The sequence below is a fragment of the Armigeres subalbatus genome, chromosome 3 (genome assembly GCF_024139115.2).
Source record: "Armigeres subalbatus isolate Guangzhou_Male chromosome 3, GZ_Asu_2, whole genome shotgun sequence".
Lineage (NCBI taxonomy): Eukaryota > Metazoa > Arthropoda > Insecta > Diptera > Culicidae > Armigeres > Armigeres subalbatus.
Genome location: NC_085141.1, coordinates 331,920,491 through 331,992,579, shown reverse-complemented (window position 1 = coordinate 331,992,579; position 72,089 = coordinate 331,920,491). Strand labels below are relative to the sequence as shown.

Here is a 72,089-nt window from a genome sequence, read left to right as displayed (position 1 = left end):
AGGCCTAGGACAGATGTGGAACCGTATCGATACTAGTGATAAGAGTTAATTATCGTCTTATGTGAGCTTTCTTTTTCTCTTTGCCGACTCTATTTTTTAATTGTACATTTTTTCTCTGTTAGGAAAAGACGATTTAGGACTATGTTAAATATATTTAATTACCAACTATACAAGACGGGTTGTTTGATTGTATTTGAAGATACTCCTGATTGTTATTCATTCTGATATCGATACTCTGACTTGATTATTTACTCACTTACTTAACTCATATATTACTTGATTGGCCATGCTGAAGGTGGTCGGGATTGATTCCCGGTATGATCTAGGAAACTTTCGGATTTGAAAATGGTACTAGGCTCAAAAACCTCGCAGTTACTGTGCAAGTGCAACATAAACAGTGAACACCAAATTGCGAGGCGGCAATATCCCAGTGGGGGATGTAATGCCAATAAGAAGAATTCTTAACATTTCAAAAGGGCGAAACTGTTGTTGTAAAGGAAAGCTTTTTTTGTCGCTGGTGGGCTAAATTTGTGCCCTAAATTAACCAAGTCTGAACAAAATTTAAAGATTTGAAAGCTAAAGATTATGTGAACGTTTTTTTAATGTTTACGATGGTTAAATTGATAATTAAATCTCAGCCAGGCATTGCGCTCTGATAAGTTTATTCCAAAACATAATAGATGGATCGGGTAAAGCCCAAGGCCATCATGGTGTTGTTGCATAATTTGAATAGAAGAGCAAGGTGAAGCCGAAGGTCATCTTGTGTTGTTACATACTTGGAATAGATGAGTTGGCCAACCAGTATCAGATGAGAAAGCAAAGAAAGACAAACAAATTCTTGCCCAGGGGAAGTAAGAACAAATCAAGCGTACTTAATACTTTACACACCATACCGGCTGACAAGAAAATCATTGCTATACTTTAAATTCTATAGTGCATTGGTTCATCTGAACTACTGCTAAATAAAAAAAATCGTGGAATTGTTGTTGTTTTTAAATTACTGTAGTAAATGGAAAGTTGAAAACTCACCGTGCTAGCTGTATAAGTTTCCGCCTGTGTAATATTTCGTGAGATGATTCGTGGAAAACTGAAATATATTCCCTCAGAATAAAATTGTGCCGCATGGTTCATTTACTGCTGCTTCATCGAACATGACGGATAGGCGTGCTTCAGATCTTGGTAGCGCTTATTGTGCGCTGAGCTGAAGTTGGATTGTAATGTTCTGTGATATGATGCATTACTAAATTTTTGTTATGGCAAGGCAATGTTTATGCACAATTGTCATTATGTTATTTTATAAAACTAAATATCAATCATGCCACGAGATAACGATGTAGTATGTCTGATCAGTGCTGATATTTTAATTTTCATTGACAGAAGATGTTTAATTAGGACTTCCATTTCCGGGAAGGATGAAATTTCCCGGGATTCCCGATTCCCGTGACATGTGCAATAGTTTCCCGAATTTCCCGGAAAATGTTATTTGCATTGTTTTTTTTTAATTTGATACAAATATTAGTCTAAAATACCGATAAGTTATATTTTACTAATGTTTGCTCTCCATTCTCTTAACGAAAAGCTTCAAGCTAACGAACTTCTAGCCAAAGACATATAATTGTTTCGTTATCAAGATAGATTATCAAGATAGAATAATGTTGAACCGAATTTTCAACAATTGTATAATTGTACGAGGCTATATGCACTGAAAGTAAGCACGTTGTACTTTCATTCTCAGCAAATATTTGCTGTATGAGCCGTTCAGCGGAGGGTCGTTTGGTCGAAACCCATTCGGCCGAAAACAATTTGGTCAATGCCACTAGGCCGAACAAACCATTAGGCCGAAACCCATCTGGCCGAAAGTCTTTTGGTGAAAGGGCCGTTTGGCCGAAAGGGTGGTTTTATCGAAATGGTCATTTGGCCGGAAGGGTCATTAGACCGAAAGGGTCATTTGGCCGAAGAGGACATTTGGCAGAATAGGTCATTTGGCCGAAGAGATCATTTGAAAAGTGAGAAATCTGGAGTAAGAAGAGAGTCGTTTTAATTCTCATTCCTCATTTCTCACTTCTCACTGTAAAAATGAGGAGTGAAGTGAGTAGTGAGAGGTGAAGATGAGAGCATAGAACATGCCTTAGCAATATTTTGATGCATCCTATTGAAAACTAATAAATTTAGCAAAAAAGGCAAATTTCTCCAACAAACATAAACGCTGATAGAGCGCTTTTTTAAAAAAAAAATGTCTTTTACAGCTTAAAAATTAACTTATTCAGCTCAAACTGTTTTGTTGTGTCTTTCTTTTGTGATATTTTTCAGCAATGAGCATGCATATTAGCAGAAAGAATTTTTTCAAAACTGTTGGCGAAATAATCTAAGCTCCAAAATATATTTTTGATAATAATTTTGAATACATTTCTGATGATTGAAGCATTAATAGTCACTTCCCGGGATACCCGGGAAGCTGTTCCGGGTTCCCGGGAAGATGATTCCCGGTAAAATTGGAAGCCCTATGTTTAATTATTACTTTCAAATTGAAAATCGGAGATGATTATTGTGTGGCAGCGAAATAGCACTTGCCATTTACTATACAAAACAAATACTGAATTTCTTTGAAACCATCGAAGTAGGCTCAATGCGAACCATACCTGACAGTCGCATTATTAGCAATCAACGCAATCAGGCAATGTGTCGATAGCCACATGCAGTGAACCATCAAATGGCATAAGGTGTTGGAAGTGCACATGGCTCCTGCTTGCCTACAGTCAGACTACACTGCACATTTGGCGATCCTGCCAGATTTTGAGCATATTAAAAATACTGTTGAATGAAGCAAGCGGGAGCACCTAAATATGAATAAAATATGTGGTTTCTCTAGGTGTTGTGATCGAAAAAAAAAGCTATGAAAAAAAGGTAACATAGATGAATGTGGATATTTGGTGAGTACATTTGAGAAAATAAATTATTAGTTGAATAAAGAAAAAACTGGACCCGTTAACGCGAAATCCTTACTTAATTTAATAGCCGGTTAAACGGTCGCTCGATGAAAGAGTGAGATGTTTACAGTTTCTTTGCAGTTGAACTTTTTCATTGGCGTGCGGAAAACTTTTGCAATCTCAATCACGTTTATAGGCTTAAGAATCCTATTTCGGATGGGCATCGCGAGCTCAAGAGCCGCAAGCATAGAAAACTATGAATTTTTTTTTAAAAAATAGTAATTTTGTTATAGGTTTTATAGCTGTCCAGTGTTTGGAGATTCTCCTAAGATTTAACCCTTATTTTGTAATTATTTCAAGCAAAGAAATAGACAAATAAATTTTTCGACTAAAGCATTTTGTTGCAAGTCCAGATTCATCTTTGAAAAAAAAAGTTAAGCGCACTTGTAGGGCGGCTAACGAATGAAGCTTCTTCTGGTAATGGTATCAATTTTGATAACAGTATTAAGTTGCGTCGAGTTATTAACATATTTAATACATAAATTAAAACTAGCCATGCTTAGAAGTGTTCAGTACGAGTTATTTGATTATTTTTTGAATGAGCGCGAGTGGTGCTCGCATAAAGTGCTCAGTACGAGTTGTTTGATTATGAATGAGCGCGAGTGGTGCTCGCATAAAGTGCTCAGTGCGACTTAGTGTTGCTAATCTTCGTAAAGAGCGCGAGTGGTGCTCGCATAAAGTGCTTGTTTCGAATTAATGTTGTAAATTTTTGTATGAGTGTCCGCATTAAGTGCTGAGTGCAATTTAGGAATAAGCATATACAGTCGCCTCTACACATCTCGATATTGAAGGGACCATCGAGATAGAGAGAGATCAAGGAATCGAAGGAAAACTGAAATGGGTACTAGATCCAAAACAGCCCTTTGCTATGAAAAAACGACAACACAATAAATGTCATTTCTTGTTGTTGATATGTTTGTTATTGTCCAAAGATGGTCTAGTAGCCTAAAAAATTTGAACATATCGACATAAGGAGAGTGAATCCAGAACAAAATATAGAGATAGGGAGTTTATCGAGATGTAGAATTCCCAAATGTATGTAGATTGAAAGGACCGAGGAAACCATTGAGATAGGGAGAGATATCGAGATACAGAACATCGAGATATAGAGAGTCGATTGTAATTACGTTTAGTGTAGAGAGACAGTCAGTTGTATTCTAACATTAATAACCCAAGAGGCCCTTGAAAAACAGTAGTTATTTACAATATTTGCAATATTTACAATACAAGATGACATGTGGTGTCACTAAGCGTTTGAAAAAATATCATTTTGCATATACAATAGTTTGCTCTAAGGCTTAATGTACCTTATGCAAATTTCAGGAAGATAACAGTATTTATGAAAGTTCAAATAAACAGGGCCAGTGAAGAATGGAGAGGCAAGAAAAGCTACGTCATTGTCAACAGCATATTTGGAAATTCCAGACATTTAGATTCAGCAACTTACTGATATGTAATTGAAATACAATCTTTGTAAAAATATAGCAAAAAAGTCATCCCAAAACATTTGATTTTGATTCATTTGTTTGATATGTGACCTAAGTCATTAGGGTAATAATTTGACTAGCTGAATTCAACTTCGTCTCAGCGAGTATGCGTTAAGCGAGTATGGTAATGTCAAATATAATTAACGGGCTAATACTTTGGTTCTTATAGGCATAGTAGAGTATTATAAAACTTCGAAGTTTTTTTTACCAAAAAAAAATCCTGAGAAGAGGGGAAATGTGTGGCAGCGAAATAGCACTTGCTATACAAAATAAATACTGAGTTACTTTGAAACCATCGTAGTATGCTCAATGCGAACCATACCTGACAGTCACATTAATAGCAATCAAAGCAATCGGGCAATGGGTCGACAGCCACATGCAGTGAACCATCAAATGGCATAAAGTGTTGGAAGTGCACGTGGCTCCTGCTTGTCTACAGCGAAGACCACTTTATCAAGAAGACTGGCAGCTCTGGCATTTTTCCATACAAGCGGCCAACTTCATTGTCGGCAGAGCCTCTTCTGAGTTGAAGTGGTAGCTTGTTATCTGTGTGGTAGTGATCTTAGCTAGCTGAAGTAAATGAGTTCTAATAAAGGTGCGGAGGAAGTCGATGTCTGCTAGTGTTAGTTAACTGTCAACAAATAACTTTTAGGGTAAATTTTTTCCACAGTAGGGACGAGTAGAGTTCTACTCTAAATTGCTTCGACATTGACAGATACAATATGTACTTGCGATCTCTCTCGCAATATGTCAAAAATTTTGTCATGAAGCGTGTTTACAAACTATTTTCGCAAATCGCCAGTACTAATCAATTTACATTGGCCATCCGCAATTATACCCTTCATATAATTGCCTAGCTTCTGGCTTTTAGTCAACCAGCACCACGAACCCTTGCCGCTTGGTTCAGCGGCTTACAAAATTTCTCTTTAATGTTTATTTTGCGGATGGTCTACCAACACAAGCAAACGTCGATAAACCCTGCACCTTTATCATTTGCAATGGAATATAGCTGTCAACCCACACTCCAAATAATCTAAACGTTGTTTCCACCTGAATGTTCAGGTACATTCTACGTGCACACGTAACTGCAAATGCTTCAGAAAATTCAGGTGAAACTTACCTGATTTTTACGTAGAATGAAAATTGTATCGAAAAATCAGGTAAAAGTTACGTGAATTTCAGGTGGAAAAAATCTACGTACTTTTTCAGGTGGAAACAACGTGCAGATTTTTTTGGGTGCACAAAACAAACCACACGGAATCACAAATCAGCTCAATTTTGTACAGGCAGAAAAATTTCTCGTAAAACTGAGTTTGAAACAAAAAGAGTTTTTTGTGGCAATTCAGAAAAAAAAAACACAAGGAAGAAATTCGGAATCATTATTTCTCGGGTACTTCTTCAAAAGGACGTATGTGATTTTGTAAACAAAGATTCAAACGCCGATTTGTCCAATCTGATAGCACTCCTACGCAAACCATCACCACAGACAGGCAGGGGAAGCCTTCGGCTACCTGTTGGTGGTGTTGGTTTGCGTGGGTGTGTCATCAGATTGGACAAATCGACGTTTGAATCTTTGTTTACAAAACCACATACGTCCTTTTGAATAAGTACCCGAGATTTGTATGAACATCTTGCATGGGCAGTTCCTTAGTACTTAACACCAATCAAGAGAGAAAGAGAGTCAGAAAACTATCTGGATGTAAGTTAAAAATTGAGGTTGTTTCTTTTCTTCTTATTGGCATTACATCCCCATACTGGGACAGAGCCGCCTCACAGCTTAGTGTTCATTAAGCACTTCCACAGTTATTAACTGCGAGGTTTCTAAGCCAAGTTACCATTTTTGCATTCGTATATCATGAGGCTAACACGATGATACTTTTATGCCCAGGGAAGTCGAGACAATTTCCAATCCGAAAACTGTCTAGACCGGCACCGGGATTCGAACCCAGCCACCCTCAGCATGGTCTTGCTTTGTAGCCGCGCGTCTTACCGCACGGCTAAGGAGGGCCCCACTTGAGGTTGATTACTTAGTTTTATATGCTTCAAACATATTTCTTTGGAGTCTTATTTGCGTTGTTATCTGTTTGTCTACAAAATAATTTATTTATTTATTATCAGACTAAGGCCGGAGTGGCCTGTGCTGCACATAAAAGACTTCTCCATTCAGCTCGGTTCATGGCTGCACTTCGCCAACCACGCAGTCTGCGGAGGGTCCGCAAGTCGTCCTCCGCCTGATCGATCCACCTTGCCCGCTGTGCACCTCGCCTTCTTGTTCCCGTCGGATCGTTGTCGAGAACCATTTTCACCGGATTACTGTCCGACATTCTGGCTACGTGCCCGGCCCACCGCAGTCTTCCGATTTTCGCGGTGTGAACGATGGATGGTTCTCCCAACAGCTGATGCAACTCGTGGTTCATTCGCCTCCTCCACGTACCGTCCGCCATCTGCAACCCACCATAGATGGTACGCAACACTTTCCTTTCGAAAACTCCCAGTGCGCGTTGGTCCTCTACGAGCATCGTCCAGGTCTCGTGTCCGTAGAGAACTACCGGTCTTATAAGCGTTTTGTAGATAGTCAGTTTGGTACGGCGGCGAACTCTATTCGATCGAAGCGTCTTGCGGATTCCAAAGTACGTACGATTTCCAGCCACTATGCGTCTCCGAATTTCTCTGCTGGTATCGTTATCGGCGGTCACCAGTGAGCCCAAGTATACGAATTCTTCAACAACCTCGATTTCGTCACCACCGATAGAAACTCGTGGTGGGTGGCTCACATTGACCTCTCTTGAGCCTCTTCCTATCATGTACTTCGTCTTCGACGTGTTGATGACTAGTCCAATCCGTTTAGCTTCGCTTTTCAGTCTGATGTATGCTTCCTCCATCCTCTCAAAGTTACGTGCCATGATATCAATGTCGTCGGCGAAACCAATTAACTGGACGGACTTCGTGAAAATCGTACCACTCATGTCAATCCCTGCCCTTCGTATTACTCCCTCCATTATTTATTATTTATTCAGACTAAGGCCGAAGTGGCCTGTGCGGTATATAAGAGTCTTCTCCATTCGGCTCGGTCCATGGCTACACGTCGCCAACCACGCAGTCTACGGAGGGTCCGCAAGTCATCTTCCACCTGATCGATCCACCTTGCCCGCTGCGCACCTCGCCTTCTTGTGCCCGTCGGATCGTTGTCGAGAACCATTTTCACCGGGTTACTGTCCGACATTCTGGCTACGTGCCCGGCCCATCGCAGTCGTCCGATTTTCGCGGTGTGAACGATAGATGGTTCTCCCAACAGCTGATGCAATTCGTGGTTCATTCGCCTCCTCCACGTACCGTCCGCCATCTGCACCCCACCATAGATGGTACGCAGCACTTTCCTTTCGAAAACTCCAAGTGCGCGTTGGTCCTCCACGAGCATCGTCCAGGTCTCGTGTCCGTAGAGGACTACCGGTCTAATTAGCGTTTTGTAGATTGTCAGTTTGGTACGGCGGCGAACTCTATTCGATCGGAGCGTCTTGCGGAGTCCAAAGTACGAACGATTTCCAGCCACTATGCGTCTCCGAATTTCTCTGTTGGTGTCATTTTCGGCAGTCACCAGTGAGCCCAAGTACACAAATTCTTCTACCACCTCGATTTCGTCACCACCAATGCAAACTCGCGGTGGGTGGCTCACATTGTCTTCTCTTGAACCTCTTCCTATCATGTACTTCGTCTTCGACGTATTGATGACAAGTCCGACCCGCTTAGCTTCCCTCTTCAGTCTGATGTAGGCTTCCTCCATCTTCTCGAGAATGCCCCTGAAACTCGAACTACGCACATCACCCGATCCATCGTCGCCTTGATCAACCGTATCAGTTTATCCGGAAATCCGTTTTCGTGCATTAGCTGCCATAGCTGGTCCCGATCGATTGTATCATATGCGGCTTTGAAGTCGATAAATAGATGATGTGTGGGCACGTTGTATTCGCGGCATTTCTGCAATACCTGACGTATGGCGAACACCTGGTCTGTGGTAGAGCGTTCACCCATAAATCCCGTCTGGTACTGCCCCACGAACTCTCTTGCAATTGGTGTTAGTCGACGGCATAAAATTTGGGAGAGTACCTTGTAGGCGGCGTTCAGCAATGTGATTGCGCGGTAGTTGCTACAATCCAGCTTATCGCCCTTTTTGTAGATGGGACACACGACACCTTCCATCCACTCCTGCGGCAGAACCTCATCCTCCCAAACCTTGGTAATCACCCAGTGCAGCGCTCTAGCCAGTGCTTCACCACCGTGTTTAATCAGCTCTCCTGGTAGTTGGTCAACTCCAGGGGCTTTGTTGTTTTTCAGCCGGCCGATCTCCTCCTGGATTTCCTGGAGATTCGGAGCCGGAAGCCGCATGTCCTGCGCGCGTGCTCCTAGGTTCATTTCCATACCGCCACCGTTGTCTGCCATATCGCCATTCAGGTGCTCTTCGTAGTGCTGCCGCCACCTTTGGATCACCTCACGCTCGTTCGTAAGAAGGTTCCCGTTTATGTCCTTACACATATCGGGCTGTGGCACGTGGCCCTTACGTGAACGGTTCAACTTCTCATAGAACTTTCGTCCGTTATTAGCGCGGTACAGTCTACAAAATAAAGTGTTGTGATTAAAAAACGAATTTGAACCTATTGGAACCTTTGAAACATCAAAAACTGAAAAGCGATAAAACGATTTTTTTGTCTAGGAAAATTATTTATCTGTCTAAATTCTGGCTTGCTCCGAGGTAACATAATCACGGCTAGTGAACCAACATTCTGAATATTTTCCGTTCTTTCTATATATTAACATCTATTTTTGTTATCTATTATCTGAATTTTCTCAATAAATTATTGGTTGGTTGGTAATGGCTGGTTTCCTACTCGCTAACAGGCGCTAACGTATATGTGCAAACAGCCAGCATGAATTAACCACCGGATATTTGTATGGGAAAAAACATCTAACGCGGGTTATCTCAAAGTTAGGAACTTTTCAAGTAAAACTATTTGGTACTAGTTATGTACACGCCCGTTTCAAATCACTTAGAGACAGAGTGAAATTGTAGTGACATCTCGTTTTTTGACGGAAATCTTACTCATTTTTCGTTAAAAAAAGTTCCACTTGTCAAATTTTAACTAAAAGTTAAACGAATCGGTAGAATGGTTCACAGCCTATACCTACCACTTATTTTGTTGTTGAAGGTGCTTTATTTTGAACCTTAGATGCCTTTCGCCATACTGATTTCAGAAAGTTAACTCCTAGTGTGCCGCTGGAAGCACGCACAAGGTAGGTGATTCATTTTCTACTACGTCTAGGATAGCATAACCTTTTCGAACTTTTGGCTTTTTAGGCAAGGTAATAATAAAAATAAGAAAATTCGAAAGAGTAAATTGTTTCAAATCATATCATGAACACAGTCTGCAGTCGAGATGTGAAGGAAATCAACAGGTCCGTACAGAAATTAACATAGAGTGTGGCACTTTCATCAATTCAAGACAAAATTCCAAATATTATTCGGCTTAAAGTTATGCTGATTTCATAAAATTGAAATACGTTTAATCTCAGTGTACTTCTCGAGAGTTTTTTCGAAGCATAATTTAAATGTGGTTTTCATATATTTTGATTGAACGTGTAACTGACTATCCAGGATCAACTCACTCACACAAACAAACATAGTACCACCTTGGCTCACCGACAGCGCTGCTAACAGTGTCGCCCGATTTCAGACTGTGTTGCCAGTCTTCTTGATAATGTGGTCTTCGCCTACAGTCAGACTACACTGCACAATTATAATATTTTATCGATCAGCTATCTTTGTTTGCTCAAATCTATTGAAATTATTGAGAAATTTAGAATCCAAAACAAACTAAACATTCCCATCATGAGCGCTTGTAATGTAACAAGTAACAGGGAACCCGCTACATGAAAATGTCCTGTTTCGCTTTCACATGGCGTTCCCGAAAATTACCAGTAAATACTGTGTCTGATATACTTTGTTGATTATAGCCATTTGAATAGTTAGCTAGTAACGGGCTTGATGGTCATATGGCTATAATTTCCGCCTCATACGCAGGAGGCCGTGGGTTCAATCCCAGGCCCATTCCATTCGTTCTACTTTGTATCTTTTCAAATATTACTCTTGTTCTAGCAATCGCTAGAGCTGGAAATGGGCTTTCATACCGTTTCCATCTTCTATCCTATACCCTCAAAACTGGTCTAGTTCTATCAGGTAACTGTTAGTACTCGAAATGAACGAAAAAGCTCGTTTCGGCATTAAATTAGAATATACCTTCCTGTCATTACTTTCACATTGGCAACCCGTTAACCAAGACGTACCTCTGTCATAGAACCTAATTCCAATAAAATTTCGCATGAACTCGTGACGAGTGCAGATGTGTTCTCGGCTTGCAGAGGGCGAGTAATTGTGTTATCAATTCCTTCCCCGATAGACCGTGAGGACGTGGTCAGCGCCGTTATTGACCATTTAAAATACTAGAGCTCTCTCGGACTGTGCAAATTGAGGTGCAAATCCCATGCTTCCATCCATTGGTTCCTTGTGCAATTGCAATTGTTCTGGTCAATCATGGAGTATCAACCACGAAACGGTCATCACGCTCATGCTCATGCTCATATAGCATTTTGAATTGTTGCTAGTTGTACCAATAAGTCGAATACAAATTACTCGTATTAACAATGCTCCCAAATACCGGGTTCAGATTTGGATGAAGAGTATATCAAGTTTGCTCGCCATTGACAATTAATTAGGAACCCTTTTCTGTACAACACGTTACCATTTGTGTGTGTTTTGGAGTTATATTATTCCGCTACATTTCATTTCAGACTCAAATGCAGAAGGAATCGTCAAGATAGCCTGCACGATAGAAGCTAGGAAAAATGTTCTTGTTCATGCTTTTCGATCAAGTTTTCAACTAATTTTTTTAGTCTGTGAGACTTACTTGCATAGAATTCAAGAAACAAATATAAAAAAAACTTGTGGGTCCATCAAAGCGTAAAAGGAAAAATATGGCGTTTGTTTTGACTCTTACAATCAGCAGATATTATGAAGAATGAAAACATTGAAAGCGTGCTTTCAAGATGTGGAAGGAGATATGGCGTATTGAATATCCGGGCATACAATCAAGGGTTGAAATTTTAAGTGGTCGTTTAGTCAGTTAGTGTACATAGAAAGCAAAGTTTAAAGTGAATCATTGGAGTCAAGAAATTTTTTTAGTTGTCCTTTTAGTTGTTTAAGCATTGAAAGATATGATTCTGCACAACACATTTTGGGGATTCTTGTATATCATCAGGATAGAAACATCAATATTATCTAGAATACAATTCAACTATTAAAATTGATTTCATTTCAAAAGCGTCAATAACTGTCAAAAATTAAGTAGATTGCGGGGTTTCGTTAGTGCATTTAAAAATAACTTTATATCATAGTTTTGCTCGTCAAGCATGACCAAAATGTCAGAGATGTCTTCTTTTGATTACTGAGTCGAAATATAAAAATCCGTTTTGTCATTGGTGTTATGAGCTTTATTGTTTCGTGTGATAAAATTGAATATCGATTCATTTTAGAAGCAAAAAAAAAACACAATTACTTCAAGATTTATGAACTCCTCATCATATGAGTATATGATAACTCAGTACAATATATTCAATGTAATCAAACATCAAATAAAATTTGTTTTCAGTGAATTGTTGTCATTATACAACTGAGATCCATATTTCACGACCAAGACGGCAAATTTTCATTTTTGTTTGACAGCAATATAAAATCAGGCACCGCTGACCAAAACATTGCAGTCATAAGCCCAGCTTCCGATGTGGGATGGTAATGAGGCTGACTGTGCCTTCAAGTAGAAGTGGGAGGAAGTGGAAATGATGTGGCCGCTCTTTCGAAAGCCTGTTTAAAGGTAAGACCACACGAGAAAAGTAGGACAAGCAACAGATTCTGTGTTAAAACATTTATTTATTTTATAAACCATGACTTATTTACATTTTTTTTTCTACATTATTCATATCACAACTTTTATTATTGCAGGCAAAGGAAGATGGGTCGAAATAAAACCATCAGTGTATTTTCTAGCTCCTAGATGAAATCAGCAAGCACGTATTCGACCGGAATTCCGGAGGACATCGCAGCAGAGACATACCAAGAACTCATGGGTACGAAGCCCCAACAAAGAAAAAAAGGCTAATGCGAGCAGTAGCCTAGGAAAGAGATCTTTTAATTTGGCCCTATCGAGCATTACCTTAATATTTGAGGCATTGCGCAATATTGTTTCTGTCAAGGGAGGATATTGTATTTTAGATTAACAGTGTAGACTTGGCAGTGAGTAGTTTGGAATGAATGTGTAGTGCAGGACGGTGTCGTGGAGGGACGAATAAACATTAAGGCTCTATAAACCATAATCAATCCGATAATGACGATGATTATGTATTCGAAACGCACTAATACTAATAAAGTTTTGAACTAAATTCAATATTTTGGGGCTATTTGCTGACTTACCTTAATCATTGCATATTCATAACATTTTCATATTAATTTTACACTTATCCAAACTAACAATTACTGAGGCCTCCTATCCCTCTCTTACTAACTGAAAAAAATGACATTGATTGTATATATCACAAAGAAACATGGCTCCGTAAAGTGTTATACACGCCTGATCCTACCAAATAAACAAACTTGAAAAAAAAACAATTACTGAGGAATTGCTGGAAAAACGCTGAAAACTGCTTTTTTCCTAGGTCGACATTCGTATTTTTATCCAACACATACTAACTCCGAACGTTCGTAGCAAACACATACATACCCACTTGATTTTTCACTTGATCTTTTTCAATTGTTTCCTTGATTTTATCACGAGTTTCACATTTTTCTTCAATCTTGACTACCAATTAATTCACTTCACGTCCAAAAACTGTCGAAAACTGCTTTCCAAAAATCGAAGTGAGAGACAAATTTGACGACCGTATTGTGAATGCAATAAAATGCGGAAAACTCAAATTCACTACACGGTTAGATGACTTTACCCATTAATGGGTACTATGTTATTGTTGATATTATTCCCACCGTGAAAAATTCACCCATTTTCTTGAAAAAGCGCCACTACCCATTTTAATGGGTAGTGGAGCTTTTTAAAGTAAATGGGTGAATTTTTCACGGTGGGAATAATATCAACAATAACATAGTACCCATTAATGGGTAAAGTCATCTAACCGTGTAGCGCAATATGTGAAATAGTGAGTTCAAAATCTACGGGATGCAACTTCATCTAATCCGCACAATACAACGTATACGCCAGCCAACACGCAAACAAAGGTGTGCATACACAAGAAAATAATCATATCTTCGCCGTTGCCAGATTAATTTTTTGGAAAAAATCATTACTGTTTGTCGGATTGAACAAATCAACCAGAAATAAATATTTAAACATGTTATGTAAGCTTCTGTTACATTCCAATTGGTGTATATACATTTTTGAACCGAAAAATACCCATATATTATATTTGATAAACCATGAACATGTGTTATGATGTAAAATAAACATTTCGTCAAGTCTGGCAACATTATGCATCAGCTGGCATATTTTCAACACCCCATTTCCACCCACCCCAGTTGTGAACAATTTTTTTTCATCGCTGCTACACTTTTCCGTACCAATTGCATCACTATTACAAACAAGCGATACAGTCATTAATTTTCAAAGCATTGTGATGGAGTCTTGAGCCTTAAGTAGTGGATCCCTCAAAAGATTGTTGTATGAAAATAAATATTCAGATATCACACACAATTGTTAACTGAGGTTTCTAAGCCGTGTTACCATGTTTGCATTTATATATGATGAGGCTAACACGATGATACAGTTATGCCCAAGGAAGTCGAGAAAATTTCCAATCTGAAAATTTCCCAGACCGAACCAAAAATCGAACCCTCCCACCTGCTACATAACTCGAGAACGAATTAAGCAAATGTAATCAAACTTGGCATGGTTTTTGCGGAAAAAATGCTTCTGTGGGGGTTCGAGGCACCTCCCCATCTCAAACGAGGAGCTCCCATACGATAGAAAAAAAGACATCTGCATAATCCGAACATCTGTTTCCGATTCTCAAATAAGGAGACAAACGTGATATTGCAAACTATCGGGAGTAGTGTCGTAGTGTTACCAGATTTTGTTTGACTAAAAAGAGTACATTTACAACAAGTGAAAATAGAGTACAAAAGAGTACAACCCACGATTTTTTTTAAATTTACACTTCAAGTTTGATATTGGACCGTTTTAACTTATATCCCGAACATGACTCCTATTTCGAACAACTGGATTTAAATGACCCTTTCATCATTATTCGCGTGGTTCTTTCCATGGAAAATTCATGGAATTTTGAATTGTAGGACGCTAAAAAGCCAGTGCTCGAAATATGAGTCATGGTCGGAATTTGAGTATATTTCTTTTATATTTGTAAGATGAAATTGTATCGCTGATGCTGATGCTTAATTTCAACATATTTTTTGTTATAAAAATTTGAATAATAATCACAGAATATTTGAAACAAATTTCTCCTAAATATGAGTGAAGGAGTAAAAGAACAATTTATAGAATAAAACCTCATGAACCTATCTAATATTTTCAAATTTATTGGGCAAATTGAAAAGCCCAAAAAGTTTTAGGAAACATGATGTATGAAACTGTGGGATATCTGAGGAATAGCTTCAAAAACTTGAATGAACGCAGTCTGCGATATGTGAACGAACGTTTAAATAATGTTCTCGGTCCAGCTTCGAATTTGTAATTAGGTATTGTAGTTTTGTGACATATTTGATGTGATCGTGCTGGTTTCCAAATTTTTGATATCTAAATTTCACGAAAAAAAAACTGGCGATCTATCTTTAATTTTGGCGTGACCAGGAACAGTTGAACAAATTAAATATTATGAAAATAATAAATTCTTTCAATTCAAATAGTGGCATACACAATCTCAGCGTACTTTATGTCTTGTCTTGTCTTAGCACATCCACAGCCAGTATTGAAAAGCATCCTGGAAATGTCGGTTTTTTCTTGTCTGCATTAATATTTGCAGCATATTGTAAATATGACACAAGTATTAAAACGGCCAGGCCCACCGTGCAGGCTTGAATTTGGGAGATAATCCATAACTCTCCGGCAATCAAATTATTTAGTAATAAATAACATGATCAATGAAGAGTTTTGAATCTACGAAAGGAAGAAACGGGGACAGCCGTACCAACCGTTTCACATTCAAGGATTCAAGGGGAAATATGATTGATGAATCGTTGGGAGTGACTTTGCTAAGAAGATTAATGTACACTCCTTGGGTTCTCGACGTCTCAACGTACTTTATTTGTGCAAACTAAGGAAAATTGATTCACTTTGCAATGTTAAGTTTGAAAATCAAATTGGTACTAACAATATTTAAAAAGAGTACATATAACCTTTCTCTTCGAAAAAGAAGAGTACGTAATTTTTCTGCCTCAAAAAGAGTACATGTACTCTTAAAAGAGTACGTCTGGTAACACTAATCGGGAGATTACTTTCATGTGCTCTTGCTCCAAGTTATTGGAAATAATAGTGAACGATTGCCTGTTTACTTGTTGCAAAAACTACATCGACAAAGATCAGCACGGATCTGTATCCACCAATTTGATGCAGTTTACTCCCTCCTGCTTGCGGAGCATGGACTTCGGTTGGCAGGTTGATGCTGCATACATGGATTTCAAGGCGGCGCTCGACACTGTTGACCACGGAATTCTACTTGCCAAATTGGAGAGACTCGGAGCATCCTCAAGGAGAGGTTTAGATCCTACTTGCGAAACCGTTCAGTCAGCGTAAAAATAGGTTGTCCGGAATCCCAACTGTTTGCCTATAACTCTGGAGTCCCTTCTTCTTCTTCTTCTTCTTCTTCTTCTTCTTTCTGGTGCTCACTTTTGTTCAGTGAGCTGCTGGATGGCACAGCTTGAGCGCTATATTGCCAGTCAAGTTTTGTTTATAGTCTCGTCGACTCTCTGGAGTCCCGCAGGGCAGCAAACTTGAGCCACTTCTATTTTCTATTTTCATAAGTGACGCCTCCCTGTTGCTACCTCCTGGATGCCGCTACTTATTCGCAGACGACACAAAAATAGTCAAAATAGTAAAATGTTACTCGGACTGCTATTATTTACAAAACGTGGTAAACATCTTTTCTGAGTGGTGCTCAAGGAACTTGCTAAGACTAATGTCGTTTTCGGTTATTGTTGGGTCGAACCTAGTTCTGCACTGGATCCGCTCTAACAGCTGTCAAAACGTTCGGTTATTCGTTCAGGTTGGATCGCGATCCGCACCAGATCCGACCCAAAATGAATGAGGTTCGCTCTGCCGATTTATCGAGATCCAACCTAGATTCACCAATACATTCGAACACAAACTGTCAAACTGGTGTTTATGTTTACGCTAAAGGAAAATGAAAACGTAAAAGACAAGGATGGGTATTTGATTTCGTTTGTTTCATTTGTTAAATTTATCAATTTTGTTGCTGTCTTCCACGCAAAAATTGATTATTTCAATGTTGTGCTGTCTTCAAGTTTCTCTGATGGTGAATCGGATTCAGATATCGACATATGTTTCGCTGATTACCTCAGATGGTAGCTCCATTATAAACAAAATGAGGGTTGAACATTTTGTTGAAAATGTGATTTATAAAATGCAGTGACGAGAAGGTAGCTGCATTTATTCACTATTACGTTGTGTATTCGTACATATACTTTAGGTATAATTGCTCTATCAATGGGAAAATAGCGTACCAAAGTATCTGCCGCTATGAAGTTATTTATACCAAAATGTCCTTACCATTATTTTATTCATTATTGCAGTTCTGTGCATAATTTGTTCAAGGTTACGGATTTGAAGAATATACACATAATGTATTAACCCTGGCATTAACCATTTATAAGGCTTTAGCAACTATGTTGCCTTCGACAAATTTAGGAACAGTTTTCATACGAATTGTGCATAATTTTTGAGTGGAAGAAAGGTTTTTAATTGTAATTCGTTAAAAAACCGACAAAGACATATTTATTCCCATTCATATTTATTATGTTGAATCTCCTGTTTAGATTATGTAGTGAAAAATAATTTGCCTCTTTTGTATACATATTTGGTTTTTGCAGTTCTGACGAAATCGCAATTTATCCCAAAGGGTCCCCTCTGGGGAGAAAAATAGCAGAAATAATGCAAATAGCAAAAAAAGGATACTGTTCAACTCTTGTACGATTTGATTCTTTGTTTTAAAATAAAAGGCATTAAATCTAAATAAATTTTGTATTGGATTTTTTACAAAGTGTTCCCATATTTTCTTCTTCTGTTCCATTTCAATGACATAATTGATAATTCAAATCTACTGTAACACAATCACTGTTACCCAAAAAGCCATATAGAATCAGCATAATAGTTTATCGGGAAACACGGATTGCCATAAATTCTTTCGCGGCAATCCACATTTCCGTCGTCATTCATCACAAGCTCCTAATCACATTAATTTATTGATGGATTAATAGTCATTTAAGTCATTAAACGATTAACAGAAGAAACGTCTGATTTCCCCCATAATTCATAAAACAAGAAAAAATAACACTAATATTGCGCATAAGCCCCAAAATTTTATTCCCACCTTTGGGTTTCCGCGCCGAGCACTCAGCGCCAGACTCGGCGACAAGGAGATGGTGGTCAAGTTGGTACTCCTGATTTTCTGACATTTGATGTCGATTGGTTGTGTGAGTGCACCGGTGTCAAAAAATAGAGCTTTTAGCTGAAAATTTAATTGTCAAATGTACATTTTGACAGCAATATAGATGTATGAGTGAATGAAATGTGCAAATGCTCTATCGCGGAAGCAGTCGCTGAAGACAAGTGTCAATGCTTTCAGTGACGAAACGAAAAGTTTCAATGCAAAAAGCAATAACAAAATTCAATAGATAAAATATGTCTGTTTCTGCCAGCTGATAGAAGTGCAAATTGAGAATAAAACAGATGATAGGGCCGAAGTTCTCACTAATACCATCATACTGACTCGACTCCGATTCGTTTTTCGTTCGGTTATTCAGAGTCGGGGTCGGACCTGACCCAGGTTTAAAACCGAAAACGACATAATAAGTATCGAAAAATGCAACATTATCTTCTTCGGGTTCAGCAAGTTAAGGACCTTGGTGTTATCCTGGACAGTGCCCTCACATTCTGTGTCCACTATAACGATATCATGACCAGAGCTCAACTTGGCTTTATATTCAAAATCGCTGATGAGTTCAGGGATCCGATGTGCCTCAGGTCTCTCTATTGCTCCATTGTGAGATCTTTATTGGACTTGAATGCTGTTATCAATTCTGGCCAAAATTCAAATATACGTACCAGAAAGACCGCTTCGTTATCGTAATTTTCTTTTTCTGGAGTCGAGGAGCAGTAATTATGCTTTGAACGAGCCCGTCCATGAATCTGCCATCAATTAAATCAATTCTTTTCATACTTTGATTACAATGTTTCTGCTGACGTGTTTCGACAACGACTACTAGAAGTTTTCCGTACCGCCGGACGTTACCAAATAGATTTAGAATAGAATAAGTCATATTCATTGAGACAACCATTGTCAGTTGGATAATAAACAAACAAATAACAAAATAATTTGAGAGCTAATCAAGCAAACGAAACCAAACTTGGCGAGTGGATGTTTTTTAAGACAAAAAAAAATTCTATGGTGATTCGAGATCCCTCCCCTTGTGGCGAATCTTTTTATTAAAAAATAAATAAACAGATAAATAAATTGCGATAGCTAAAAAAATCAGACCTAAATTTTTTTTTTTTTTCAATAAATTCATGTTTATTTCCAGGTATTTTTAAAAAAATGTAACATGGTAAGTGTTTGGCTAGTTGGCCCTTCAGCTTTAGTTCTATGTTTTCAAAGTTTTACTCTAGTTTACGAATTTAAAAAGTTTTCTAGTTTGGCAATTTAGCCTTTAGGAGGCATTGATTTGTTTGTAAAATTTGATAACCTAACTACTATGTACACTAATATTTACAATAAAAATTTGATAACCTAAATTGGAACTAGCGCCCTAATTGGAGCCTGATCCGAATGCAAGCAACGGACCCTAAACATTTCTTTACACTCACCAAAGCGTTCATGTAAGGTTTTTATTCCGGCCAGACGGTGGACCTCGGATGTTCTTGTCCTGGGAGGGGTGTTGAGGATCATCCTCAGGAATTTGTTTTGGACCCGTTTAAGTTTGAGGTGGTGGGTTTTAGCGCAGCTCTCCCAGACCGGCATGCCGTATTCGATCACAGGGAGGATGATTTGCTTGTAGACAGGAAGCTTATTTTTCAGCGACAATGACGACCGGCGGTTGATCAAAGGGTACAGTAGTTTCAACAAAACGTTACACTTTGTCACCGTTTTGTCAACCTGTTGCCTGAAAATAAGCTTGCTGTCGAGGGTCAAGCCAAGGTAGTCTGCCTCATTGGCCCATTCCACAGTCGTGCCATTGAGGATGATTTTACAGTCCCCAGGCGGAACAAGTTTAGGGGATTTGGAGTGGGGGAAAATGATGACCTGGGTCTTCGCCGCGTTGATACAGATCTTCCAGCTGGTGAGGTACTCTGTCAGGGCATCCAGGCCTCGTTGGAGTTTTGCCACTAGCGCTCTGATCACTCTACCGTTGTAGACGATGGATGTGTCATCTGCGAACAGAGACAGAATGCCGCCTTCTGGAGGTTCTGGCATGTCGGAGGTGAACAGATTGAAAAGCAGGGGCCGAGGATACTGCCCTGGGGGACGCCTGCGACGATGTTGTGCGCATTGGAACTCGCTCCGCTGATTGAGACCCGGAATGTCCTTGCCGACAGGTAATTGTTGATGATTTTCACCAGGTAGCTGGGAAGATTGTAGCGTTGTAGTTTGTACACCAGGCCATCATGCCATACATTGTCAAATGCCTTCTCGACATCGAGTAAGGCCATGGCGGATGTTTTCGAGACAAATTTGTTCCGTCTAAGGACGTTGGTAACTCGGGTCAGTTGGTGTACAGTTGACCGACCGCGTCGGAAACCAAACTGTTCCTCGAGCAAGATGTTGAGATTTTCGGCAGACTCAAGTAACCGGTGATGAATAGCTTTTTCGAATAGCTTGGATAACCCTGAGAGAAGGCTGATGGGTCGATAACTTTTTGGAGAGGAAGGATCCTTCCCAGGCTTCCGGATGGGGATGACTTTCGCTGACTTCCAGGACGATGGGAAGTAGCTGAGCCGGAGACACTGATTAAAGATCAGTGAGAGGTGCTCAAAGAACGGAGCACTCATGTGTTTGAGCTCGAGATTCAGGATGCTGTCGAAGCCTGGGGCCTTCATGTTCTTCGACGATTTGATATAGGCCGTCAATTCGCCAGTTGAGATCTCCATCTCCTCCGAGAAGTCGTTGGGAATCAAATGGATGTTGTTTGCATGCTCGTTGACGGCTGCTTCGTGAGGACTGGCGATGTTCTGCCCAAGATTGTGTGAGCTGACGAAGTGACGACCTATTTCAGCGACCTTCTCTGCAGGAGTTATCAAGCGATCCTTCGAGACATTATTGTCTAGTGGGATCAAAGGTGGAATGGGCCGAGGCTTGGATTTTAGAATTTTGGTCATTTTCCAGAAAGGCTTAGCATAATCTGGGAGAGTGCGGATCTTATTCGAGAAGTCGTTATTTTTGAGGTCCACCATTCTGGCCTTGATAATTTTGTGATTCGATTGCAGCGTGCCTTAAGCTCAGACAGTCCTGTACGCTGGAACTGCCTGCGAGTGACATTCCGCAATCGAATCAAATCTTTGGTGAGTGTATCGATGTTTAAGGAGTTGCTTACCTGTCGAGCCTTCGGGACATGCTGCTCCCGGGCCACCGAGATTGCCTCTTCGATGGCGCACAGCTGGCGGTCGATACTTTCTGGCGTCTCCGGACGCACCTCGTAATCGACGAAGTTGTCGACGCACTGCTGGAACCGCTGCCAGTTCACTCGATGGTAGTTTCGCCTTGTTATCTCGTGTCGATTTACTGAAGATCCAACCTCAGCCACCACCGGATAGTGGTCCGAGCTCAGTTCTTGGAAGACGACCGGCTGGGAAACGTGATCGTACATGTTCGTGATGTAGATGTCGAGTGTAGCATGGGCCCCGGACCGTGTCAACCGGGTAGGGCTGTCAGGGCTCAGGATGGTGTAGTGGCCCTCTAGTTCGTCGTTGGACCAGACGACTCCGTTCCGGTTGGAGACGGTGTTTCCCCACGATTGGTGCTTTGCGTTCAGGTCTCCGGCGATGATGAACTGCCCCTGCCGCCGAGTGAGCTTGACTATGTCCCTTCGTAGCTCAGCTGACGAGCCATCGTCGACTTTGGCTTGTGTGGGACAGTAAGCCACGATGAGAGTGACGACTCCGACAGAAGTGGTGACTTCCACTCCAACGGCTTCGATGAGTTTAAGCTTGAAGTCCGGCAGCAGGCGGCAGGCGATGGTGCTTCGCAAGGCGATTGCCACTCCTCCCCTCTGGAGCTTGTTCGATCGAACCTCACCAACCTAAAACCCGGAATTGTTGCACTTACCTCGGGCTTCAGGTGGGTTTCGGTGATGAAAGCGTCAATCTCCTTCTCCTGAAGGAAATCGCTGAGCTCGATGATTTTGCTCTTTAGTGAGCAAGCGTTCCAATTGACCAGACCCACCCTAGCAGCCATTTTCAATGACGAACATGCCCAGGGTGAAGATCTGGTCGAAGCGAGTTTTGCAACCGCGTAGTCGCGTTGCCAGTTGGGTGAAAATCGGAACTAGTTGCTCCGATGTGTAGAGCGGTGGGTCGCCCTCGGCCGGAAGGGGCTCATTATCCTGACGACGGAATCCAGGGGGAGGAAGCGGGGGCCAATCGCTGGTGGATGGTGTTGGAGCTTGAACTAATGCTGCAGCAGCCGCCAGCCGTTTGTGTGACTGCAAAGGTGGAAGAATTGGTATCGCTCGCCGGGGAGCCGGGATGGCTGGAAAGTTCACCTCGTTGAGAGCAGGAGCTCGGTTCTTTTTCGGCAGGGACCTGGTGGAGGCCTTCTTCCTGATTTCCAAAAACGCCGCCCGCTTTGGACAGTCCTTGGTTGTAGCCCGATGCTTGTCGCCACAGTTGGCGCATTTGGGATCAGCAACCTCCATCTTGTCGCACTCATCGGTCGGATGGAGCTCGCCACATTTGTTGCAGCGCGGCTTCATGCGGCAGTTCCTGGTGCCGTGCCCGAAATTGAAGCAGTTGGTGCACTGCGTGACGTCGCAGTGCACTGGCCGATATCGCTCCCAGTCAACGACGGTGTAATTTATAACGCCGACCAGCTTCAGGTCCTTCCACGTGGTGGAGCCGTGCTCCAGGTGGATCAGGTAAAGCTGGTCGCGATATCTCCTCGTCTTGTCGTGACGAGCGATCTTGTGCACGGCCACCGGTTTCAATCCGCAACTTTCGAGCTCAGCCTTTAGCTCCTCTTCCTTCATGTCGTGGAGTCCTCGCAGCAAAGCCTTGAGCGGCTTCGTGCCGGGGTGGTCATGAGTGTAGTACTCATACTTGTGGACCTCGAGGAACTCCACGACGGATTGATGATGTTCCTTGTTTGCCGGCATCACTTTCACGCCCTCGCTGCAGAGCCGAAAAGTACATTTCAGCCCCTTAGCGATCAGCTGGCGAATTTTTGGGCGCAAATCCGGTGGATCACCCTTCACAAATACGGGCGGGCACTTCTCCTTCCGCTCCGGTTGCACCTGCGGCAGCTGCGATTGCTGCTTCTTCCTCTTTTTCGGCGGATTGCCGGCGTCATCAAGCGGCAACGGCGAGAACACGTTGCTCTGCAAAAGCTGCTTGGAGGGGTTACCCGCGCCTCCAAGAGCAGTGCGCTTAGGCACTTTTCCAGCGACCGAATCGGCCACCGAGTCTCCCATGACGGGTCCGGGAGAAAATAACGCCAACGCTACAAGCGAAAACGTATAAAATCAGACCTAATTAATTTTAGGCTAGACGAAGTTCGTCGGGTCGGGTATGCTAGTGAAGACATAAAAAAGCTTGTATCACTTATACAAATGACTAAATAAAAATCGTAACATGCGTAACGTGGTTTCGACATTGTAAATGTATCGCTTGTTGCATACATTTGGGCACTGGCAAAAACAAGCCACACGGAACACACTCAATCACAACTAAGCGGAATCAAAATGTTGTACACAACACAGCACAAGCGAGGTTGCACTTGTAGTAATTCGCGAATGCAATGCGTAATAAATAGTTGAATCATGGATTGATGCAAATTGCACGAGTAGAGTGGTAAAGTGTCGACTCAAATTGTCGACTGGTCAGAACTACAGTGCAATATAATCCACAAATTGTATTTTATATAGGTATGTACGTGGTACATACAATTGGATTTTAATCGTGAGAAACTCATTTCATGTGCAGCATTTATATTCTGCTTGACAGTAATATTAACATAAAATGATATACGAAAATTCTTCGGCTACAATCTGAGCGCAAAGGATGTTGTAAAACCCCCTTACAATAATAGGTCAAAATCTGCCAAAGTCATCTTTCCTCCATATCTATCTGGTTCACAATGCAATTACCCGAAAGTCTTGCATTCAAAAGGTACAATTTCCTCTCTTACTGAGGAAGTCAATCGTTTCTTGTAAAAATTGCACCACACAGCAGTATCATTATTTACGTGATTTTTAAAAGGTGCTATTGGTGGCGGAAGTTCAAATTCAAAGTGCTTATTTATAGCCTAACCTTCCACAATAATATAAATCTATCAGGCTGTTTTATTTAAGGCTAATTTCCAACCAAATAGAAGGCAATTCACTGACTTCAAAATGGCTTGAAAAATGATATGCTCTTGCACTAATGATTGGCCATTGATACCCTACACTTTTTCTGCTAGTTTCGAAAAATTTGATCCCCTCCTGCCAAAAACAAAACAAAACCAAAGCTATTATTGACTTGTTTCAGGTGTTGTAAGTTACCAATGAAGATACTTTCAACAGATGTGTAGCGACAGATCCGATCTACGTAGAAAAGTTTAATCTGCTTATGAAGTATCCAAGGCTCCAATGTCGTTACTGCCGAGCATCAAAGCTCTCACCGAACGAACCGCATGAACATCGCCTCATCTAATTTCTAAAACATTATTCCCCCAGCAACTGTGGCAGCTGACGGCTCTTTGAAATCCCGATCATCAAACGCAGCCCGGCGCTTCCATATCCGAAAATATGTACCGTTCGCCATCATTTAATTTTCCCATGGTGAACCGCCAGGCTGATGGCCCAGCATATGCCACCACCCCGAGGTGGTGAGAAGGAAGCCTCGCAATCAACACCCAGAGGAGCTACGGCGAACCAACCGGAGTAAATCTCTTCACCGTCCTTGTTCTTCTCTATACCACGACTGACTGTGTCATGGATCACACAGTCGGTGCCCTTTTGCTCCTATCGGAAAGTAATTCGACTAACAAAGGCTAATGTGGATTTATGCCGCCGGAGTGGGTGGTTGTCGGAACCAACAGAGTGCAATCGATATGTTTAAGAGCACCCTGAAAACTTTATTGATTCTTATAAAAATATATCACATTCATATCGGAAAAATAGATCGATTTTATTTGATAAAGAAATGCGTATCATCCGCTAATAGGAAGCTGTTCTACTTGCTTCTGCTTGATGACCCTGTTTTTTTGACAGGGGCGACTAATGTTTTAAATTCCTAGCATGATGCATTACCCGCAGGATCCACGCTGGCTGGTGTGGCAGCTGTGAATTGCTCCTTGGAAATATTTGACAATGATGCGTAAAATTTAACGACCCATCGTCGTCGTCGTCGTCGCCATCGTCGTTAAATCGCAGTATGGTGACCGAGAGCTGGAGAAAGAGAGCGCACTTGGAAGGACATTACATGGACCCCTGCTGAAGTAGTAGCCGGGAGCATAGGTGGGCTTAGTTTACCGAAAAGGGATGTGAATGATCAAACCAAACTTGGCCAATCAATTTAGCCATACATGGGTCAACATTCACAAGAGAAAAAGAAATCAAATCTCCCTTTGACGTTGTTCTTAATTTCCGATTTTGGCGTTTGGACAATTTTCGAATCGCATTTGTAGGTTTTGGTTTAGTTTCTATTTGGCTGTTCGCATCCGCGAAAATTGATTCGAACGACATCTATATGTGGTAGTATTCCTAACGGGAGCACCAACCACCATATATTCATCGATCATCTCAAATCAACACTCTTCCATTGAAAATGGCGGTCCTAAAAATAACCGATTCGAGATTCTCAAAACATCTTTACAACTACTAACCGCATAACCGCAACCAAATGATTGTCCGAACACAAGAAAGCTGCTTCCTGTGCGTGCGAGCATTTGGCGTCGCGTTGGCGTTATTTCCTTCCAGACCCATCACGTGAGACGCGGTTTCGGTCGCTGGTAAGGTGTCAAAGAGAGACGAGGGAAACCCCCTCCAAGAATATTCTTTGGAGCAACGTGTTCTCGTCGTTGTCACTTGATGACGCCGGCAATCCGCAAGAAGCGCAAAAAGCAGCAGCTGGCGCAGGTGTGACCAGAGTGGAAGTAGCAGTGCCCGCCTGTGTTCGTCAAGGGCGATCCTCAGTATTTGCGGCCGAAAATCCCCGACACGAAGCTGCTCAAAGTTTTGCTGCTAGGGCTCCACGATATGAAGGAGGAAGAACTTATCGCTGAGCTTGAATGCTGTGGACTCAAGCCTATCGCCATTCGTCGTGCACAAAATCGCTCGCCACGACAAGGCAAGAAAGTACCGACACCAGCTTTAACTGGTGCATCTGGAACCTTCAAGGACCTTCAGGACACCTTCAGGGACCATAAGCTGATCGGAGTAATCAACTGCATAATCGTCGGATGGAAGCGGTACATCCCCTGTACACCGCGATGTCACCCTGTGCACAATCTGCTGCAACTTTGGACATGGCACCCGGAATTGCCATATAACCCCGCGCTGCATAAAAATTGTGGCAAACCCCACCCAACCGAAACGTGCGACAAGATGGAAGTTGCTGACCCAAAGTGCGCCAACTGTGTCGACAAACATCGGGCCACCATAAAGGGCTGCCCAAAACGAGCGGAGTTCCTGGAAGTCCTGAAGAAGGCTTCGACCAGCACCCTTCCGAAAAACAATCGTGTTCCTGCGCTCATTGAGGTGAACTATCCGGGCATCCAGAACGTCCGTCAAGCGATTTCAAATCTCCCACCGTTACAACCCCGCAAGCAACTGGCAGTGGTACCACCAGTGAACAGCCCCCACTCCCTCCTCCGGGGTTCCATCGACCGCCGGAGAACGTAAATGTCCCATAGGAAGAATTTGCTCCGATCTACACCCCGGAGCAACTGATGCCGATCTTCTCGCCACTCGCCACTCGACTGCGCGGTGGCAAAATCCTATTCGAACATGCCTTCACTCGTGGTATGTTCATCATCTAAAATAACTGATAGGGTCGGCCTGGCCAACTGGGATGCTTGCTTGCTCAAGAGCAAAACCATCGAGCTGAAGGATTTACTCCACGAGAAAGATCGACATGGCTTTCATCACGGAAACGAACCTGAAACCCGAGGTGAGTGAACATATGCCGGACTTCCGTGTGGTGATACTCGGTTGATCCAACTTCAGTGTATAACGATATATCTAACAAATGTGTCTCTAATACATCCGCCATGGCCGTACTCGATTTCAAGAAGGCGTTCAACAATGAATGGCACGATAACCTGGTGTATAAACTACATTGCTACAATATTCCATGCTAGGTGGTGAAAATCATTAACAACTATCAGTCGACGAGGATACTCCGGGCCTTAATCAGCGGAGCGAGTTCCGATGCGCACGACATCATCGCAGACGTCCCTCAGAGTAGTATCCTCGGGTCCCTGCTTCAATCTGTTCACCTTCGACGTGCCAGAACCTCAAGAAAGTATTCTAAATGACAGGAATGACAGAAAGTTTAATGGTAATGATAGCGGTAGCGGTATCAGCAGCATCAGTGATTGTCGTCAGCGGTGGTTGCTGTAGATAATTTAATCATCATTTCGTTTTATCATTTTTGGAAGATTCATTTTCGAGCCAGTAACGCATACGGATACCTAGACATCCCGCGTTTCGCAGAACGCGTGCTGGTCACATTAGGTTACTTTGACCTAGTTTATGGGTTTATTTTTACAAAACTGTTAAGAGTATAAAGGCCGGCGCACAATGGATCCGGAAGGCAATCCAGAAATTTGACAGCTAGTTTGAATACATGCAGTCAAACGTAGCAACGCACAATGCATCCAGAATGTGTTTGCGGATTGTACTGAACGCAAAGTAAACCGCAAACCTGTCCGCACCATTTGAACAATCTCAAACTTTGCGGACAGGTTTGCGTCAAAAAATAAACAAATCACAAGAAAATGATGATTTATTTTTACTTCCACTGGAAATTTCAAGGAATTTCCATTGAAAATTTTAAGGAGATAAAACTTAAATAAATATGTTGAATTTCTATGGGATAATGTAAGTATGTTTCTAAGGAAATTATAAAGAGATGGAACGGGTAATTCAAAAGAATATCGTCGGAAAACTTTAAGGAAATTTCGTGGAAAATATTGTATGAATTTTCAGCGGAAATTGTAAGGGACTTCCATATGAAACTGCGAGGAATTTAAACGGGAAATGGAAGGAATTTATAATAAGAAATAAGAAATAAGATATTTCCATTAGCATCTGATAGGGATTTCCATCGAAAATTGTTAGGAATTTCCATAGGAAATTGCGTGAAATTTCCATAGAAATTATTTAAATAATACTAATGGCAAATTATAAGGGATCTCTATTGAACGTAATTGTAAGAAAATTCAATAAGAAACTGTTAGGAAATTTCATGGAAAATTGTTAAGAACATCAATGGGAAATTGTAACAAATTTCCAAAAGGAATTGCAAGGAATTACTATGAGAAACTGTTACTTACTTACTGGGACACAATAAGGGGTTTGCATGGGAAATCGTGAGGAATTTCCATAAGAAATTGTAAGAAATTTCAATTGGAAATTTAAACGAATGTCCATTGAAAATTGAAAGATATTTCAACGGAAATTCTAAGGAAGTTTCACAAGACATTTTATTAGATTTCCATTGGAAATAGCAAGAGATTTACAAGGTAAGGAATTTGAAGTGCCTCCAGAAATTCCTCCGGAAGTGCTTCCAAGAATTTCTCCGGAAGTTCCTCTGGAAATTCTTCCAGAAGGTCCTCCAAGAATTATTCTGGAAATTCCTCCAGGAATTCCCCCAGAATTTCCTCCAGGAATTCCCCCGGAAGTTCCTCCAAAATACCTAAAAAATGTCATTCAGAAGTTTCTACAGGGAATCCTCCAGAAATTTGTTCAGGAATTACTTCGGAAGTTTCTACAAAAAACCCTTCGGTTAATCCTCCAAAAATTCCACCAGGAGTTCCTCCGGTAATTCCTCCAGGAATTCCTCTGGAAGTTCCTTAATGAATTACCCCGGGGTTCCTTCAAGAATTCCTCCAGAAGTGCTTCCAGAAAATTCATCCGTAAGTTCTCCCAGGAGCTCCCCCTAAAGATCCTCCATGATTTCCACTGGAAGTTCCTCAAGGAATTCCTACAAAAAATCCTTAAAAATTTCCTTAGGGTGTTTCTATAGGGGATCCTCCAAAAAAATCTACAGGAATTCCTTCGGAAGTTTCTACAAAAAATCCTTTGGAAAATCCTCCAAAAAATCCCCCAAAGTTCCCCCGTGAATTCCTCCAGAAATGCATCCAGGAGTTCCCCCTAAGTTCCTCCAGGAATTCCTCCGGAAGTTCCTCCAGGAATTCCTCCGGAAGTTCCTTAATGAATTACCCCAGGGTTCCTACAAGAATTCCTCCAGAAGTGCTTCCAGAAAATTCATCCGTAAGTTCTCCCAGGAGCTCCCCCTAAAGATCCTCCATGATTTCCACCGGAAGTTCCTCAAGGAATTCCTCCAAAATATCCTTAAAAATTTCCTTATGGTGTTTCAATAGGGGATCCTCCAAAAAATTCTACAGGAATTCCTTCGGAAGTTTCTACAAAAAATCCTTTGGAAAATCCTCCAAAAAATCCTCCAATTTCCCCTGGAAATTCCTCCAAAAATGCATCCAGGAGTTCCCCCTAAGTTCCTCCAGGAATTCCTCCGGAAGTTCCTCCAGGAATTCCTCCGGAAGTTCCTCCAGGAATTCCTCCGGAAGTTCCTCCAGGAATTCCTCCGGAAGTTCCTCCAGGAATTCCTCCGGAAGTTCCTCCAGGAATTCCTCCGGAAGTTCCTCCAGGAATTCCTCCGGAATTTTCCCCAGGAATTCCTCCGGAATTTTCCCCAGGAATTCCTCCGGAAGTTCCTCCAGGAATTCCTCCAGAAGTTCCTCCAGGAATTCCTTCGGAAGTTCCTCCAGGAATTCCTTCGGAAGTTCCTCCAGGAATTCCTTCGGAAGTTCCTCCAGGAATTCCTTCGGAAGTTCCTCCAGGAACTCCTCCGGAAGTTCCTCCAGGAACTCCTCCGGAAGTTCCTCCAGGAACTCCTCCGGAAGTTCCTCCAGGAATTCCTCCGGAAGTTCCTCCAGGAATTCCTCCGGAAGTTCCTCCAGGAATTCCTCCGGAAGTTCCTCCAGGAATTCCTCCGGAAGTTCCTCCAGGAATTCCTCCGGAAGTTCCTCCAGGAATTCCTCCGGAAGTTCCTCCAGGAATTCCTCCGGAAGTTCCTCCAGGAATTCCTCCGGAAGTTCCTCCAGGAATTCCTCCGGAAGTTCCTCCAGGAATTCCTCCGGAAGTTCCTCCAGGAATTCCTCCGGAAGTTCCTCCAGGAATTCCTCCGGAAGTTCCTCCAGGAATTCCTCCGGAAGTTCCTCCAGGAATTCCTCCGGAAGTTCCTCCAGGAATTCCTTCGGAAGTTCCTCCAGGAATTCCTTCGGAAGTTCCTCCAGGAATTCCTCCGGAAGTTCCTCCAGGAATTCCTCCGGAAGTTCCTCCAGGAATTCCTCCGGAAGTTCCTCCAGGAATTCCTCCGGAAGTTCCTCCAGGAATTCCTCCGGAAGTTCCTCCAGGAATTCCTCCGGAAGTTCCTCCAGGAATTCCTCCGGAAGTTCCTCCAGGAATTCCTCCGGAAGTTCCTCCAGGAATTCCTCCGGAAGTTCCTCCAGGAATTCCTCCGGAAGTTCCTTCAGGAATTCCTCCAGGAATTCCTCCGGAAGTTCCTCCAGGAATTCTTCCGTAAGTTCCTCCAGGAATTCCTCCGGAAGTTCCTCCAGGAATTCCTCTTGGAATTCTTCTGGAAGTGCCTCCAGGAGCTCCCCTCGGAGTTTCTCCAGGAGTTCCCCCCGCAGTTTTTCCAGGAATTCTTCTGAAAGTTCCTCCAGAAACTCCTCATATATTTCCTCCGGAAGTTTCTATAGGGAATCCTCCAGTGAACTTCCTCCAAGAATTCCTCTGGAAATTCCTCCAGGAATTTCTCCAGAAATTCCTCAAGGAATATCAGGAAGAATTCCTCAAGGAACTTCCGGCAGAATTATTGAAAGAACTTCCGGAGCAATTCCTAAAGGAATTTGGAGAGGATTTCCTGAAGGAACTGCCGGATGAATGTCTGAATGGACTTTCGGAGGAATTCCTGGAGGAACTTCCGGAAGATTTCCTGAATGAACTTCCTTGGGAATTCCTGGAGAAACATCCGACATAACTCCTGAATGAACTTTCAGAGAAACTCATGAAGAAACTTCCGGAAAAAATTCCTGGAGGAATTTTCGGAGGAATTCATGTAGGTTATTTCTGAGGAATTCCTGGAGGAATTTTCGGAGGAATTTCTGAAGCTTCTGGAAGAAATCCTGAAGGAACTTTCGCTGAGGGAAGTACCGGAGGAATTCTTGGAGGATCTTCCTGAATTCCAGCAGAAATTTTCGGAGGATTTCCTGCAGGAACTTCCGGAACAATTCCTGAAGGAACATTCCCGGGAATTCCTGAAGGAACTTCCCGGGGAATTCCTGGAAAACTTCCGAAGAAACTCCTGGAGGAACTTCCGGAGGAACTCTTGGAGGATCTTCCTGAGGAACTTTTGGAGTAATTCCTGAAGGAACTTACGGAGGAATTCCTGGAGGAACTTCAGGAGGAATTCCTGGAGGAACTTCCGGAGGAATTTCTGGAGGAACTTCCGGAGGAATTCCTGAAGGAACTTCCGGAGGAATTTCTGGAGGAACTTCAGGAGGAATTCCTGGAAGAACTTCAGGAGCAATTCCTGGAGGAATTTCAGGAGAAATTCCTGGAGGAACTTCAGGAGGAATTTCAGGAGGAATTCCTGGAGGAACTTCCGGAACAATTCCTGAAGGAGCTTTCCGGGGAATTCCTGGTAAACTTCTGAAGGAAAGTCTGGAGGAATTCCTGGAGGATCTTCCGGAGGAATTCTTGGAAGATCTTCAGGAACAATTCCTGAAAGGGTTTCCTGGGAATTCCTGGAAAACTTCCGAAGGAACTCCTGGAGGAAATTCGAAGAAATTCCTGAAGAAAAGTCTGAAGCAATTCCTGGAGGAACTTCCGGAAAAATGCTTGGAGGATCATCCTGATGAACTTTCGGAGGAGTTCCTGAAGATACTTTCGGAGGAGTTCCTGAAGATACTTTCGGAGGAATTCCTCAAGAAACTTTATGAGGAATTCCTGGAGGAACCTTAGGAGGAATTCCTGGAGGAATTTCAGGAGGAATTCCTGGAGGAATTTCAGGAGGAATTCCTGGAGGAATTTCAGGAGAAATTGCTGGAGGAATTTCAGAAGAAATTCTTGGAGGAACTTCAGGAGGAATTTCAGGATGAATTCCAGGAGAAACTTCCGGAACAATTCCTGAAGGAACTTTCCGGGGAATTCCTGGAAAACTTCCGAAGGAAACTGAAGGAAAGTCTGGAGAAATTCCTGGAGGATCTTTCGGAGGAATTCTTGGAGGATCTACCCGAACAATTCCTGAAGGAACTTCCGGGGAATTCCTGGAAAACTTCCGTAGGAACTCCTGGAGGAAATTCCGAAGAAATTCCTGAAGAAAAGGAATTTTCGGAGGAATTCCTGGAGGAACTTTCGGAGGAATTCCTGGAGAAACTTTCGGAGGAATTCCTGGAGGAACTTTCGGAGGAATTCCTGGAGGAACTTTCGGAGGAATTTCTGGAGGAACTTCCGGAGGAATTCCTGGAGGAACTTCCGGAGGAATTCCTGGAGGAACTGAAGGAATTCCTGAAGGAATTTCTGGAGGAATTCCTGATGGAACTTCCGGATGAATTCCTAGAGGAATTTTCAGAGCATTTTCCGAATGATTTTTTGTAGAAATTTCCGAAAGAATTTCTGTAGCAATTTCTGGAGGAGTCCCTATAGAAACTTCAGAAGGACGTTTTCTTCCGGAGAATTTCTTGGGGGTAATTCGTGAGTTTCTGGAAGAACTTTCGGAGGATTTTCCGAATGATTTTTTTGTAATAACTTCCGAAGGAATTCCTGTAAAAATTTCTAGAGGACTTATAGAAACTTATAGAAACTTGAAAAGGAAATTTTTTGAGTAATTTTTGGAAAAATTCCTGAAGGAACTTCCAGAGGAATTCTTGGAGAAACTTCCCGAGGTATTCTTGAAGGAATTTCCGAAGAAATTTTTAAATGAACTATTTATAACTTATGTGGAAATTTGTAAAGGATATCCTGTAGAAACTTCCAGGGGAAATTTTGAGGGATTCCTGGAGGCACTTCCAGAGTAATTCTTAGAGAAAATTCTAGAAGAATTTACGGAGAAACTGGATAAACTCTCGGAGGAATTTCTGGAGGATTTTGTGCAGAATCTCCTGGAGAAACTTCCGAAGGAATTTCTGGAGAAAGCTTCAGAAGAATATCTTGAGGTACTTTCGGAGGAAGTCTAGGAGGATTTTATGAAGGAATTCCTGGAGGAGCTTGCGGAGGAATTTTCGGAGGAATTTCTCCTGGAATGACTTGTGGGAAACTTGCCTAGGATACACCTGAATCAATCACGATTTTCAATTAATTTCCATCCTCCAATGTCCAAAAATTCAGTTTTAATTCTCCTTAAAATTTTCTGAATACTTTAATAAATATAAGCTCAAAATCTCGAGCGCCAGAGATATATCCATTCCGTAATAACTTATTTGGAATCCAACAGCGACAAGAAAATTTTAACTGCTTAACTGTCAAAAATCGTATCCATTGTGGGTTGCTTATCCGTTTTGCGTACGTTTTGCATTTTAGTACAAAACGTATCAAACGGATTACAAAACGCAAACTCAAACGCAAACGCAACGTATCCATTGTGCTCCGGCCTGTCTTGGGATCAGCTGTGTCTATATGCATAAAAAAATGAAACATTTTGCTGGGAATATTGAAACAATGTAAAAATACTACTTTTTTATGTGTTCTGATGAAAACCATCAAGTTTGAACTGAAATCGATCTAGAGCAGCGGCTTCCGAGTCTCCTGAAAGTAGGCTTCCGCGCCTTTTGATAAGAGGCCTCAGAGCTTCTTGTAGAGTGGCATCCGAATAGCGGATTTTGAGCCACTTAAAAGGAAGCTTCCTTTTCATATCGAAAGGACGCTTCTGGGCCACTTAAAAGTATGCTTCCAAGACCCTTGAAAGAAAAATTTCGTTCTTCTTGAAATTAGGCTTTGGAACCACTTGAAAGTAAACTTTTGAGCCTCTTGAAATTAGGCTCCCGAGCCTCTTAAAAGGAGACTTACGAGCTTCATGAGAAGCGCTTTCTGAACCATTTTAAAAAGGGCTTCCAAGCCTCTAGAAATCAGGCTTCCGGGCCTCTTGAATGAAAGCTTCCGAGTCTCCTGAAAGTAGACATACGAGCCTTTTGAAAGTAGACTTCCAAGCCTCTTGAATAGAGGCTTACGAACCTCTTGAAAGGAGCTCTTCAAGTTTTTAGGAAAGAACCTTCCGAGCCTCTTGAAAGGAGCCTTCGGAGCTTTTTGGAAGAAGGCTTCCGGCCGTCTTAAAAAGAGGCCTCCAAGCCTCTTGAAAGTAGGCTTCCGGCCTCTTGAAAAGAGGTTTCCAAACCTCTTGAAAAGAGGCTTCCGTGTCTCTTGAAAGCAAGCTTCCGGACTGCATGAAAGAAGGCTGCCAGGCATCTTGAAAGGAGGTTTCCAAGCAACTTAAAAGGAGGCTTTCGAACCTTTTGATGGAAGGCTTCTGAACATCTTGAAAAGCGTCCCATGAGCCTCTTGAAAGAAGGCTTTCGAGCTGCTTGGAAGAAGGCTACCGAGAAGCGTAGAAGGACGCTTCTAATCCTTTTAAAACTAAGATGCTACGCTTTTCTTTAAAACAAACCTGCATGCCTCTCAAACGGAGGCTTGCGAACCTTTAGACTTTAGATTTCACTTCAGAAGGATATTCTTAACATATTATTCAACATTTTGTTTCGATCAGGTCGATTGCATTGAAGATTTTAAAAATTTGTTTGTTCGACGTTTTGTCCATTTGATCTTATGTTCCGCAGCCCTTCATGCATTGTGCTGGTTGTGGAGGGCAGGATTCAATTGGCTTGAATTAACTGATCGCTTGGAATAAAAAATTTCAATAAGGATCGTTTGGAATTGTAATACGTCCGTCATTGCGAATTTTTGTCCGAGGTACTCCCTAGGACCAGCGGAGGAACCCCCGGGGGTACATGTACCCCAGGTTGAGAACCGCTGATCTAGAGTGCCACGCTGCAATCAAACAAACGATTGACAGGTTTGAAAAAAGGAAGTGCAAGATAAGGCTGGTTTGACTAAATAAAGATAAAGATAGATTGAAAGAAGATAGTTAGAAAGATAGAATGCATAAGCACCTATAAGTACGCCAAAACATCGTACTTCATCAAGTTGGTGACTTATTCAATAATAAATAATGTGTGAACAAACTGTTATTTTGAGTCATCATTTGGTAGACCAATTAGGTTGTTTTTGATTCGTTTGCCCTCCATTTTCAACCCAGACCCCTTGTCATTAGCAACCTAATAGTGCCCCTGTGCCCATTGCTTGACAGTAAACCAAACGCAAACAGTCCCGGTCAGCCAGCAGTGGCTCGTGGCTGTCATAAAAGGACTCCGGACCTCTGCTCATCATAAGAACCTGGTTTTGTATGCCATTGTTCGCCGTCGTGTTCGGCTAATGCCAGATGGAGCTATTTATTAGCGTCACTTTATGGGCAATTCGAGAGTTACGCTCGTTTCCGGCCATCGGAAATGATGCGGACCGAAATTATGCACCGTATGTTAAAATCCCCCTTTCTGCAACATTTGCTGCTTGCGCTCGCCCACCCGGACCTACCTTAAGACTGTGGAATCCGATGGCAGCCCCGACCGTCAGGATGGAGAAGAACAGAAACAGCACGAACGCGGACACCTGGGAAATTCCGAGAAAGTTGAACACACCGGAGCAAACAATGGCCGCGGCGTGGCAGCCGATGATTGGAACCAGCAGCCGATCGATCAGGTCCCACGGAATTTGCCGCGGGGTGGTCTCAATCAGGACCGAGCCGTGGCGGGACATGCGACGCTTGACGGCAGGGGCCTTGGGGATGGCTGCACCGGCCGAGAGCTGCAAAACAGATGGAGAGATGAAATGCATCCCACGATATTAGCTTTGCTTTAAGTACAAGCATGATGCAGGTTTTCATTGAATTGAATGTTTATTTTGAAATGGGAGATCTAATAAACTAATTTACTTACCCTTCTTTGGTTCTGCATTTTATATATGCTGGTGTGAAAAGCTAATTTCGTTCGTCGTTATGTTCATAAATTGCGAATAATTGCAAGTAATTAACTCTGATCACTGTTTCCGCAATTCACATCCCTGGGAAATTCACAAGCATTGATTCCTATTAATTCTTCGCAAAACACTTCTAATCATATTCAAATGAAATCTCCCTTAAGGTGATTATAGAATGAAGCGCGTGGTGAATTTCAAATTCACCACACGTTTATCTGCATACATTTCCAAAAGCCCAAATCTGGCGTAATAGTTTTCGTACAGTGCCGAAACTCAAATCATGATTGTTCAGCATAACTAAGCAAACGATCTACCATTATTTCAGCCACATACGCGTTATGGTTCTTTCATCTCGTGCTCTTGAAAACAAATATTGGAAAAGCACGTGGTTTACAAAATGGCCGATTTCTGGCTTCATTCTATAATCACCTTAAGCTGGCAGAAAATCAACGCTACCGCCCCCTCCCCCTTATCATGCGTTTTGCCCAACTAAATAAAGCATTCCTTTCCGAACCGAGCAAGGACGAGCGGGAATTCAATAAACATTTTCATTGACACCGAGCAGAACGAGCTAAATGGGAAACGATTTGTCCACCAGCACAGAGTGGCACGTTTCCTAACCAACAAGATGGAATGGTAATTAATTTATTATAATTTATTGGTCAGCTTATTGCCGGGTTTGCTGCCGCTGCTGATGTGGGTGTGGACTGCCGATGTTTTGATAAGGTGCTGTCTCGGCTCTGTCCGAAAGGGCAAATTGAAAATCGGGTGAGTCGATTCGAACTGGGAAACTTCTAGACGATGAGCAGACCACTTTGACTGCACTGGTGGAGTGGGTTGGCGTCTTCAACCATGAATAACTTTCGCTTATTTCTTGTGCAAATATTCTAATTTAAATTATACACTTGCAGACCATTTGCGGTGCGGTGGTCAGATGCCAATCAGTTGCAAAAAAAAATCGATCACACTTCGAAGAAAAACATTGGGTAGACTAATTGAATTTTCAAGCTGGTATGGTGTTGGGAAAGAGGACGTTCAATTTAATTTTATTTCCCTGAAATTACGGTTTTTACGACCTCAATTGAAAGGTCGTTTTCAGTATCTTGGACTTTAAAACGGATTTACTTTTTCAAGTAGGAAATTATGGTAAATTTGTTACACATTCAGAGGGCTAACTTAAAATGAAAATGTAGCATAATTTTCCAAACATAACCGCACTTCAGAGGTCCGATAGTTCATTACACTATTTTCTTCACTTTGAGGAATTATCACTGGAGAATAATTTGTTGTGAATCTCAGAGTATTCTAATTATTATTAGTTCAGACTAAATACGGAGTGGCCTGCGTTGTACATATAAATAAGTCGTCTGATCCAAATGTTCCCTTGAGTTCATGGGCCATGCCAAGCTAAACGACATGAATATTTGCATTGTAGTGGTAACTCTTCCTGCTAGAACCCAAATTTCAGCAAAGTTGACAATAATCTTCTTTTAAATTGGCTGCATCATGATTTTGATCGAATAAACGGCGTTGGAAATTTCAACATAAAGAGGAAATTAAAATATGACGATATACTAATGTAATGGACTTTATACTAAATGGGAAGAACCCAGTAAATTGTTAATCACCTACACACTTACAAACACACAAGATTACACATTTACTTTTGTCATATACAATATATTCTTTAGTCTATATCAAGCCCCCGGAGTATTAACGTCGAAATCCGAAATTCTCTTGATGTCCCAAACATCCTCAACAGTCTGTAGACAGGATTGGGCCTCAAGTTTCGCGTCGGCGTGTAAAAGCTAGGAATTGTGTTAATTCTTTAAGTTTTTCTCGGGAAATTTAGCAGTTGAGAAAGATAGTCACGTGATCAGAAATCGTGTGGATTTCATGAAGGAAGTGATTGTCAAGTTGTTAGTGGCTTGGACGAGTGCTAAAAGCAGATTCTGTACTGTAGACTCTTAGAGCCATGTGGTGAGCACATGGACGTGATCTGTTAAGACAACAGTATACAAGACCACCGTACCACATACGGTTGGAAACGTGAACGTGAATTAATGGTATGAGTGGATCGGAACCCGAAAGCGATAGTTTTAAGGACTCTGTTGAGCATACAGAGCTCTCAAGATTTGTTACCGATCGAAAGAAAAAGGACAAACACTTTGGGAAGATGGAAGAAATGGAAGCCCAAGAAGATGCGTTGAAGAAAGAGTTAGATGATCTACGTCGTTCATCGCAGTCGGGTGAACACTCTCGTAATGGCAATGTGGTTCCAGCAGAAAAAGTGGCTTATATCAGAGAGATAAGGGAATACGTTACTATATTCGACCCAAAAGTGCCATCATGCCCGAGTGCAGAGGCATGGGTGAAAAGCATTGATGAAACTGGAGATCTGTATGCGTGGAATCCGGCTTTGAGACTCCATTGTGCCCGTTTGAGCCTAAGTGGGTGTGCGAAGTTGTGGTTTGAAGGTCTCCAGAGTATGGTGAAGAGTTGGGCAGATTTCAAGAGAGAAATTGCACGTGGATTCCCATCTACTACCATGGAAGAATGACAGGGTTCAGGGTTCAGGGTTTGCGGTGGATTGACAGTGTTGCCGCCGTGGCCACTAAGTGAAACTGACGGAGAGTCTTGTTTTCATTGACGTGAGATTGGACATATTGCGAGAAATTGTCCCAAAGTGAAGTGCCATTTGTGTAAACGAGACGGACACACGCTTAAAGTCAAGTACACATCGCATGAATAGCTTTCACACATCACGGCGACGCCTTGGCCAACTCTCACTATGAGTGAAAATTTTGTGTGAAACATAAGCAGTCGCTGTGTACTGTCTCACATGTGCATGATATGTGTAAGTGAGTTTGCCTCGAACTGTCAAAGTCCCTTCGGGTCGCTATGATGGCGGACGTGTGCAGAATGTGCTGCAAGAAATCGAACTTTTTCGGAGGTTTTTCATTTTGTTTTGATGGCGAAACAAAAAAAAAGTGCGAATACAATCATCGCACTTTGTTTTGTTGATCGAAACGATTGGAGAAGCCTCCGAATAAGTATCAGAAAAGTTGGCTTACTTTAACATTAACAATTGAGGTTAGGTTCGATTTCCGACTACTCTCTCGCTGTGTAAAATGAACTCACCGAAAATCATCGGCCATCGGTTACACAAAAATGAGTAACATCGTAGTTACTCATAATATGAGTTGTTCCAGGAGAGGCCCGTTTTGTGTGAACGGAACACAAAAATATGTAAGTCATTTTAAGCGTGCACATGAAGAGAGACTGTAAAGTTCCGAGTGGGAAAAAAGACACTCGGGAGCTGAATTCCAAATTAATGCGAGTAGTAGATGAGAAGAGCATGTCTGTGAAGAATGTGCACGCTTAAAATGACTTACATATTTTTGTGTTCCGTTCACACAAAACGGGCCTCTCCTGGAACAACTCATATTATGAGTAACTACGATGTTACTCATTTTTGTGTAACCGATGGCCGATGATTTTCGGTGAGTTCATTTTACACAGTGAGAGAGTAGTCGGAAATCGAACCTAACCTCAATTGTTAATGTTAAAGTAAGCCAACTTTTCCATACTTATTCAGGCTTCTCCAATCGTTTCGATCAACAAAACAAAGTGCGATGATTGTATTCGCACTTTTTTTTGTTTCGCCATCAAAACAAAATGAAAAACCTCCGAAAAAGTTCGATTTCTTGCAGCACATTCTGCACACGTCCGCCATCATAGCGACCCGAAGGGACTTTGACAGTTCGAGGCAAACTCACTTACACATATCATGCACATGTGAGACAGTACACAGCGACTGCTTATGTTTCACACAAAATTTTCACTCATAGTGAGAGTTGGCCAAGGCGTCGCCGTGATGTGTGAAAGCTATTCATGCGATGTGTACTTGACTTTAAGCGTGTGGTAGTAGCGGGAATAACACTGAAAGCTCTAGTGGATACCGGAGGAAAGGTATCGACGATTCAGGAGAAGTATGCAAAGAGAGTCGGAGAGCTGAAGCCTAGTCGCAAAGTGTTGCGGGGATTTGGAAAAAAGGAGATAACTGTGTCCTCAAAAGTGTCTACCAATCATCTAGATGATGGAATCACTTTGCTCGTGGAGCTGCAGGTCGTGCCCACATGGGTACAAGATACCACTATCATATTGGGAGAAGATCGGCTAATTATGGTGAAACGAAAGGGCGACGTAAAGTTTTCGTGGGAAAAAGAGACGGAGTCTGTAATTCCCTTTAGAGTCTGGAGAGCAGACAGGTGAATCTTCTGTAGCTCGAATGTATACGATAGCGGTTGCGACAGACAAGGAGATTGAGAAGGAGGTGTTAAATACTGATGGAGATCACCAACATAAACAGTAGTTAATCACTATAGTTCGGCAATACAGAAGCTGTTTTGCTCTCAACATGATGGAGATGGGATGCGCAAAATCAACGGTGATGAAGATTAATCTCTCATGTGACGAACCAGTGTACATGAAACCCAGAAGAGTAGAATACGCGCGTCAGAATGTATTACACGGAATCGTCAGTGAGTTGCTAGATGCCGGTATCATAGCAGAAACGGAATCTCCGTACAACAGTCAGGTGGTGCTAGTTCCAAAGAAAAATAATCAGTTCCGAATGGCTGTGGATTATCGGCTGTTGAATGCGAAGACTGTGAAGGATAAATTTCCAATGTCCGACATCGAGTCGTGCTTACAGAAGTTAGCCGGATTTCGGTTGTTTATTGCAATCGACCTGTATAGTGGATATTATCAGATCCCGCTAGACGTGGAAAGTCAACATTACACGGCGTTCTCTACACCAGAGGGGCATTACCGATTTCTACGGATGCCATTTGGTCTAGCCAACGGATGCGCCGCACACTGGGGCAGCCCTGGTACAAACATGGAATAAACCTCTCAGTCATTGAAATGATGAAAACGACCATAGGTATCTTCAGCGAAGTTTCAATATACACTGGATTCTGTTTTTACACGATTTACATTTTCTCAATTTTCCACTCATCCTAAATGTTTAACGAATATTAATTATCATGTGATTTTTCTTTAATTTATTCTGGATTTTTTGAAACATGTTGCGAAGAGATTGGTGGCAAATTGAAGTCACACGATCAAAAATACGAGCGAAAAAAAAATCGTGTAAAAGCAAAATCCTGTGTACATCAAAGCCGACATTTTGGTCAATATTCATCATTTTTAGCGATAAACGCATAAAAGTCCCAAACGCCAATTTGGCCAAACAGCGTTTTTAAAGTGTGATTTCTTCAGAGAAGTTGCTTATCACTTAATTTTGATGAACCTTGCTAAAAATTTCAAATTTCCAGGGCCTACTGTGATGATTTATTTGGTTATTTTGAAAAGAAAGACCAAAAAATGAAATTTGATCAGTAATTGTACTTTTTCAACACTTTTACTATTGGATATTATTCAAAATCATAGATATTGGTAAAATACACGATTCGTGGCGTTGATCCAGTTAAAAAAAATGATTTTTTGGCGATTAATCGTGGAAAAAGGCAAATTTATGGTATTTTTCACATATGCCGATTATGCGATGGGGCAGAGACGGGCAGCTGTTTTAATCGGCAATGGACAGAAAAATTCATGCCCTTTTATACAAATACTTTCTCAAAGACATGATATTCGATGATTTTTTTCAAAATTAATTTTACTGAATGCAAGTACTGATGCTATAAAAAATACCTCCTAATGATTTTCGATTAGTTAGGAGGGTAAATAATTGAACAACATGGTACGATGTACTAAATTAAAATTCGCATCGCATTTGTTAAAAATATTTTTAGAACTGATGAAATAATATTATTGCCCCTGTGGAAGTTAAAGTTTGCAAGACATATTCGTATCGACTTAGAATAAAATAGAAAAGGGTTAGTTGTTTAAATATGATATGGACTTTTTATTTAGTTTTTTTCATACTAAACAATTGAATACCAGTACATATGTAGTACATATTATGTACTATGTTTACTATGCATTGTTATATTTGCAAAAAGTGTAATATATCTGCGTTTTTCCTTTTGTTTGTATTTTTCATATTTTACTGTTACACTTCTTTATAAAATATAAGAAGACTCGCAGATACATAGGACACTTTTGCAAATATCACATAATTTACTAAAAGTGAATATGAAAATACTGGTATTGTTTAATATAAAAGTCTCATGAACAAACAGTAATCAATAATATATTATCAAAACTAATCTTTATCTATTTTCTTCTGGGTGTATACAAATATTTTTAAATAAAATAATATCTTCTAAAGGGGCAATAATAATATTTCATTAGGGTAACGGTACCAATAGTGGAGGTATTAGTAGATCCACAGAAGAAAATATTTTTTTAAAATTGATAATTATGGAAAATTTACTGCTTTATTATCTTAGTCAATAGATAAACTAACAAATTTGCTAACAAAAATGAGATAGATGTCATTTAACATCAACAATTACCAAATATTGCTTGCACCACTATGGGAACACTGTTCCTTTAGTGGCGGTAAAAATTAATTTTGGTTCCTATAGTGGTGCTATCCATTGGTTTCTTATGAGACTCGCCACTATTGGTACAGTTGCACCACTATAGGTGCAAGGGAGTCAATTTTTCTAAGGAAAATCATTGTTTTTAATAGTTTTTCAAGCAAAATCTCAAGGTAAGTTGCATTTAACAGGATATTTAAAGCACGATGCATCAACTGAAACCATCGTAAAGCCTATAAATATGATAAATCTCATTAAAACCCCACTACCTCCACTATTGGTGCTACCTCCACTAAGGGTACGGTTACCCTAGTTCTTATATTTTTTTTTAAGAAATGCGAATTTAAATTTAATTCATCATACCATGTCGTTCAATTATTTACCTTCCTAACTAATCGAAAATCATTAGGAGGTATTTTTTTATAGCATCAGTACTGCCATTCAGTAAAATTAATTTTGAAAAAAATCATCGAATATCATGTCTTTGAGAAAGTGTTTGTATAAAAGGGCATGCATTTTTCTGTCCATTGCCGATTAAAACAGCTGCCCGTCTCTGCCCCATCGCATTATCGGCATATGTGAAAAATATAATAAATTTGCCTTTTTTCCACGATTAATCGCCAAAAATCATTTTTTCTAACTGGATCAACGCCACGAACCGTGTATTTGACCAATATCTATGATTTTTAATAATATCCAATAGTAAAAGTGTTGAAAAAGTACAAATACTGATCAAATTTCATTTTTTGGTCTTTCTTTTCAAAATATGCAAATAAATCATCACAGTAGGCTCTGGAAATTTAAAATTTTTAGCAAGGTTAATCGAAATTAAGTGATAAGCAACTTCTCTGAAGAAATCACACTTTAAAAACGCTGTTTGGCCAAATTGGCGTTTGGGACTTTTATGCGATTATCGCTAAAAATGATGAATATTGACCAAAATGTCGGTATTGATGTATATTGAAACTTCGCTGAAGGTACCTATGGTCAATTTCATCCTTTTAATGACTGAGAGGTTTATTCCATGTTTAAACCAGGGCTGCCCCAGTGTGCGCCGTGTTCCAGAGAGCCATGAACAGAATAGTAGAAGTATTAAAAAAGAAGAAAATAGTGGTGATCGCTTAAATCGACGATTTGATAATCCCGGGGAATAGTGAAGAGAAGTTATTGGAAAAGTTCGAAAAACTACTGGTGGTCTTACAGGTTTGAAGTGAGTGAGCACGGAGTTCGTCCAGTGGATGCGAAAACTAAAGCAGTGTCAGAGTTCCCTACCCCATCCTCGTACATGCAGTTCAACAATTTTTGGGGCTTTCCGGATTTTTCAGACGTTTTGTGAAGAATTACAGTATTATTGCTGAGCCGCTGTTTCGGCTGTTGAAAAAAGATGCCGAATTTGTGTGGAAAGAAGAACAGCAAAGTGATTTCCTACAAATCAAACAGTTGTTAGTGGAGCGTAGGGTTTTTAGTACCGACCCTTTTTGGCGAGTCCCGGTACTACGGTACTGAACCCCTCAGTACCGGGAGTACCGGGAAAATACCGGTACTGGAAGATTTTTTTAACAAAAAGTTAAACCACAGATAACAGATATTTAGGCTAGAGCAAATTTTATTGAAAATCCTGTGTAAACTTTTGAATTAATATACGTTGGCCCACTACTGCCATCTACTCAACTGATTGCGGCAGTACATACGGACGCAGCTGATAAACAACCGTCGAACGCAGCCAATGCATTTGACAGCCGAATTCGGGCATCCTTGCGCCATCTCCAATCGATTGCCAAACGCGGTCCCAATTTAAAATACATTCGAATTAACGGTTGCGGATGTTTACACACGTATAGAATGCCAGCCTCAATATCTGTTATCTGTGGTTAAACTTTGTTCGCGAGAAAATTGGCGCCAAATCATTTTCGTTCCGAATAACTACCAATCTGTCAAAACTCAAATGGGTCGGCTTCCGAACAACCGAAGTGTCAAATTTCAACTAAAAGTTAAACGAATCGGTAGAATGGTTCACAGCCTAAATGTCAGCGAAGGAAAATGAGTACGTTTTGACAGATAGGTAGCCAACATGTTTGGGGACGATAACAAAGGGAACCGCAGCGACAATCGTCCTCTATAGTTTTTTACCTCTATTGTCAGGTGTTTGAAATTTTAGTAAAAAAAAATATCTTTCTTACTAGCTGCTGCATTCAAATAATGTGGTTTTAACCATCGGAAGTTTTAACCAAAACTTTTTCCTTAGTACCGAAAATACCGGTACTTACATTAAGCTAGTACCGGTATTTCGGTACCGAAAATTGGTCGGTACTCCCGGGAATTCCGGTACCGGTACTCCCGGTACTGAAACCCTAGTGGAGCGGCCTTTGTTGGTGTTATACGATGCTAGTGCTGAGATCGAGCTGCATACGAATGCGTCTAGTGTTGGGATGGCCGGGATACTTTTGCAGAAGTGTGAAAAATTGTGGAAACCGATCAGTTATTTCAGCCTTAAAACGTCCAAAGCAGAAGCAGTTTACCACAGTGACGAATTAGAACTACTGGCTGTAGTGGCGATCATGGAGAGATTCAGACAGTATTTGATTGGGAGATTCTTCGTTCTTCGTACGGACTGTTCGGCGATTCGAGTTACGTATACCATATAAGAGATGAATCCCAGAATTGCTCGATATTTTTTGAAGATGTTAGAGTATGATTTTCGAATTGAGCACAGGAGTGGAATGAGGATGCGTCACGTGGATGCTCTTAGTCGGTCTCCGATCGAGAGCCCACCCGAAATTGAAACTGTGGCTGATAATATCATGGTGTTGGAAATATCAAATGCGGACTTTCTAGTGAGCATGCAGCGGCAGGATGAACGGTTGTTGCAGATCGTAAATACGCTTTCACGTGATCCGTTGTCCGATGAAGATAAACAAATCCATGATAACTATGTGTTGGATAATCACCGTTTGTATCGAAGAGTGATGGAGAAGAAATGTTGGGTGGTGCCGAATAACGTGGGGTGGAGAATGGTGAGGAGCTACCATGATGAAAAGAGGCATTTTGCAGATGAAAAAGTAGTGCAAATCTGGGAGGGAGATTCAGACTCAAAAAATATGAATGTCAGTGTAGACCTAACTTTAGTTGTCATGAAACGTTACCGCAGACCTAGCTGAACAACTTTAATAAATGGGGAGTATCGATACTGATCATTTGCTTGAAAACTATAAAAAATAGAAAACTAAATTGAACATTATCAATCTATATTTGAAACGACGGTTGTTGAACAAAAAATGCCTAATACAATCGAACTGAGAAACTCGTTTAAAAATGGCGTCCATTAAAAAAAGAAAAGGAGACGTCTAGGATACATCTTCTTGCAATGATTCCCTTTGCTATCGCTTATTAATTCATTATCTGCATCGCTCGTTTCACGTTTTTCAAAGTCAACCCAATCCGCAGCAACAGTAATTTTTTTTTTCGTAATTGTAATCGTGAATAGTCGGATTTTGACGATTTGAAAAAATCTGTAAAGTGTTCGTCGTCCGAATATGGCATATATGGTGCAAGAATGGAAGAGAGATTTCGCTTTGCAACTTCTGTCTTCTCCCACCCGTTATGAAACAAGTTACTTTGAAATGCAAAAGAAAACAAAAACACATTTGCCAACATAAATAATCAATCCTTGCCAACCATTTCTTTAAGTTGAGCTTGAGCTTGAGCTTGATTGACTGCTCGTAGTTGCTACTCCATTATGACCAGATCAGCTGTTCTTGCACAGGGAACCAACAGATGTTTGCTTGGGACTAGCACACATCTTCAATGTACAAGTACTGGTGATCTCATTTGTTAGGTCATACTGGCGCCTGCCACGTCAGAATGCAAGTCAATGTAGGGAAGGGGAGGAAATGATGATGCAATCACTCGCCCACTGCAAGCCGAATATACCTCTGCACTTGCCACGAGTTCATGCGGAATTTGTTGGAATTTCTGGGTTAGGTTGGAGAGACAGAGGTCCGTCTTGGTTAACGAGCTACCAATGTGATAGATAGGAGAAGGTAACTGATGGAATTTCTAATTGGATGTAGGAAACGAGCTCTATAAGTTCATTTCCAATTCTAGCAGATTACTGTTAGAATACTCAAATTGGAGGTATAGGAATAGTAATGGAAACGGTATGGAAGTCCATTTCCAGTTCTAGCGATTGCTAGAACATGAGAAATAAAGAGAAAGATACAAAGTAGGAGAATGGAACGGACCTGGGATTGAATTCACGACCTCCTGCGTATGAGGCAGAAGCAGTAGCCATATGACTACCAAGCCAGCTTCGAAACAAGAGAGACCACGCACTGAACTGATTAATTTTATTACCTGCCGCGCAATGCAGAACACAATAATTCGGCCGACCGCGCGATCGTTCTGCTGTCCGAAACATGAGAGATCACGCACTGCAATCCTTGCCAACCATTTCTTTAAGTTTCTTCAAAATTCTTCGTATCCAATTTTAAAAGTTTCCTTATGAACCATCGATAGCGGTAGATGTCGTTTCATAAAAAATTTTAAATTGCTGAAAAATTGCAAAGGATCTTTTCCAAAATATCGATACCGTTAAAACGGTTAAAACGATATGATTTTTCACTGTTATACTTTATCGATATGTCAGAATTTTTGATAAGAACTTCAATTTAAGGGTTCTTCAGAGGAACATCGAGAGTTATCTTTTATGCAGATTTTTATTTATTTACTAGCGAAGCAAACCCAGCGTTGCCCGGGTGCTGCAAATGTCACAATGAACTTATTTGCAGCACCGCACTCTAGATCAATGTCCGTGCGTTTGTTTTGTTTTCCACAACAGCTGACCCAAAATTGTATTCTAATGATGTTTTACATTTCCCCGTTAAATTCACCAACTTTTTATATATCCAGCTTTCCACGCTCGCCATAATGGCGACTGCTATAAATATATCTGACAGTAACTGCTTCCGACGCTGACCTGTAATCGACGCTGGTTGTATCTCAGCAACCATTTTCACATTGTTTATTTACTGTTATCCTAGCTGTTATCATAAAAGGCGAGACTCGAAAAAAGAAGTTTTTCCAACAAGCTTTTGTTAATTAAAAACTAGATTATTTATTGTTTCGCAAATATATGATCAGCATTACCGTTTCAGGTTGAAGCGGTTCCCCAATACAACAACAATTCAAATACGCGCTGTGTGATTCCTGTAGATGCGGAGATTTACTATATAAAATGATTCCAAGCCCGGACATATCACAGAGCAGTGCCAGCAGTACTGATGTTCAATTAGAATATAATTTCAATATGTTTAAGCATTTGTTGTCTTGATGCTATTTAGTTATGTTCCCTACGCTAACCACTAATGCGCATTCATTGTGTTATGACCTCATCACCAGTAACCGACCTGTGTTTGATAACCATTAGCTTTTGATATCGTGATTCCGTGTTCATAGAACATGCGAGTAGTCAATAGTACAGCTAAACCACCCGAATATACTATACTACTAACACTCCAGAGGGATAGCTGTTCAATCTCACGGAAACCAATCAACCCAATGAAAAATAATCCAGCCAGGCTATGCCTCGCATTTTATTATCAACTTTTAAACTTACGTCGTGCATATGACTTCCTTTACAATAATCATTTCACTTTTCAATTATGGCTAAATAAAGTATTCATTGGTTATTTTATTTTGTTCTTGATTTCGTTACAATTTACTGTCTGTAATACTGTAAACACAATTCTAGAAATGGAATTTATAGTATTCCATTTAATTTCATTAATTGGTGAAACTAAGAAAAGTAGAATAATATCAACTGAACGGTACTGTGTTGAATGGAAGACGGCTATTCATTGAGCTTAATACAAACAACGCAACGTCAGGGTTTATCACTCCGATCTTAGTACTACCAAGTTTTGTGATTTTAGTTACTTGCACATTCGCATTTATCTAATCATCAAGCTTCTCCTAAATTGATGTGTTTCATTAGAATCTCAGTTTTGTGCTGCGACATGTCTGAGTTTGGAGCCGTCGTATAACATAAAATTTCACATTAACCAGAGTCACACCTTGCGTATTGGAATAACTGTTGTATCGCAAAATTACTTCAACTAGAGCTTCAACCTAAAACAAAAATGTATATCATATTTTTGGCACAGTTGGAATTAGGTTTCAATTATCAAAAGCTTGTTACAACATTTTTTCCATTATCTTCAAGTCTTGCCTTTTTAATAACAATAAATAAACAATGTGAAAATGGTTGCATAGATACGACCAGCGTCGATTGCAGGTCAGCGTCGGAAGCAGTTACTGTCAGATTTATTTATAGCAGCCGCCATTATGGCGAGCGTGGAAAGCTGGATATACAAACCTTGCGGATCCCAAAACGAATCGATTAGGGAAAAAATCTTGTAAATCGGTCAACCCGTTCGCGAGTTAAATCGTCAGGAAGGAAAACTCAACTCATTTTTATTATATAGAAGAAGATTTCTCGCTTAACTTTTCAAAAGGTCCTAAGTAACATTTTTTTCATGAACTAATTTGAATACAGCAATCAATAGCTTCCATGTTGTTCTGTTGATTGCGCTATTCAAATTAATTCATGAAAAAATGTTACTTAGGTCCTCTTGAAAAGTTAAGCGAGATTTATTTGGTTAATCGTTTATCGAACCTGGAAGAAAGAATACTGTAGAACCTTTGCTCAGAGATCTTAATTATTAGACCACAATGTAGTTTTGATTGGTAATAGCTAAATTGCATTAACATTCTATCCCAAGTTCTATCCCATATAATTTTCATTCAAATATAATCAATATGTTGGGGAATTATTTTCGTTACCCAAAAACATCAATTACCGGCAATGTCCTTGTGAAATGGTTCTTCATGACGACAAGGCTATCCCTTTATAATCAAAAAGCTAATGTCGTTTCATTCAATAAATTGTTATCTCAAAAATATAAACAAGATAACGGAGATAAACAAACGCCAAAATAACGATGATTCGATGAACAAAAAGGGATGAAGGTGTAGTGGTGATCATTTATGAAATTATTTGCCAAAATATATCATTGCATTGATATGATACTTTACGAGAATTTAGATAACGATTCATTGAAATTTATATCATTATTAGGAATAAATTAGTGTGAAAAAATATCGACAAAATTATTAAATTTTATATAAATGACTTTGAATGAGTTTTGCTTGTTGAGTTGGTCGAGATAGATGCTGACAAGAGATTCGTATTTTATTTATACTGAATTTAATCCGCCGCATTTTGTGATTCCCTCCAAAGGGAAGCGAAAAACGACTATGTCGCACACTTCTTAATTCAATACTCCGGGAGAGAGAGTTTCACAAGACACTTCATATTTCAAATTCCCGCACTCGGAACGTTATATAAAACTTGAGAAAGTCACGCACCGGCTTCAAAGAAATCAACGAAAACATCGATGACACGCAAAACAAAAATTGGTCAGTCCGTGTGATGTTTGCTTTGCCATATTTTACTCGTCGATAATTTTCTTGCGTCATGACGTTTAATTTTATTGTTATTTCGTGTGTAGTATCTGGATCTCCCTCCCAGGTGCAAATGATGGGGGAACTGTTTTGGTTTCCTAAAATGAGGAAGTATATTCGAGCATACATCGAGGCGTGTCCTAAGTGTGCATTCTTTAAAACCAAGCAGGGGAGGCCGGAGGGTTTTTTGAATCCGATCCCGAAAACGCCGGTACCGTTCCATACGGTGCACGTCGATCATCTAGGACCTTTTCCCAGATCAGTTAAGGGAAATGAGCACATCCTCGCCGTTATTTGTGGATTTTCGAAGTTCTTATTGGCTAAGCCGGTGAAATCAACAAACACCCAGCCGGTGATAACGGTGTTGCAAGAAATGTCCAGTGTATTCGGATTACCCTCCAGAATTATAACGGATCGTGGAACAGCAATTACTTCGAGAGTATTCAAACAATTCTGTGAAGACTACGGAGTGGATCACGTACTGGTAGCAGTGGGCACACCTCGTGGCAACGGTCAGGTCGAGAGTAGTAATCGAACTATACTCACTGCTCTACGGTCGATGATAGATGAGGCTGATAAACGGTGGGATGAGAAGATAAAATTTGTGCAGAGTGCTATCAATACGGCACCAAATTCCACAACAAAGGTAGCACCAAGTAAGCTAGTGTTAACGTATAAACCGAAGGATGCTGTTCAGAACGAGATCATATCTGTCGTATCCATCGAAAATGCACCTGTATCGGAGCCGATAGAAGAGATAGGAGGTCGCGTGGAGCGAGCCACCCGAGAGAGCCAAGCGAAGCAGAAACAATACTACGATGAACGGCGGCGGTCAGCGGCAAACTACAAGGTAGACGATTTGGTGTTGGTAGTGAAGGACCAATACATTGCTGGTGGCAGCCGTAAGTTAGAGCCTCGGTACAAAGGACCATTCGTGGTCACTGAAGTACTACCACATGATCGTTATAGAGTGGCTACTGTTCCAGGCTTTGATAGTAGAACATTTTCAACTGTATATGCAGTAAACCGCATGAAAAGATGGTGTGGAGCACACGAACTCATCCTATCCAATAACGAAACTTAAAATCGAAACTAAACTGTATTGAATTGTTTGAATGAATTTGTGGTGAAGAGTAGAGCTTAATTCGATGAAGACATCTTAAATGTCTGGGTGTCCGATTGTAATGGACATTATACTAAATGGGAAGAACCCAGTAAATTGTTAATCACCTACACACTTACCCACTTGAGTATTAATGTCGCTCGGAGTATTAACGTCGAAATCCGAAATTCTCTTGATGTCCCAAACATCCTCAACACTAATGTGGGAGGCCAGTTGCCAATAAAAGTGACTTTAGTGCAGTATAATAGATTGGAAACAGAGACTCTTTGTAAAATGGTTGATGTTGATCACTATTTATCTGATTTTGATGCTTGATGGATCTTATAAGCCTGTACATGTACAATTCTGAAGCAAGGACTCCGAATTTTTTTTTGTTATTCTGAAATAAGACGCCGAGACATCTTTTGTTATTCCGGAGAGAATGGGATTCCAAGGCATTTATGGTCAATTCCGGATCGAGAAGGACTTCGAGAAGGTTTTTTGTATTTTCGGAACGAGAGCTGTTCAGGAGCGAGTAATACCCCGATGAACTTTTTTGATTTCCGAGCGAGTGGAACTCCTACACTAATAAAATCCACACATTTTCATTGGCAAAAATCTAAAGAAATTTACCAATTAATTTGTATGTGTGTGTTAATAACCACCCGCTATAGGAAAATCCACATAAATGTTATTAGTTATATTATTATGGGTTTCCACATATACGCTATGCGAATTCACATAGCCATTATATGAGAAATGGTATAATCAAAATTAATGTGTGCCACACATAAATCATATGATAGGATTTTTATCAGTGTAGGCATGTTCGTTATTTCGGAGTGAAAAAGACTCCTATAGGCTTCTTTTGTGATTCCGGAGCGAAGGGGACTTCGTTGATTTTTTTGTTATTCTGGAGTAAGAATTCTAGGCATTTATTGTTATTCAGGAACGAGAAAGAATCTATGGCTCTACATTCCAACTGGAACTTGACCTACTTTTCAACTTTTGGTTCTATTAACATTTCCACAGTTAATAATTGAAAGCTTTCTATCGCCGCCAATGCATGAGTATGCATCTTGTGTGGTAAGTACAATGGGTACACTATGCCCAGGGAGTCAAGAATACACTCAACCCTCTTTTTACGTCACTAATTGGTGGGACGTAAACCGAATGTGACGTAAAAAGAACTTTTGCTAAAATTTCTAGTATTTCACTTAATTTATTGATTGTTTGATACTTTTAAATACATTCACTTGCGTCTTACATGAGGTATTGTAAGATCACTCTAAATCCAGGTATATAAGATGTTATAAGATCTCCAAATTGTCCTGGAATTTAAATCAAATGGTCTCTCGAATCAACCAAAGCCTTCACGATGCTCTAAGCCGTGGTATCAAATCAATTATCTTCGTTTGCCGTCACAATGGAACAATAGTTGAAGCCACATTCACTTTGGTTCTATGGATCAAAAAGGGCATGGCCCAATTCATATGGGGTCGTGCACATATTACGAAAGCATTTTTTCTGGGTTTTCCGACTCCCCCTTCCCCCATGTAAGATCTTTTTCATACAAATGATTTTTAATTTACATGGTGCGTACCTCCCACCATAAGTGCTTACGTATAATGTATACGGCCCCTATGTGGCCGGATTTAGTCGCAATCAAATTGCCACAACCATTTTTGTCTGACTTGTGGTGCTCGGGTTGTTACCAGGGCTGGGGAAATCATGGAAGCCTTGGTTGATTCGATAGACCATTTGATTCCAACTCCATGACAATTTGGTGATCTTACAACATCTTATATGTCTAGATTTGAGACGCAAGTGAAAGCAAAATAATCGGAGGACATAATTGGGTTGATACCCGGCTGGGGACATCATGAAAGCCTTGGGGGCCGTACACATATTACGTAAGCACTTATGGAGGGAGGGGGGCTCGGTCAACATCTTACGCTCCATATAAATAAAAAAACATTTGTATGAAAAAAATCTTACATGGGGGGAGGGGGTGTCGAAAAAACCAGAAAAATTGCTTACGTAATATGTGTACGACCCCTTGGTTGATTTGGCAGACCATTTGATTCAAACTTCAGGACTATTTATGCCCAGATTAGAGACACAAGTGGGTTAGGTTAGGGTTGATGGTTGCCATCATAGAAGCCTTGGTTTATTCGGTAGAACATTTGATCTAAACTTCAGGACAATTTGGAGATCTTAAAACAAATCAAATGTCTGGATTTGAAACGCAAGTCAAAGACAAATACACTGAGAACATAATTCAGCTGATATCACGGTCTGGGACATCATGGAAGCCTTGGTTGATTCCGTAGACCATTTGATTCAAACTCCAGAACGATTTGAAGATCTTACAACATCTCATATGCCTGGATTTGAGACGCAAGTGAAAAAAAATACTCGGAGGACATAACTGGGTTGATACCGCGGCTGAGGACACCATGAAAGCCTAGGTCGATTAGGCAGACCGTTTGATACAAACTCAAGGGCAATTTGGAGATCTTACAACAATTCATGTGCCTGGATTTGAGACGCGGGTGAAAGACAAATACTTGGAGGACATAATTGGGTGGTTACCGTGGCTGGAGACATCAGGAAAGACTTGGTTGATTAGGTAGACCATTTTATTCAAACTCCAGAACAATTTGGAGACTCCTCCGGAAGTTCCTCCTGGAACTCCTCCGGAAGTTCCTCCTGGAACTCCTCCGGAAGTTCCTCCTGGAACTCCTCCGGAAGTTCCTCCTGGAACTCCTCCGGAAGTTCCTCCTGGAACTCCTCCGGAAGTTCCTCCTGGAACTCCTCCGGAAGTTCCTCCAGGAACTCCTCCGGAAGTTCCTCCAGGAACTCCTCCGGAAGTTCCTCCAGGAACTCCTCCGGAAGTTCCTCCAGGAACCACTCCTGAAGTTCCTCCAGGAACTCCTCTGGAAGTTCCTCCAGGAACCACTCAGGAAGTTCCTCCATGAACTCCTCCGGAAGTTCCTCCAGGCACTCCTCCGTAAGTTCCACCAGGAACTCCTCAAAAAGTTCCTACAGGAACTCCTTCGGAAGTTCCTTAAAGAACTCCTCAGGAAGGTCTTTCAAGAACTTCTACGGGAATACCTCCATGAACTCATCAGGAAGTTATTTCAGGCACTCCTCCGGAAGTTTCTCCAGGCACTTCTCCGGAAGTTCCTCCAGGCACTCCTCCAGGAACTTATGCGGAAGTCGGAATTTCCGAAGCAAGAATAAAAAGCCATTTTCTCACGATGTTTTAGCTGGAAATCAGCTCCATTCTAGTTGCAGTTTAAGGTAGGTAGCCATCGAATGATTTTTCAACAGGAGCTAGATGAGACTAACTATAAAAATGCTTAGCTTCATTCGTACTTCAATAGCCTCCGGCGTGAAAAAAAAATCTCGATGGCGAGGTCAATTTTAAAATTCGGCGTTGCGCCGATTCATTTTTGATAGCGGCAACGGCGGCACACATGTCTACACAACACTATGGGCCTCCGGGCCTGCTATCAGAAATTCGTTTTTGAAGTGATGTTATAGCCTTTCGATACAATTTTGTTGTACAAGAAAGGCAAAAAGGATTGAAAAATAGAAGAGGTTATATTTATTTTTACAATTTCCTCAGACAAAAAGAGATTATTATTGTGATCGTTTCTTTTCAGATGAAATTAATTCCTGACTGTTTGATCTAAAATGGAAAAGTTTTTCTATAGATGATTTGACTCTCTATAAATTCTCTCTATAAAATGATAGGGAATTTAGTTAAGATGGTAAAAACTCTTTCATTTATTTTTACATTTACCAGCATTCGAAAGAATAGAAACTGGGAATGATAAAAATAATCAAGCCAAGTCAAAACAAAATTTTTTGAAAACAAAATCCTATCATCATGGATGCAGATGTTCTCACGAATGAAAACCGAGTCCAAAAGATAACTGGTGCGCTTGTTTTTCTCCAATGGCGATGACGCAAATTAACCAAAATAGCCGCCACCGATGCGCCCATATTTCCACTTGTTACTCTAAAATATTTGATCCTCGACAACTTTAATGCTTACTTTTTTTATTTTGCCTTCTACTTTGCCACAAGTGAGAGAAAAAGTGTCAAAACCGATCGACAGAAAGAAGGTTGGACATATTAGTTCAACGCATGTATGTAAATAAACAGACAGTTCTTCGTTGACTGCGGTAATTGGCCGGTCGGTGGAGGTGTAGCTCCCCAAAAAGCGCATGCGCTCCAACCTAAATCGGTTGACGGCTTCAAATTGCATAACGCATCCCAAAGAACAACAAGCGCCTTGTCCGACTTGCAGCGCGCATGGTGGTCAAAACTTGAAAAAAAGAGGTTTTTTTGATAGATTTTTTATTCTGTTTCATTTCTATTTTATAAATTGAAAATAAAGCAATAAACAGGCAAAACTATCTAGGATTATTAATACTCTTGAAGATACTGTCAGATTTTGAAGATAAAGCATTTGTAGTTAATTATTTTCTAGTCGGTAATAAAATACTGAAGAAGTTTTCAAATAGGAAATGAAATACGTTTTCGTTGATACATAAAAAATCATATAGTGGAAGTAAATGTTAGAAGGTTATTTGTTATCTTATAGTCAATCGTAGTTTTATCGATGCCTGTAAGTTACACAGTTTTTCAGAACCACAAGACTGTAACCAGGCCAGTGAATTTTTATGTTGTCAAGCTTTTTTCCTCTCAAAACGATTTTCAGATAAATATGTTTCAATTAAACTTAATCACGTTTTCACCATTTTTTTTTTTTTGCTCAGAGGCTCTGCCACTGTGAGCTCGCGTAAACCATTTACGTTAGTCCAGATTATCTAATTTCCGTCGCCTTGCTCGCCGGTTCCTATCACATGGACGGTTCTATTTTCGGGAGAGGTTCAACACCGTCGTAAGCCGCCCACCCGCCTCGGGAAATGCGTTCATCATTCATGCCATCGCAGTAGCAGCGCAGCATGTCTTAATTCGATGCGGTTGCAATAAATCCCTAACCGTCAGTTCGAATCGTACTTTCACATATTTGCTTCACTTTTCCTCACTTGAACACTGATCACCGGCCAACTGTAACTGCATCGAGCGGTTTAATCATTCACTCGCTTTCGCAACTGCAGTGGCCTTTTCTCACTGCATTAGCTTTCCCAAGGATGCGCCATTTAAATTTCACTTATCTCATCAATCAACCGAGTCTTGATTGAGTTCTAATGCCTAAACCAATCCGATCTATTTCCGTCACTGTGCCAATTTAGATTGGGTTTAGTGTTAAAGAAAACAACCGGAAGCACTTCGCCCAGCGTATCGATCCCCATTCATAATCCAGCGAAGCACTTGAATATGCGTCTGATAAGCGTGTCACTCACAGATAACGCAGAAAACCTTTCACGCGCGCACGTAACGTCAGAACACAGCAGTACCACACGTGAATACGCGATCCTCACCGCGGCAGGGAAAATTTGGCACTAGAACACTGGATGCACGAGAACTTCACAAAGAGCGATGGACGGTTGCAAGTCTAGTCGGCAGAAGAGATCAAAATTCAATTTTCAGCTTGTTCGTGATCTCGCTGACTGAGGTGAGGGAGGATGGCTTCAATGGACGATTGCTACATTATTGCAGTTTGTAGAAATATTTATTTCGATATTTATAGAATGGTCAAATTTAGAATAGTTTCCTGAACTACAAACTTGTTCTAAATTTTTCTTACACCATTGCGTATTTTCAAAGCCACTTAAACGTGTTTATGATCAGAAATGTTTTCAAGCTTCATTTCCAACTCATGAATCTTTAAGAAGCTTGAAGCCTTTTAAATTTGTTTTTGATTAACAAAACGGTGTTTTAAATATAAAATGTGGGACACTTCATCGAAATAGACATACAAAAAACCATGAAATATCTTTTGAAAAACAATCATGATAAAATTCATATTCAAATGATATGAAATGTTATTCTCAAACATTGATTCTGACAAGAATTCATGTACAATAGAACGATGGAAATTAAGATGCTTGAAAGTAGTCGATTGGGCAGTATATTTTGTACCATCGTCCTCAATAGATGCAAAAACAGCAAGGAGAGTGAGGTCGAAAATTAACAGCATTTCCCATATAGACGAACTCAAGGCGAGGGGTGTTTCGATGTAGAATATTTTATATTTGTTAGAATTCATAGTCGTTTATGGTGGCAAACATTTGGTCACTATAAAGTTGCTTCAACAATTTTTTCCTTATATGTGCTGCTCGGGAAGGGTCGGTCCTAGCAGTGACGTTATTTTTCATATCATTTTCATTCGTGGTCGGCAGTACGCCTGGTCGGACCAAAATTAGAACCTAAGCGGCGATGAGTACCATTTATCGTTGGGTTTTATCTGTCGGTTTCAGCATGAACGCCACAAAATGACTCCGTGGACACATCTGCTAAAGTCGTCATCAGCCAGCGGGACCTGCTATAAATCTAGGCAGTGAAACAGCCTCCAACCGGAAAATCATTTGGGTCCTCGGGGTCGACATAGACCAATAATTGACATTTTTACTAGACCTGTGTGCCGATTGAAATTCTAACAGCGGCGGCGTTGGCGTTGGCTAATTTCATGCATCAAAACTTTTCCGGATTTCTTCGGAGGCTTCTCCAGAAATTCCCCAAAAATTTCTTCAGGAGTTATTCGAAAGTTCCTCCAGAAATTCTTCCGGAAGTTCCTCCAGGAATTCCTCTGGAAATTCCTCCGAAAGTTCCTCTAGAATTTCTCCAGAAGATCCTCCAGCAATTCTATCAGAAGTTCCTCCAGATTTTTTTTGGAAGTTCCTCCATGAATTCTTCCAAAAGTTCCTCCAGGAGTTCTCCCGGTATTTCCTCCAAGAGTTGCGGAATTTCTTCCAGAATTTCCTCCGGAAGTTTCTCTAAGAATTTCTCCGATAATTTTACCGGGGTTTCTCCAGAAGTTTTTCCAGGATTCCTCCGAAAGTTTCTCTAGGAGTTCCTACGAAAGTTCCTCAAGGAATTCTTCCGGAACATAATCTATGAATTCCTCTTAATGTTCTTCGAATGATCCCTTCGAAAATTTCTCCATTATATCTTCCGCAAGTTTCTGCAGGATTTCTTATGGGTGCTATTTCAGGATGTCCTACAGGAAACCCTCCGAAGGTTTGTTAAGAAATTCCTCAGGAAGGTCGTTTAGAATATTTTTCGAAAATTCGTCCACATATTTCTCTAAGACTTCCTTCAGAAGTTCTTCCAGGAATGAATCCGATAATTCATCCAGAAATGCCTACGAGAAATTTCTTGGATTGGAGCTTTCTTCTGGAATTTCTATGAATGATCCTTCGGAATTTACCAGGATTTGCTCCATAAGTTAGTTATTTTCGCGGAAGTTCCTTTGGAAATTCCTCTAAAAGTTCCTCTAAGAATTTCTCCGGAAGTTTGTTCAGAAATTCTCAGGAAAGTTCGTCCAGAAATCCAACCAAAAGTTCTTCCTGGAATTCCTCCAGAAATTACTCCAAGAATACCTATGGGAAATCCTCCTGGAATTACTCGGGAACTTCCTATGGATGTTCCACCGGAGGTTATTCCAGGACTTCCTCTAGAAGTTTGTCGAAGTCTGAAGAATTTCAATGAAAGTCTGTGCAGAAGTTCCTCTGAAAGTTCCTCCAGGAGTTCTACCGAAGTGTCTCCAGGAATTCCTTAAGAAGTTCTGCCAGGGATTTTTCCGAAAAATCCTCCTGAAATTCTCCGGGAACTTCCGCCAGAAATAGCTCTGAATGTTCATCCAGTAATTCCTGGAAAAAATATTCCCGAAATTCCTCATGCTACTCAAAAAAAAATCTTTTTTTTTATTTCTGAAGAATAAATCACTCATTTTCTGAAACATTGAATGTTAGGTAGATTTCTGAGAAAAAAATAATATTTGGCCGTTATATATCAAAACAAGGGATTTAGTGGTCAAGACATTTTCCCCCAAGTTTTTACACTATTTTAGCTTAAAATTAGCACAGAGAACAGACAGAACAGTCTAGCTTAGAAAGTGTTTAAGAAATTAATTTAACTGCCTTTTCATAATAAAACACTTGGCAACATCGTGGTGGCGCTGGCATCGCCACCCACAAACGTATCGTGGTCGATATACGTCATCGCTAATCAAATGTCAACAAATAATAGAATCGTAAATGAACGACAACAAAATGGGTCACAAGTGCGAGTTTTATTGGTGTTCCAATAGACAAGGTGTTACGCTGGAAAAATCGTTCCATGGCTTTTCAAAAGATGCTGAATTGTGGGAATTTAAATCGGGGAAGGTTCATTTGGCCGAAACTCATTCGGCCTAAAGCCATTTGGCCGAATGCCACTAGGCCGAACAAACCATTAGGCAGAAGCCCATCTGGCCGAAAGTCATTTGGCCGAACGGGTAATTTGGCCGAAAGGGTCATTTTTCCGAAAGGGTCATTTGGCCGAAAGGGTCATTTTTCTCAATACCTCGGCGGATACGATGAATGAACTCTAGTGTATTGGATTGTGGGACCGGCAAGCAGAACATCGTTGAGCGATAGACCAGATTTCGACGGACAAGACGCATCAAAAACGGTTCGCAGCTTGGTGGTGGTACTGTCCATCTTGATCACTGCGTGGTGGGGAAGGTAGTATCGAGGTTTGGTGTATCGTTCGTTTGGGTCAACCACCCGCATGTGCCCGAGTGCCAAATACTCGTGGATGAACTTCTGGTACATGGCGTGCTTATCAGGATTCTGGGCGAGCGACCGTTCTAGGGTGTAGAAACGCCGTGTGGCATTGTACCAGTTGTCCTTAATCCTTGAAAGCAGTTCTTCGCGCTTTGAGAGCTTAACTACATAGCGACCATCAGGATTTCGCACGGTATGTTCTACGAAATGATCATCGCAATATCGCTCGGAAGAAGACCACCCTTCAGAATGCTGTACATCCTCCAACTGCCAAAAATGGTTGACCAGCTCGTCGATTGTGCATGGGTTACTGAACTGACAGCCACAGGGATTTTCATGGTTGTGGTCCTCTAGCATACACTCTCCAGACACAATCCACCCAAATTCGGTGTTCTGGAGTAGCGGGAGATCGTTACACGGAAGAACACGGAAAAAATGAGCAGCTCCTAGAAACATGTCAATATCCCGAGTTACCGCGAATGTAGGATCAGCGAGGTTGACGTGCTGCGGAATAGGCCATTGCCGAACGTCAACGGAAAACTGCGGTCCTGGCTTCACGGTGATTGATGGAAGGACTAGCATCGAACCTTTTACGGAAAATGTTGAAACACGGGAGAAAATAATCACGCAAGCTTCGTGCTCCACTACCGTTGGCACTCTTCCTATTCCGCTTATCGTTATTGGTTGCGATAACTGACGTTTTGGTAATTGAAGCTTTTCACACAGCCGATATGAAGTTTCGCTGGGATGCACAACATTAATAAACAACGGGCAGTAATAATGCGTCCTTTACTGTTGCGGATGTTCACAAGAGTAGTCGGAAGGTATACGGTGCCAGGAATTGAAGCTTGGGATTGTGAGACGAAAGTGCACTGTGCATTATCTTGATCTTGAGGCGCATAGTTGTTGGAAGTTGTGGACGTTGATGTTTCCTGGGTGGAAGCTTGCGCGACACACTCGGCGAAATTTATGCACGGACTCGGACAGACTTGCTCGAAAGCAACGCAACACGTGGACTCATTGGACTGGCTAACGAAGTTGGATTGAATGTCACCGCTGTCAGTATACAGCAGCGTGTGGTGTTTGCGGGAACAGACTCGGCAGCGGGTGCCCGTACAATTCGGGCAAAATGAAACGCGATCGCAGGCAATTTATGCAAATGTTTTTGGATCGTACTAATTCAGTTCGCTGGCTAACATCGAGCTTTTGGAAGTCTGGACAATGATACAGATAATGGGTCTGGCCACTGCTTTTCGGGATCGGTTGAATGATTACCAGCTGAGAGACTGGAAGAGTTCTTCCGATGCGTTGCTATCGGAAAAGCTGCTGATTTTGCCTGAGGCTTGGACTTGGGGCGAGGAGAAGGAGCGAAAGAAGCTGGAGAAACGGCATGCAAGACACGTGCGTAATTTTGAAGAAAATTCATCATTTGAAGATACGATGGCATGGATGTCGAGTCGTCAGCGGCTGTGCTGGATGCTGAAGCGATTCCCCCCAGAACAGAGGCGATGTTGTCCGTGTTAAGCCTAATTAAATGATTTTCCCATTCACGGAGCGTATAAGGGTCAAGGCGGATCGTCAGCAAATAAACCAGAAGCGAACTCCATTTGTGAGCTGGTTCACCTAAACTCTTCAACACTGAAATTTGCTGTTCAAATCGATCAACTAGCGCGAGCAGCTCCTCGGCTGACTCTGTGCGCATCACGGGAGTGTCGAACAGTGTTCTTATATGGCACTTGATCAGCTGCCGTTTATTTTCGAAGCGTAGCTTGAGCGCACGCCATGCATCCTTGTAACCCTGTTCACAAACCTTGATTGGATCGAGAATACGCGCAGTTTCACCTTCAACAAGACCCTTCAAAAAATGTAGCTTCTCAACGGACCCAATGTCGCTCCGTGAACCCACTGCTGATTGAAACGGATCCCGAAAGACGCACCAATCCTCCAGACGGCCTCTAAATTTGGGTACATTTATTTTTGGAAGTCGTATGCTTAACGGTTTCACAAGTGGCGACTTGTTTTGGGGAAGGGTACTGGTGGTTTTGGGTAATTGTTTTAGGAAAAATGCTCGTAGAGCATAGTATCTACTGTCAAATTTCTGTCGCTCACCTTTCAAATCAATGGGAGCCTCCTCCGTAGACAATGCCTCCATCTTGACAGCCACCTGGTGAAACTCGTCGTAGAAACGCTCCAGCTTCTCTGCCCAAGCCTCTATCTGTTCCTTCTGGATTTCTTCTTTTTAAAGCTTTTCACGTAATGCTCCAACAGCGCTACAGAATCCTATACATTTTGCTTCTTCTGTTGCCACTCATCCATGGTCTTCGCTTCTGAAGCCATTTTTTTAATCACTAGTGTCGATTCGCTCACTGAATTTTACTTTCAACCACCAAGAATCTCTTTGTAGGGCACCAAACTTTTCCAGATATTCTTTACTTTTATTTACACTGTGCCCCACTGTATCAGGTATCAGAACGTCGGCTCCAGGGGCACGTTCACCTCAATTTGGGAGATTTGTGCCATCGCCTTCACAGCCTTTTTCATCACACACCTGACGGAAAAGGAAGTGAACAAAAGGAAAGGAATGTGAATGGGAGAACAAAGGGAATGTTTGGAAAAGGGCCCTTGAAGAGGGCATACAACGCATTAACGTACAAGAGCTTATAGCTCCTTACCACAACGGGTTATGAACAACAAAATAAGGTACACTGGGGGAAGTGGAAAAGGAAAAATCGATAGTGCATGTTTGAATTAGTGTAAAACCAGTTTAAATGATCTAAATGGGTTCAATCAAAATGGGCTATCAAAAACAGTCAATTTTGCACCAACTGTGCGGTAATTCATACCATTTTGGTCGCTTGAAATTTGTGGAAAGAGATTTAAAAATAAGGAGTTGTTTTTCCACTTAACCCAGTGGGATGGGGTAAGTGGAAAACCCATTTAACCTTGATCTTCAATTGTGATGAGTAGTTACATATAACTAAAATCAATAAATAATTGCTCTGAGTATCTTTTGTGGAATGATTTCATTACCTTAACGGAAAAGATACTCAAGGAATTCTCGTAATAGCTAGAGATGGCTGGTTTTGCCTTCTCGAACACTAAGTGAACGTCAAATCTATATGTTCGCCCCAAATATGAACTTTTTATAGGAAAAATGGGACTTACAGGGTTACAAACTAATCAACTTAGTTTAACGAATTGAGATGATGTCTGTATGTGCGTATTTGTATGTATGTGTGTGCGCAAAGCACGTTCAAAATTATCAGCTATTCTTAAGCACTTGTCCTTAACCAATTTGTTCGCAAAAAAAATTGCATTCAACGGCGATACTTGTTATGAATAAAAATTAATGTGAATTATAGAATATATTTACCTATCAGTGCTATTTTTAACTTTTTTATACATTTTTTTTCATATGTAAAACATGTGAAAGGCATCAATACCGATAGGTGGTTCAATCAAGCATTTTCTCATTTATATTAGTCCAATCACCACTGGAATCACAATGATAACAAAGAAGGAACATATTAAGATTCACAGCTATCGAAATAAACCCTGGAGGGAAGAAAAAATTTGCGTTATTAGAGCATTATCCACTTTCCCCGCAGTGTTTGATACCAGGGGTAAGTGTAAAATCTTTGAATTATTTGCTCTCATGGTACAAACCACTACAAATTGAATGGGATTAGTTTAATTGTATTGTAATAGTAACCTGTGATATAAATTCACTTGAAAAAGGGACAATTGGTGCAAATAAGAATTGATTTTATGAATGCAAAAATCAACTTTTCGTGAAACCTTAAATTACAGTTCAAGCGTTAACCGTGTTAGTGTATGTATTATACAAACTTCAACATAGTATTAGTGTGAGCATCAAAGTATATTCTTGCATAATGTTATGATGTGGTAAAAACTGTAAAGTATGTACAATTCCAATTTTTCGAGTCGATTTTTACACTTACCCCCTATTTCCACTTCCCCCAGTGTACCTTACTCTGAAGGTTCAGGTTTCTGAAGTCAATTTCACTAAGTAAGTGTTTACCAAATATTTGGAAGCGCAATTGTGCATAGACTGGGCAGTTACATATTAGATGATAAGAAGTTCCATAATCGGATTCACAACTATCACAAACAGATGATTCAACGCGTTGAATATTTGCCATGTGATAGTTCAGTCGGCAGTGACCTGTCAAGGCCTTGACTAAGACACTGCAATTCTGTTTAGACAGATTAGCTAAATAGCTTGCTACTATCGGAGATGGCTCCCGGATGTACAATTTTGTTTGATGACATGAATCCAGACTACTCCAATGCCATTTGTGCTGAGTGACAGCCCAAGAGTTGATCAAAAGCTTCACCCAACACTTGGATATTGGAATAGCTGGCTCAGGACCAATAAAGTCATGCGATGCTCCATTACGAGCTAACTCATCAGCCAATTCGTTTCCAGCTATGGAAGAATGGCCAGGTACCCATATAAGGTGTAAAGTATTAACTGAATTCAGTTCCTCAATTTGAGTTCGACATGCGATTACTAACTTCGACCTTGAGTTGGCCGAGGCGAGAGCTTTAATAGCTGCTTGGCTATCTGAACAGAAGTATATTACTTTGCCCATAATGCGTTGCTGCAGTGCAGATTGCACTCCACACATGATGGCAAATATTTCCGTTTGAAAGACAGTGCAGTGTGTACCCAGTGAGTGTGACTGTTCCAATCTCAGCTCACGCGAATAGACGCCTGCACCTGCTCTACCTTCGAGGAGGGAGCCGTCAGTGTAACAAACAATGCTGTCCGACATACTTCTCTCCAAATAGCCAGATGTCCACTCATCCCGCGAGGGGAATTGTGTTGAAAATGCCCTATAAGGAAAACTACTAACGTGTGTGAGATCACTTGGAGCAAGGAAAATTTTGTCCCAATTAACCATAAGCGGTAACAACGAAGTGTGTGTAGAACTGCGGTTTACAGGATTCTCTTCCATAAAACCGAGTACCCATAGTCGGTGAGTACAAGAAAATGCTTCTTGTTTGAGGTGTATGTGTAGTGGGGCCTCGTCGAAGAGAACTTCGAGAGCAGCCGTGGGAGTTGAAGAGAACGCACCAGTCATTGCCATTGGGCACATCCTTTGAAGATGGCCTAATTTAGACTGAATTGTCCTCACTTCCCCCTTTTGCCACCACACAAGACATCCATAAGCCAAAATTGGTCGTATAACTGTTGTGTAAATCCATTTGATATATTTGGGTTTAAGACCCCAAGTTTTATCAAAGGTTCGTCGGCATTGGCCGAAAGCCATACACGCCTTTTTGATTCTGAACTCAATGTTAGGAGTCCAGGAAAGCTTTGAATCCAAAATTAGACCCACATACTTTACTTGATCAGTTACATTGATTTCAGAACCAAAAAGATGTAATGGACGAATACCATTACGATTACGTTTTTCCTTGAAAAGAACAATAGATGTTTTATTCGGATTGACCGAAAGGCCATATTGGCGACACCAACTTTCAACTACCTGAAGGGCATTTTGCATCAGGTCGAATAAGGTAGTAATGCACAAACCCATATCAATGTAAGATAGTCGTCGGCAAATCCATAGGTAGGAAAACCGCCATTATTGAGTAACCTCAATAGAGTATCTGCCATGAGATTCCACAAAAGTGGAGATAATACTCCCCCTTGAGGGCATCCGCAGACACTTAATTTCCTAATCGCTGCTTGACGTAATGTCGAGTAGAGATGTCGGTTTTTAAGGATCTGGTGAATCCGTTTGGTAATAATATTAGGTAGCCCATGACAACGTGCGGCTTCCAATATTGCATCGAAAAACACGTTGTCGAAAGCACCTTCAATATCTAAGAAAGCACCCAAGCACGATTGCTTTTGAGCGAATGCTTTCTCGATATCGTACACAACCTTGTGTAGAAGAGTCACGGTGGACTTTCCAGATTGGTAAGCATGTTGATTAACATGAAGAGGCATGTTTGCCAAACAGTCATCACGAATGTGATGATCGATAATACGTTCTAAGCATTTCAGAAGAAATGAGGTCAGACTGATGGGTCTAAAACTCTTCGCTTCTTCATACGAAGCACGTCCTCCTTTTGGGATAAACTTTACAGTGACATCCCGCCAGGATATGGGAATATACCCAGTAGCAAAACTGCATACTAAAGCTTTTTCAAAACATATTTGATATGTTCAAAACCTTTCTGAAGTAGAACAGGATAAATCCCATCCTCCCCTGGAGATTTGTAGGGAGCAAAACTGTTAAGTGCCCATTGAATCGATTCAGTAGTTATGATTCTACGTGCTTGAGCCCAAGACCCATAGCTACATGAAAAGACATCAGGATCATCCGAAGATGTTATATCGACACATCCAGGGAAGTGCGTATCAAATAAGTGCTCTAACGATTCTTCATCAGAAGAAGTGTAGTCGCCATTTGGCTTGCGAATTTCGCCAACTTGAAAATCCTTGGATCTCGCAAGAATTTTATTCAATCGACTGGCTTCACTCAAATTGGAAACATTTGCACAAAGGTTTTTCCAGCCGGATCGTTCAGCAGATCGTAGAGCCTTCTTGTAAGCTTTGCGAGCCAACTTGAAAGAATCCGTCCCTGCTGAATGGCGTCTGTTCCAACTCCTTCTGCACTGCTTCCTTAGCTTAGCCAAATCGGAATTCCACCAAGGGGTTCCTCTTGAGGTTTTTACAGAACGTAAAGAGCAAGCTTCTTCGAAAGCTTCCACGATGTGCAGCGTTGTAGTATCAACTGCATCATCCAAGTCGGTAGAAGTTTCTATAGAAGGTAGATATCCATGAAATTTGGTAGAGAGCAACTCTGTGTAAAGATCCCAGTTTGTTGTACGGGGATTTCTAAAACGCAAGGTCTGCGAAGTAACATTCAAATGATCAAAGTAGATGTAGCGATGGTCACATATCGATTCCTCATCTGACACATGCCAATTCGTCAATTCGCGACTGATTCTATTGGAGCAAAGGGTTATGTCTAACACTTCTGCTCTATTAGATACCATAAAGGTTGGGCGATTGCCTATGTTAAGTAAACTAAGTTCGGTACTACTTAAGTATCAAGCTGGAGCCTCTCAGATTGATATCCGAGCTACCCCAGATGATGTGATGAGCATTAGCATCACTGCCGACAATTAGCGGAAGGCCTTTTGAAGTGCAATATATGACAACTCGTTTGAAAGCATCCGTAGGGGATGGTTCATCATGTGGTAGATAAACCGAACAATAGACGCCTTTCCTGACGGGGGTTCCGCCAGTTGCATCAATTGTGACAGCACATACATCTCTGGTTGGTAGTTCAGAGATAAGTGTAGCAACAATAGCATTGTTAACAAGCACACATGCACGCGGCATTGATCGAGAGTTTGCCATTTCTTTACTGAAAGCAGCAAAAACCGGGTTCACTAGGTTACCTAGGTAGAAGCTACCCTTGCGAAAATAGGGTTCCTGCACCAAAGTCACTTGGGATTTGCCATTTTGCATGAGTTTACAAAGATTAATCGTTGCTGTTCTTTTATGCTGAAGATTGGTTTGAGCTATCTTAACTGAAGCCATTGCAAATTAAGATAATGCACTCCACAACTTCAGCATTAATATGAACAGCAACGATGAAACCAAATTGGTATCTTATCAGGAAAGTCAAAGACGAAACACAGAGTACAATGTGTATAACGCATAAAGCGAATCCATATAGGTGACAATTTGTTGAAAAACTAAATAAAAACATGCTCATAATCCCACCCTTATTTGACCTCAAGTTGAGATTGAATAAGAGTAGCCGATTATTTCGGAGAAGCAAAAAGTCAACTACGCCATAGCTCCGGTTAGCGCAGTAAGGGCGTGAAGGGTGCCCTGGTGCTTCACAGGCTCCGTTAGCGGTTAGGTTCTTTTTAGACCCCCCTAACCACTGTGCTTTGAGCGCCAAATTTTTTTTGGTCTCGTGGCATTCCACTATGGTCCAGGATTCAGATTTACGCGGAATGATGCATACTACGCCAAAACTATATTTTTTAGAAAAAACTGTTGTTCTACAAAATTGTTCGAAATAGTAAGGCCATCATTATGGTTTTACCAAAAAATAGGGTGGCCCATCATATAAAAAAAATTAGAAAATATTTTTTTTATTTCTCAGAATATTGACATGTTATGTTCTACAATGTTGTAGCGTAGCTTATTCCAATCAATTTTGCTAAAAAAACTTTCTCTGTAGCTCTTAAGTTGGCTGATTTAGAGCAATTTTACCTAATTGGATTAGGGTGTACCTCAAAAAAACTGTATTTTTGATCTACTTTTTTTTGTTTTACATTTCTCGAAAAAGTCGTATTCAGGTGACTTTTAGAGCTCAAAAAAATGCAACTTTTGATGGGTGAATATGCTCAATATCTTTTTCCGATCAAAAGTTATAATAGTTTTTCTGTCAAAATTACATTTTTTTCATAAGTTGATATCTCCGGTTAGGGCAGACCAAAAAAATATATTTGTACAGCATTTGAAAGAGAAATTAATATTCTTTATTATGTCAAAAAATTGGGGATATGTTATTTTTTTATCTCAAGTTTTATCAATTTTACTAAAATCATGTTTTTTTCAAATAAACTAATATAACTCGACAACGGAAGAAGATACAGACGATATTTTTATAGCAAAACACGCGTTTTGAAAAGCCCCAAAAGTCTTCAGAAAATGACATTCGTGAGAAATGGAAAATAAAAAATCTACAGCTTAAACACTTTTTATAAATTTTATCATTATCATCGTATTGCAAGATTTACGAGAAAAGATGCATTTTCGGTCTGAAGCATACTTTTAAGAAACAAAATTTGTTCTACAAAGTTGTTCTGGATACTTGGGCCTTTATTATAAGGTTACTGAAAAATAGGGTGGGCCATTTTATAAAAATGTAAAATTTTATTTTTTTATTTTACGGAAAATTGACATAAAATGTTCTACAAAGTTGTAGCGCAGCTTTTTCCCATCAACTTTGCTATATAAACTTTTTATGTAGCTCTCAAGCTCACTTGTTTAGAGTAATTTTACTTACCAGGATTAGGGTGTCCCTCAAAAAAGAATATTTATGATCTGCTCATTTCGTTTTTCATTTCTCACGGATGTCACCTTCTGAAAACTTTTGAGGCTTTTCAAAACGCCTGTTTTTCTATAAGAATATCGTCTGTATCTTCTTCCATTGTCAAGTTATATCAATTTATTTGAAAAAACATGATTTTAGTAAAATTGGTGAAACTTGAGATAAAAAAATAACATATCCTTAATTTTTTGACATAATAAAGAATATTAATTTCTCTTTCAGATGCCGTGTGAATATTTTTTTTTTGTCTGCTTTAACCGGAGATATCAACTTATGAAAAAATAGTAATTTTGACAGAAAAACGATTATAACTTTTGATCGGAAAAAGATATTGAGCGTATTTACTCATCAAAAGTTGCATTTTTTGAGCTTCAAAAGTCACCTGAAGACGACTTTTTCGAGAAATGTAAAAAAAAAAAATAGATCAAAATACTGTTTTTGTGGGGTACACCCTAATCCAATTGAGTAAAATTGCTCTAAATCAGCTAACTTAAGAGCTACAAAAAATGCTTCTTAGCAAAATTTATTGGAATAAGCTGCGCTACAACTTTGTAGAATATAACATGTCAGTATTCCGAGAAATAAAAAAATATTTTCTATTTTTTATATGATGGGCCACCCTATTTTTTGGTAGAACCATAATGATGGCCTTACTATTTCGAACAATTTTGTAGAACAACAGTTTTTTCTAAAAAATATAGTTTTGGCGTAAAATGCATCTTTCCGCGTAAATCTGAATCCTGGACCATAGTGCATTCGGCCAAATGGCTTTCGGCCGAATGGGTTTCGGCCAAACGACCCTTCCCCCTTGGCTCAACGGCATTTTCATCCAAATGATCTGTTAGAGCGAACAACTTTTTCGGTCAAATTATTGGTTCGGTCGAATGTTCTAAGCTAAGCAAATTATTTGATCGGCCGAATTTCACTTTCGACCAAATGACATTTTTGACCTAATAACCGTTTTGGGTAAACGTTCAATTTGCCAATTAAAATTTTGCTCGATTACTTTCGGCATAACGTATTTTTAGGTAATGTGGCATTTGAACAAATGACTTTTTATCTCTCGGTCATACGACAGGAGTCCCAACAAACAACGACAAGCTACAAATAAGCATCTAAGTCGAATTATTGTTTATTTGTAATCTTCATAGCTGAATAAAATGGATGCTGAATAATTCGCTAGACAGATTTCATCTCAGCATTTGATCCAACTAATATTCGACTTGGCCTATTTATTTGTTTATCACCTTTATTTGAGGTCGAACTAACGTTTTAGTTTTATCACATTTCAGCACATTGGGGAAGTTCGTCAATGTGCTGAACTAATGGTTTTCAAAATTCTCTGTTCGACTATGATGTGATGCTCTAAAAGGGTGGTCGAATTGAGTTTGAATAGTAGATTAATAAGCAAGCATTAGACATCCTTCTTAACCGTTGTCCTTCTTAACCATTGGATTTCACCTTTACCGGATCTATCGCACAGTGGGAGAAAACATGATAATAGTTTATCCTTTTTCCGTTTGAAAGAAAATCGTTATGGCTTGAATTGATGATATAATAATTTATTTTCAAGACATTGTTGGATTCGTTGTCAAGAACACTCAGGCTTTTTATATTCGTGGGGCAATGCATAATTGTTTCGTGATACATAATTAATTCCCGATCTAGGATAAAGCTGTTGGAGATTATAACGAACGAAATTGCTGGTGCAATGAAGAAAATTCATGCAATTGTTTGTCATAGGACGAGTTTATACAATCCCATTGAATTACACCACTTAACTTAAGTGGTGGAATTCAATGGGATTGTATAAACTCGTCTTATGACAAGTGAAGACATTCCACTAAAAAGCTCAAAATAATTTTCTTATCATGCAGTTGTTGTAAAGTTGAAAAGGAAACAAACACAAACAAATTCATAAAAAAAATCGACCATATTGCATGTCTGTTTCAGATTTCCTATATATACTAGTTGTTTTTTTAAATGTGAATAAATGTCGATATGTGTAGTTATTTACTCGCTGCATGTGTGGTATTGATGGCAGAATAATATCGCAACCGGTTATTCAGAGAAAGGTTGAACATAAATTCATTAAATTTTCATAAACCCCATCTTTGGAAACGAATTTTATTTTATCGTTTTGACATTATTTTCTTATATTTTTTCCCAGTGTTGAATGGTTATGACTGGCTGAACAATGGTTGAAATAAAAATCTTGTACAGCTATTAACAAACTGTAGTTTGACAGATTGACTTGTTGATTAAGAGTCCAATTATGATTCATATTCAGCCATACGATTATTTTTGTTTTGCATTGAGTAAGCCTTAACTTACAAATCAAGGATGGCGCGGATGGCAACGTTACCGGCGGACGATCAAATGTCAGCAGTTCGAGACCCGATTTAGGAAAATTTTCAAATGATTATATGAAAATAGCAATTGCATGTACGTTTAATGGAGATCTTGATCATGTTACTCTCAATGCGTTATTATTTTCGAAGAATTTACATGTAGCTGAATAAAGGCTAAGTAAAATGGTTATTAAAGGTTTAACGAATCAGGTAATAAAGTTGTTTTTCAAAATGAGATGTTGTAGCTGTATAACTTCTCCAAGATTGTGTGAACAAAGCCTGAACATAAGTTGCGATAAGAAATAGTACAGACATAATTCAACACAGTGCTGAACTGAATCATCACACTGATGTTAGTTAAACTAGTGAATGTTTGTTGGGGTGCCACAAGGCCGCATATGTCATCTTACAGAACAAACCGTTAGGCTAAAACCAATCTGATCAAAAATGTCATTAGCCGAAGTGGACATACGGCCGAAAATATCGTTCGGC

General features: G+C 40.6%; 3 protein-coding genes across 4 annotated transcripts in view; 1 reads left to right on the top strand and 2 right to left on the bottom strand.

Annotated features, from left to right (window-relative positions):
- Positions 1 to 191, top strand: part of LOC134225679 (elongation of very long chain fatty acids protein 7) — a 368,124-nt gene extending 367,933 nt beyond the window's left edge. For both annotated transcript variants that reach the window (XM_062705950.1, XM_062705949.1), the window contains one exon: positions 1 to 191. This exon is cut by the window's left edge and continues 357 nt beyond it. The gene's annotated coding sequence lies outside the window, so the exon portion shown is untranslated.
- Positions 192 to 35,789: 35,598 nt separating this feature from the next.
- Positions 35,790 to 56,804, bottom strand: LOC134222733 (uncharacterized). Its single transcript, XM_062701897.1, has 3 exons — positions 56,475 to 56,804; positions 36,260 to 36,383; positions 35,790 to 36,128 (listed from the first exon to the last, which is right to left on the bottom strand). The coding sequence occupies exons 2-3, from the start codon at positions 36,275 to 36,277 to the stop codon at positions 35,790 to 35,792; spliced, it is 357 nt and encodes a 118-aa protein (XP_062557881.1). The 5' UTR covers positions 36,278 to 36,383; positions 56,475 to 56,804.
- Positions 56,805 to 59,917: 3,113 nt separating this feature from the next.
- Positions 59,918 to 60,709, bottom strand: LOC134222732 (uncharacterized). Its single transcript, XM_062701896.1, has one exon. The coding sequence runs from the start codon at positions 60,707 to 60,709 to the stop codon at positions 59,918 to 59,920; it is 792 nt and encodes a 263-aa protein (XP_062557880.1).
- Positions 60,710 to 72,089: the final 11,380 nt, after the last annotated feature.

What these genes read in the sequence shown, in the direction of transcription:
- LOC134222732 (XM_062701896.1), bottom strand. Translation starts at nt 60,709, where the DNA reads ATGCTAGTCCTTCCATCAATCACCGTGAAGCCAGGACCGCAGTTTTCC.